General features: G+C 43.6%; 1 protein-coding gene across 1 annotated transcript; it reads left to right on the top strand.

The window, feature by feature from the left end:
- The first annotated feature begins 28,157 nt into the window (after positions 1–28,157).
- Positions 28,158–59,232, top strand: LOC124014018 (leucine-rich repeats and immunoglobulin-like domains protein 3). The gene is made up of 19 exons (XM_046328656.1): positions 28,158–28,636; positions 32,186–32,257; positions 32,366–32,440; positions 39,166–39,300; positions 40,904–41,047; positions 41,398–41,541; positions 41,802–41,945; positions 42,873–43,016; positions 53,364–53,444; positions 53,605–53,676; positions 54,446–54,517; positions 54,772–54,935; positions 55,576–55,914; positions 56,014–56,295; positions 56,491–56,949; positions 57,220–57,381; positions 57,566–57,706; positions 57,842–58,114; positions 58,475–59,232. The coding sequence occupies exons 1-19, from the start codon at positions 28,434–28,436 to the stop codon at positions 58,738–58,740; spliced, it is 3,372 nt and encodes a 1,123-aa protein (XP_046184612.1). The 5' UTR covers positions 28,158–28,433; the 3' UTR covers positions 58,741–59,232.
- Positions 59,233–63,151: the final 3,919 nt, after the last annotated feature.

Raw genomic sequence — 63,151 nt, forward strand, 5'->3', positions numbered from 1 at the left:
CCTTTGTTCAGGGACACATCATTCTATTCTTGTTAGTCACATGTCTGTGGAACTTGTTCAGTTTATGTCTCAGTTGTTGAATCTTGTTATGATCATACAAATATTTACACATGTAAAGTTTGCTGAAAATAAACGCAGTTGACAGTGAGAGGACATTTCTTTTTTTGCTGAGTTTATATAAAAATTACAGTGCATCCGGAAAGTATTCAGACCCCTAGACTCTTTCCACATGTTGTTAAGTTACAGCCTTATTATAAAATTGATTAGATTAAAACAAATTCATCATCAATCTACACACAATACCCTATAATGACAAGCAAAAACAGGTTTTTAGACATTTTTGCAAATGTATAGTAAAAAAAGTTATAAGTTAAACTTATTTACAGAAGTCAGACCCTTTGCTATGAGTCTCGAAATTGAGCTCAGGTGCATCCTGTTTCCATTGATAATCCTCGAGATGTGTCTACAACTTGGTTGGACATGATTTGGAAAGGCACACACCTGTCTACAGTTTATAAGGTCCCACAGTTGACAGTGCATATCAGAGCAAAAAGCAAGCCATGATGTCGTAGGAACTGTTCGTAGAGCTCTGAGACAGGCTCTAGAGAGGCACAGATCTAGGGAAGGGTACCAAAACATTTCTGCAGCATTAAAGGTCCCCAAGAACCCACTGGCCTCCATCATTTTTAAATGGAAAAAGTTTGGAACTCTTCCTAGAGCTGACCGCCTGGCTAAACAGAGCAATCGGGGGAGAAAGGCCTTGGTCAGGGAGGTGACCAAGAACCTGATGGTCACTCTTACAGAGCTCCAGAGTTCCTCTGTGGAGATGGGCGAAGCTTCCAGAAGGACAACCATCTCTGCAGCACTCTACCAATCAGGCCTTTATGGTGGATTGGCCAGACGGAACCACTCCTCAGTAAAAAGCACATGCCAGCCCGCTTGGATTTTTCCAAAAAGCAGCTTAAGGACTCTCAGACCATAACAAACAAAATTCTCTGGTCTGATGAAACTCTTCGGCCTGAATGCCAAGCATCATAACCCCACAGCATGGGGATAATTTTAAGCAGCGAGGAATGTGAGACTAGTCAGGATCGAGGGAAAAATGAACGGAGCAAAGTACAGTGCGATCCTTGATGAAAACCTGCTCCAGAGTGCTCAGTACCTCAGACTGGGGCGAAGGTTCCCCGTCCAACAGGACAACAACCCTAAGCACACAGCCAAGACAACGCAGGAGTGGCTTCGGGACAAATCTCTGAATGTCCTTGAGTGGCCCAGCCAAAGCCCGGTCTTGAACCCGATCTAACACCTTTGGAGAGACCTGAAAATAGCTGTGCAGCGACACTCTCCATCCAACCTGACAGTGCTTGAGAGGATATGCAGAGAATAATGGGAGAAACTCCCCAAAAACAGGTGTGCCAAGCTTGTATCGTCATATCCCTGAAGACTCGAGGCTGTAATCACTGCCAAAGGTACTTCAACAAAGTACTGAGTAAAGGGTATGAATACTTTTGCAAATGTGATATCTCAGTTTTCTATTTTTAATACATTTGCAAGCAGTTTTTTCTTTGTCATTATGGGGTATTGTGTGTAGATTGATGGGGGGGGGGGGAGAAACAATTGAATCCATGTTAGAATAAGGCTGTAACGTAACAAAATGTTTAAAAAGTCAAGAGGGTCTGAATGCTTTCTGAATGCACTGTAGATGTCCTTGCCTACCTCTACCAGGTAATAAATTCAATGCAGTATTTGCCTTATATTTGACTAATTATTTATGGGTTATGCACAATAAGCTTCTAACTTATAGTCTCTTCCTCTGGCCTCTCCTTAACAAATAATCCTTAGCTCTTGGAGTCCAATGCAAGAAAAGCTAGACTGGAATAGCTTGCTGGGTATTATTTTTTTTGTTGCATTTCTTATACCAGTAGACTATTCGAAGACGGACACAAGCTATTTTTAGCTAAATGTTAAATACAGCAGCCAATAGAACATGACAGAAGAGTGAACACTCAATGGCGGTATGGCCATAGCAGTTATTTAGTCAAACCCATAACCATTCAATCTTCGTAAAGAGAAGTCATTAGAATGATTAAGATAAGGACAATAAAACATATTTAATTTAACTGTTGAAAGCGAGGAAGGAATGAAGCAACAATAGAGAAAGAGGGGGTAGGCTAATAACATTAGTGGAAATATTATGAAAAGTAAAGTTGAAGTCAGAAGTTTTTATACACTTAGGTTGGAGTCATTAAAACTAATTTTCAACCACTCCACACATTTTTTGTTAACAAACTATAGTTTTGGCAAGTCAGTTAGGACATCTACTTTGTGCAAGACACAAGTAATTTTTCCAACAATAGTTTACAGACAGATAATTTCACTTATAATTCACTGTATCACAATTCTAGTGGGTCAGAAGTTTACATACACTACGTTGACTGTTCCTTTAACCAGCTTGGAAATTTCCCGAAAATTATGTCATGGCTTTAGAAGCTTCTGATAGGCTAATTGACATCATTTGAGTCAATTGGAGGTGTACCTGTGGATGTATTTCAATGCCTACCTTCAAACTCAGTGCCTCTTTGCTACACATCTTGGGAAAATCAAAAAACATTGTAGACCTCCACAAGTCTGGTTCATCCATGGGAGCAATTTCCAAACGCCTGAAGGTACCACGTTCATCTGTATAAACAATAGTATGCAAGTATAAACACCATGGGACCACGCAGCCGTCATACCGCTCAGGAAGGAGACGCGTTCTGTGTCCTAGAGATGAACGTACTTTGGTGCGAAAAGTGCAAATCAATCCCAGAACAACAGCAAAGGACCTTGTGAAGATGCTGGAGGAAACAGGTACAGAAGTATCTATATCCACAGTAAAATGAGTCCTATATCAACATAACCTGAAAGGCTGCTCAGCAAGGAAGAAGCCACGGCTCCAAAACCACTATAAAAAAGCTAGACTACGGTTTGCAACTGCCCACGGGGACAAAGATCATACTTTTTGGAGAAATGTCCTCTGGTCTGATGAAACAAAAATAGAACTGTTCGGCCATAATGAGCATTGTTATGTTTGGAGGAAAAAGGGGGAGGCTTGCAAGCTGAAGAAAACCATCCGAAACGTGAAGCACAGGGGTGGCAGCATCATGTTGTGGGGGTGCCTTGCTGCAGGAGGGACTGGTGCACTTCACAAAATAAATGGCGTCATGAGGGAGGGAAATTATGTGGATATATTGAAGCAACATCTCAAGACATCAGTCAGAAAGTTAAAGCTTGGTTGCAAATTGGTCTTCCAAATGGACAATGACCCCAAGAATACTTCCAAAGTTGTGGAAAAATGGCTTAAGGACAACAAAGTCAAGGTATTGGAGTGGCCATCACAAAGCCCTGACCTCAATCCTATAGAAAATTTGTGGGCAGAACTGAAAAAGCGTGTGCGAGCAATGAGGCCTACAAACCTGACTCAGATACACCAGCTCTGTCAAGAGGAATGGGCCAAAATTCACCGAATGTAGGCAATGCTACCAAATACTAATTGAGTGTATGTACATTTCTGAACCACTGGGAATATAATAAAAGCTGAAATAAATAATTCTCTACTATTATTCTGACATTACACATTCTTAAAATAAAGTGGTGATCCTAACTGACCTAAGACAGGGAATCTTTATTAGGATTAAATGTCAGAAATGGTGAAAAACTGAGTTTAAATGTATTTGGCTGAGGTGTATGTAAACTTCCGACTTCAACTGTATATATGCGTCAGCCTAATAATTACATAATTAGGCCTTATTATATTTCAAATTAAATTTGCTAGCCTATAGGCCGCATGTGCTGCACCAGAATTGCATGTTCTCTCCCTGCTTTATCATTTTTTTAACAATGTGCGTAATTCCAATCTATATAATACAATACAGTACAGTAATACAGTTCACACTCAAAAATATTAGCCTACTGAAGCTAACTTAATTTATTTACCCAAGAGAGTATATATCTATCTACAACAATGAGCTTTTATGTTTTTCTATTGTGCATAGGGGGGGGGTTGTTATTGGCCCTGTGTTGGCCGGGGTAGGCCGTCATTGTAAATAAGCATTTGTTCTCAACTGATTTACCTAGTTAAATAAAGGTAAACTCTGTCTCTCTGACTCCCCTATTGTTCATTACACCCAAGCCCAAAAAAGCCCAAATGATTGTGCCATTATCCGTATACATTTTCTGTATGATATAGGTTACTGCACATTATATATCTCTGTCTCCCCTAGTGTTCTCCACTCTCTGTCTCCCCTAGTGTTCTCCTCTAGTGTTCATTATATATAATGTGCAGTAACCTATATCATACAGAAAATGTATACGGATAATGGCACAATCATTTGGGGTTTTTTGGGCTTGGGTGTAATGAACACTAGGGGAGACAGAGAGCTGGTTTCAAGCGCAGGGCACTGCAGGTGTTTATTGCAAAGGACCACATGAGGAGGCAGGTAGCTGGGTCCAGGGGCAGGCAGAAGGTCATACATAGGGGGTCCAAAAGGGCAACAGTACAGGCAGGGAAAAGGCTAGTTACGTAGTCTGGGAGATCAGGCAATAGGTAGATAACAGGAAATCCGTTAGGCTAAAGTACAGGCAGGGAATAGGCAAAAGGCGTCTTTCCTGAGGGAGGCAAAAACTATCATACACGGGAGCTCGTAAATCATACAAGGGAGCTCGTAAATCACAGGAAAACCAGAGCTCTGAAAGACGTGTAGCGCAAAACACACAATACCTCACAGTGATGGAGTGCAAAGAACTGAACTAAATAGTGTGGGATAATGGCATACAGGTGTGTGAACAGCTGTGCCCTGGACACCATATGTGAAATGATTGCCCCCCCATCTATCTTCAGAGCTCGTACTGTTAGGTGACCTAAACTGGGACATGCTTAACACCCCGGCCATCCTACAATCTAAGCTTGATGCCCTCAATCTCACACAAGTTATCAATGAACCTACCAGGTACAACCCCAGATCCGTAAACACGGGCACCCTCATTTATATCATCCTAACCAACCTGCCCTCAAAATACACCTCTGCTGTCTTAAACCAGGATCTCAGCGATCACTGCTTCATTGCCTGCGTCCGTAATGGGTCAAACACCCCTCATCACTGTCAAACGCTCCCTCAAACACTTCAGCGAGCAGGCCTTTCTAATCGACCTGGCCTGGGTATCCTGGAAGGATATTGACCTCATTCCGTCAGTAGAGGATGCCTGGTTATTCTTTAAAAGTGCTTTCCTCACCATCTTAAATAAGCATGCCCCATTCAAAAAAATGTAGAACCAGGAACAGATATAGCCCTTGGTTCACTCCAGACCTGACTGCCCTTGACAGGCACAAAAACATCCTGTGGCGTACTGCATTAGCATCGAATATCCCACGCGATATGCAACCTTTCAGGGGAGTTAGGAACCAATATACACATGCAATTAAGAAAGCAAAGGCTAGCTTTTTCAAACAGAAATTTTCATCCTGTAGCACAAACTCCAAAAAGTTCTGGGACACTGTAAAGTACATGGAGAATAAGAGCACCTGCTCCCAGCTGCCCAATGCACTGAGGCTAGGAAACACTGTCACCACCGATAAATCCATGATAATTGAGAATTTCAATAAGCATTTTTCTAAGGCTGGCCATGCTTTCCACCTGGCTACCCCTACCCCGGTCAACAGCCCTGCACCCCCCACAGGAACTTGCCCAAACCTCACCATTTCTCCTTCACCCAAATCCAGATAGCTGATGTTCTGAAAGAGCTGCAAAATCTGGACCCCTACAAATCAGCCGGGCTAGACGATCTGGACCCTCTCTTTCTAAAATTATCCGCCAAAATTGTTGCAACCCCCATTTCTAGACTGTTCAACCTCTCTTTTGTATTGTCTGAGTTCCCCAAAGATTTGAAAGCTGCCGTGGTCATCCCCCTCCTCAAAGGGGGAGACACTCTAGACCCAAACTGCTACAGACCTATATCTATCCTACCCTGCCTTTCTAAGGTCTTTGAGAGCCAACCCGACCATTTCGAATCCCACCGTACCTTCTCCGCTATGCAATCTGGTTTCCGAGCTGGTCTTGGGTGCACCTCAGCCATGCTCAAGGTCCTAAACGATATCATAACCGCCATCGATAAGAGACAATACTGTGCAGCTGTATTTATCGACCTGGCCAAGCCTTTCGACTCTGTCAATCACCACATTCTTATCGGCAGACTCAACAGCCTTGGTTTCTCAAATGACTGCCTCGCCTGGTTCACCAACGACTTCACAGAGTTCCGTGTGTCAAATTGGAGGGCCTGTTGTCTGGACCTCTGGCAGTCTCTAAGGGGGAGCCACAGGGTTCAATTCTCGGGCCGAATCTTTTCTCTTGATTCTCTGATCCACCTCTACGCAGACGACACCATTCTGTTTACTTCTGGTCCTTCTTTGGACACTGTGTTAACTAACCTCCAGACGAGCTTTAATGCCATACAACTCTCCTTCTGTGGCCTCCAACTGCTCTTAAATGCAAGTAAAACTAAATGCATGCTCTTCAACCGATCGATCCAATCCAAAATTAAATCTAGAATCGGCTTCCTATTTCGTAACGAAGCATGCTTCACTCATGCTGCCAAACATACCCTCGTAAAACTGACTATCCTACCGATGCTTGACTTCGGCGATGTAATTTAAAAATAGCCTCCAACACTCTACTCAGCAAATTGGATGCAGCCTATCACAGTGCCATACGTTTTGTCACCAACACCTCATATACTACCCACCACTGCGACCTGTATGCTCTCGTTGGCTGGCCCTCGCTTTATATTCGTCGCCAAACGCACTGGCTCCAGGTCATCTATAAGTCTTTGCTCGGTAAAGCCCCGCCTTATCTCAGCTCACTGGTCACCATAACAGAACCCACCCATAGCACACGCTCCAGCAGGTATATTTCTCTGGTCACCCCCAAAGCCAATTCCTACTTTTGCCACCTTTCCTTCCAGTTCTTTGCTGCCAATGACTGAAACTAACTTAGTCTTTACATTTTATGTATTTAATATAGGGCTCATCAAGCTAAAGTAGCATCAGGTTTGAAATGTTCATGATGACCAAAGCTCTTATCAAATCCAGACATTTATATGCATTATAATGCTTTCGAATGACACTTCCGGTTATGGCGGGAAATACCGGGTTACCAGATAAAAAAATATTTATTCACGGCATGGAACATTTGTCAAATACAGGAGAAATATTCAACCCTTGCAATTGGTGACTTTAAAACAGTTACAGAGTTAAATGCCTGTATTAGGATAAAACTGAGGATGGATCAACAACATTGTAGTTACTTTGCAACAAAGCGCTAAAGTAATACTACAAATAAATTGGCAAAGCAATTCACTTTTTGTCCTGAATACAAATTGTTATGTTTGTGGCAAATACAATACAACACATTACTGAGTACCACTCTCTATATTTAAAAACATAGTGGTGGCTGCATCATATTATGGGTATGCTTGTAATTATTACGGACTGAGGAGCTTTTCTAGGATAAAAAAAGAAACAGAATAGATCTAAGCACAGGCAAAATACTAGAGGAAAACCTGTTTGTCTGCTTTGCACCAAACACTGGGAGATGAATTCACCTTTGAGCAGGACAATAACCTAAAACACAAGGCCAAATCTACACTGGAGTTGATTACCAAGAAGACAGTGAATGTTGCTGAGTGGCCAAGTTAGTTTTGACTTATATCTACTTGAAAATCTATGACAAGACCTGAATATGGTTGTCTAGCAATGATCAACAACCAATTTAAAGAATTGGAGCTTAAAGACTTTTGAAAATAATGAAATGGGCAAATGTCGCACAATCGAGGTGTGGAAAGCTCTTAGAGATTCACAGCTGTAACCACTGCCAATGGTGCTTCTACAAAATGTTGACCCAGGGGTGTGAATACTTATGTAAATGAGCTATTTCTGTATTTAATTTTCAATACACTTACAAACATTTCTAAAAATGTTTTCAAATTGTCATTCCCGGAGGATTGTATGTAGATGGGTGAAAAGACATTTCTGTAACTCTAAGTGTGGGATAAGTCAAAGGGTTATAAAGACTTTCTGATGGCACTGTATACAGTATATACTGTATATAATACAATAGTAGTCTATTGATGCTAGGGAAAATGTCAGGGCTGCAGCGATCCATAACTTCGGTTGGGAATTCCTGCCCTCCCTCTACATTCTGACGCAGTTGCTGAATAAACATGGTTAATTCAGCATTCTCAACAGAGATATGATAGTGATTACATGGAGCCAGCAGTGATTATTTCAGTGCAAAAGTCCTAGACCCTTGCAGACGGGCAGTTGCTGCTCTCATTATTCCATATTTATCCTCCTGGAACCGGGTCTGCAGCTCAGTCAGATGATTTATATATTTTTTAATCATATTTAGATATTTAAAATAATTCCAAAAGTTGCTGCCCTTATTAATTAAGGGCCTCTTCACTCTCCTTAAGTCCACATACTGTTATGCCCTGTTTGCTTTGGCATGCTCACGATTCCTTTCTACAAATGAATAGTCCATGACCTCCAGGTTAAATTGATTTAAAAATTGATTTACTCCTGGTTTGATTGCGATGATTTGCACTGTAGCCTTCAAACTGATCCAGTGCAAAGTAGTGGGGTTGGCTAGCCTGATGATGCCTGGCGAAGGTACTTCCAATCATTATATCTGTCTCTAACAAATTAGCCTTCCATAGTGGCCTCAGGGAAATGTCTACACATGTTACAGAAAACAGCATCCCTTTTCGAACTGCAAATAAAACTGTCCATACCACTTCCATGAGAAACACCACAATTTCCATCGATCACTGTAGTGGGGAACACTCGCATGTCATGGACTCGTGATGTCCATGACATGCTCACCGTGACGAGGTGGGGCCGGGCGATGGTGAGCTAGATTGGCTGTGGAAGTCGAAGTAGTAGCCATGCTAATATCCTCATGGGCTACCATTGACATGAGCAAATAATTGCAGAGGGTCAAAACGATTTGCACACAGTTAGCTAGCTAGTGGGCATGTTAGATCAACCAATTAGATCCCAGGAACTGCCTACTGCCTTTTCAAACAAAAATAACAGTCAGGAGACAATACAACACATCAAATTTGCCAAGTCTTGGTTGATCGTTGCCATTCGCAATTCAGTCATCATGCACTTTTGAAGGTTATTCCAAAAAACCTTCCCAATTAAATGTTGACTACAAAGTCTACCTGGCAGAATGATATCATGATTATTTGTATCAATCATGAGGGCATTTGCTTTGCAAACTCTGCCATCACATGTGCACTGTAGGACTACATTGCACAGTACAGAAACACCACTAGCCAAACATCTACACAACTGAATTAAAGAGCAACTACACCATCCCAAAACATATTTTTATAGATTTTTCCCAGTCCTAAAAAATGGTCTCCTGATGTACAATAGTTTGGACTTTGTTGTGGACTCACATTTTTGCATTGTTTCTATAAATAAGTGTGATTTTGAAAGTTAAATCTGAAAAAACTATAGGAAAACAGAATTTTGCACACGTTCTTCGACGGGTAGGCTGTTTGGATTTTTTTTTTGCATAATTACAGTACTGTATACCCACTTCTCCAGGCACCACTACATCACTGCACATGCCAGATAATGACAAAACACCTGATGCCACTAATCATGCTAATTGCAATAACCTACTACAAGGTACATAACCAAACAGATTATGTTTGCCTCACACAGCGCCTGTCTGAAACTGTAATTAGGCATACATTAATCTAAGCACAAATTTTACACTGTGCACATGGACATAAAAGTACATTTTATTCATCCATCTTGAGAAGTGATAGTTCGGCGTCCCATTGTGACATAGTTAAACGGCTCTGAGAGCACCATCCCCAGGGGACACAGACGGACGCCACCTCCCTACAATTCCCAACCAACATGTCTCTGGTACACATCCTCTATTCATTTGAATGTGTTGACAGTTGGAGAAATTGCTTGAGCTGCGCTGAGAATGAGAAAAATATGAAAGCCAATGATCCAATATTCTAGAACACTGCTGTGTGTACGGGTACACGCTTGGTACTCTGATAGACCCTTTAGGCTTATCCAGAATCTGTCAATGATCTATCTTTCTGTATCTGACCTGGGGAAACCCCTTAGGCCTCATAATCACTCTCAAATGTCCATCCAATCAAAATCTATTGTCATTGTTCCCACTGTTATATTAGACATAGGAACATTCCACACACTATGCTTAGCCTGTAGGCTTATGCATGAGTGAATCCTCACTGAGCAGGATACATTTCTGAAGGCAATGAACTCTAGTTTCATGTTTTTTTACAGAAGTATCACACAAACTGAGTAATGTATTGACTGGAATAGAGAGCTACTGGTGCATGACATGTCAGTGACACAGAGATGCTGTGATGTTTTGCTCTCTGTAGCACCAGTGTCATGGCAGGATGGATTAAATTCATTGAGTGCATTGCTTCCATCATCACTGGAGCTATACGTTAGGCTACGTAGACATTGGTAAAATTGCAAGGAGTATGAACAGGCATGAAACATTGCAGTCAGTGATACAAATCCACATTGTCTTTCGCGACAGCCCATCAAACATCATTTTTGGAGTTGCCCTATTATTGAAGATGTTATACACTACATGACCAAAAGTTTATGGACACCCGCTCAACAAACATCTAATTAAAAAATCATGGGCATTAATATGGAGTTGGTCCCCCTTTGCTGCTATAAAAGCCTCCACTCTTCTGGGAAGGAATTCCACTAGATGTTGGAAAATTGCTTCCATTCAGCCACAAGAGCATTTGTGAGGTCGGGCACTGATGTTGGGCGATTAGGCCTAGCTTGCAGTCGCTGTACCAATTCATCCCAAAGGTGTTTGATGGGGTTGAGGTCAGGGCTCTGTGCAGGCCAGTCAAGTTCTTCCACACTGACCTCAACAAACCATCTCTGTATGGACTTCACTTTGCGCACGGGGGCATTGTCATGCTGAAACAGGAAAGGGCCTTCCCCAAACTGTTGCCACAAAGTTGGAAGCACAGAAACGTCTTCAATGTCATTGTATGCTGTAGCAAAAGCCAAACAAAAACATCCAACTAGTATGTGCTTTCTATGAAGTATAGAAGTTTCAAGTGAAAGCCAAGAAAAATGAATGAGCTTTTCACTGCTGTAGTAAGTATAGTTACAACAAAGGACTGTGTGTATTTTAAATTGGACCAAGAGAGAAAAATACCATAAAAACGTTCAAGATAAGCACCTTCTTTGATGGGAAAACACCATCATAATATACAGTAAACTAGTCACCATGGTGCATGTAATCAGAAAATAAACAGAAAGTGAAATTCACAGAACAAACATATAAACGCAACATGCAACAATTTCAAATATTTTACTGAGTTACGGTTCATATAATAAAATTAAGTAAATTATTTAGGCCCTAATCTATTGATTTCACATGAATGGAAATACAGATATGCATCTGTTGGTGACAGATACCTTTAAAAAAAAAATCTGTTGTGACCACCATTTGCCACATGCAGCGCAACAGTTCTTATTCGCATAGAGTTGATCAGGACGTTGTTGATTGTGACCTGTGAAATGTTGCCCCACTCCTCTTCAATGGCTGTGCGAAGTTGCTGTATATTGTCTGGATCTGGAACACGCTGTCATACACGTCGATCCCAAACAGGCTCAATTGGTGACATGTCTGGTGAGAACTTTGACATTTTCAGCTTCCAGGAATTGTGTACAGATACTTGCGACATGGGGCCGTGCGTTATCATGCTGAAACATGAGGTAATGGCGGCGGATGAATGGCACGACAATGGGCCTCAAGCGCTCATCACGGTATCTCTGTGCATTCAAAATGCCATCGATAAAATGCAATTATGTTTGTTGTCCGCAGCTTATGCCTGCCCATACCATAACCCCACTGTCAGCATGCCAGTTACACGCTCCCTCAAAACTTGAGATAAATAAACTTTTGTGCTTATGGAACATTTCTGGGATCTTTTATTTCAGCTCGAGAAACATGGAACCACCTTTTACATGTTGAGTATATATTTTGTTCAGTGTATATTCAAAGAGTGTGTGAAAATAGACTAAAGGCACACTGAAATGAATTATTTCAATAATCAATATTGGCTAATCTAAAATAACGAATAAATAAAAAATCGATGTAATAGTATGTGTTGCCATGGGCCATGTTGCCATGGGCACTGTTCTTTGTATGACTGATGCCAACTGATCACCACCAGGTGGCAATATTGTCAATGAATATGTGTGTTGCCCAGCACATGAAGGGACTGGGTGATGTGTAGTAAATGCTGGAATACAATGTTGTTACTAGTAATAACCATGTAATAACAAATGTATAAGAGTAAATTATAGTAAGTTAACAACTTGTGTTCTGTGTTAACTGAAGACCTATTATTAAAGGATAAGGATTTGTGAAAATGTCAACATGCAATATGTGAGTTTTATTGCGGTGGTTGTATTTATATTGGTTTTGGCATGTAGAATTCATACTATGTATCCATATTCATACTCCCCTCTTTCAGTTTTTCTATCTTGAGGTTTCCAAACCAAGATGTTTTTGCAAGTTGGTCTGTGCTGCTTTTTTTGCAAATTGATTGCTGTACCACAGTGCTTGCTGTGCTATGCACATACCCCCTAAAGACAATTATTAATGGCTGTGCTTCATATTGACTGTAGATAACTTTTCTTTTTACTTTCCCAATCCATTCTATCTTTCGATCTACTAATCAGTTCAGATGTTAGATGATATCGCTCTTGGTTGATTTTATGGTAGTGTACTACTGTCCCAAGACTTTCAAGTCAATTAATCTCTAACTTCTGCCCCTAGAGGTCACTAGTCACTAGAAACATCCCATGGAGGCTTCAAATAACCAGGAAGAAAATCAAGATCCAAATCAAATCAAATTTCATTGGTCGCATACACATATTTAGCAGATGTTATTGCGGGTGAAGTGAAATGCTTGTAAAAAAATATATTTACTGCAAAGTTCCTAGGGAGCTAGAAGCAGAGCTGCCATGTCTATCGGCGTCATCTTCTGTTCAATTGTTGCTTACAACTTGACTTAGACAGTAGTAAAGCAACTGTGCTACTCATGACAAATGTTCTCATCCTGTCAACTCAAAATATGCAAGCCTGCTAGAGTACTGCTTAAGTGCACTGTACTTCTAATTCAAGCTTTATTTAGACACCATTTGATCCAGTGACGGATAAGACCACCGTAGGAAGCGGTTCTCTCAACACCTTAATGTTTACTGCTGTTGTCACGTTGTTTCCACAAAGGCAGGAGTACCCGTGGAAAAGACCTTGGGTGTTTTGGTGACCCCTTTGAGAAGCTGCAGCTGGGGGTACTATAGTGTTGATAGGTGGAATGGAGATATGGAGGGCTTCCCCTTCCCCCATTCTTACCTCACCACCTCCCCCTGTGACATTGTGGGGGAAGAGAGGAGACAACCAAATCAAATCAAATTGTATTAGTCAGGTGCGCCGAATACAATAGGTGTAGACCTTACAGTGAAATGCTTATTTACTAGCCCCTAACCAATAATGAAGTTAAAGAAAAATAAGAAGGAGTAAGGAGTCTTATGGCTTTGGGGTAGAAGCTGTTTAGAAGCCTTTTGGACCTAGACTTGGCGCTCCGGTACAGCTTGCCGTGCAGTAGCAGAGAGAACGATCTATGACTAGCGTGGCTGGAGTCTTTGACTATTTTTAGGGCCTTCTTCTGACACCGCCTGGTATAGAGGTCTTGGATGGCAGAAAGCTTGTCCCCAGTGATGTACTGGGCCGCACGCTCTACCCTCTGTAGTGTCTTGCGGTCGGAGGCCGAGCCGTTGCCGTACCAGGCAGTTATGCAATCAGTCAGGATGCTTTCGATGGTGCAGCTGTAGAAATCTTTGAGGATCTGAGGACCCATGACAAATCTTTTCAGTCTCCTGAGGGGGAATAGGTTTTGACGTGCCCTCTTCACGGCTGTCTTGGTGTGCTTGGACAATGTTAGTTTGTTGGTGATGTGGACACTAAGGGACTTGAAGCTCTCAACCTGCTCCACTGCAGCCCCGTCGATGAGAATGGGGGCGTGCTCGGCCTTCTTTTTCCTGTAGTGCACAATAATCTCCTTTGTCTTGAGCAGGTGTATTCTTACCAAGCCCTCTAACCAAGGCCTTTCCATGCTTTCACATAACACACACAGAAACGGACAGGTACACATACATTCATGCACACGTACACACTCATGTGCACACACATACACACAGTTTCTGTCTTTCTAAGGAAAAAATTCAATGTATTTCTTTGCTAAAGTTCCTTATACCTACACAAAGAGTAGTGTGATTACTACTGAGGTATCCCATGCTGCCCTGAATAAACAACACTAGCCTTGCACGGTTGATCTACAAACAAAAGCTCAGGATGGAGGGAGGGATAGGGGAGGTAGGAAGGTAGGAGGGGGAGGTAGGGTGCATAATCAGCACTCCACAGGGAACCCTATAGGTGTTGTCTCTGTGGAGTTCACCCCCTCTCCCCCTTGCTTTCCAGAGGTGGTAAGGCCTTTTGTCTTTTTCCCTGCCCCCAATTCACCAAGCACCCTGCATCTTCTTTGTATTTGACCTACACAGGGAACTGGGCTGTGAAATGAGTTATGCATGGTTATTTTGTCCCTTTCCATTTAATGATGTATTGTAATTGATAGCACAGTCCTTATGTGTCACCTTGTGGTCGCCATTCACAGGAAATGCATCAGCTAGGCCTATTGTAGGTCCTCTTGCAAATGAGAAATCAGTTACATATTATTAGCTCTACATTGTTTTCCTTGACATCCCTTAACACTGCTGATTTACCCTTAACACTGCTGATCACCCTTAACAATGCTGACCTGAGTGTTAGGGGGTTGCATGCCTGTCTTCAAGTCTTTGAAATGCAAATTCTACTAAACAGCAAATATCTAACTGATTTTGTCTTGAAAACCTGGAGATAGTTTCAAATTTATCAGGCTGATACATTTTTGGAAAACCCTTAGAGACCAATGATTTTGAAGAATGTTCTCCAATGGTCCACCATATAGGCAGACCTGGAATCAGTCTGGACTGAGACAGGGAGTTACAGTATGTAATATAATAATAATATATGCCATTTAGCAGACGCTTTTATCCAAAGCGACTTACAGTCATGTGTGCATACATTCTACGTATGGGTGGTCCCGGGGATCGAACCCACTACCCTGGCGTTACAAGCGCCATGCTCTACCAACTGAGCTACAGTTGGTAGAGCTACAGAAGGACCTCAGTATCAACCTCTGTCATGGTCCTAATATTGGCCTTCTCAGCTGTGACAGCTAGCTGGAGCTTTGGTGGATCCATCATGCCTGTCAGGTTCCCTGCAGTACTGTGCTTTGCTTCACATTAAATACTTTCTAGACCGGAAGCCCTCTATAGCAGCACATGAAGAATCACATTTTCTATAGAGGCACACATCCCCTTTTGACCATGGGCATGTTTGCCACATGTTTGCGCCATTGGACGTATGTGCTCACAATGGGAAATGGGATATTTCCCATTGATTCCTTCCTCCTAGACCTATGGTATGGAACAGTGCGTGACTATACAGGTTGGGTCGAGGACTAAAGGGATGATTTCCTGTAAATCTCTGTTGTCATGTTAATATAATCTGACTCACATAGATGCAGTTACATTCTTTTCTATACTAGGTTGTGGAACAATATTCCAGAATCCTGGCATGCATGGGTTAAATAGTGACATGGATGGATGGATTATGGCAAATCGCTAGGTTACAAAGGTTTCTCAAATATCCTGATTATTTGAATCGGCCATACCTTGAAGATTGTGGCAGAAAGTCTGCTCCTGTTACGGTCACGTTCACGTGTGTCAAGAAGAACACCCTAATGATACAACTCTGCCTCCCACAATGCATGTGATGGCTGCAGGGTCTTGCTGTGACTATCAAAAACTGCGTGACCTTCCGTCGGTTCTGGTAAAGTTCATGCAGTTGACATGCGGCTTTTAATACCATAATGCGATACACTTTCAAAATTCAGTGATCACTGGGTCATTCCACCAAATGAGTAGCCTTTGGGTAGTGTGACTTCGTAAGAAAGAACAACAAACTTTACATTAAGTTTGCCCTATTACTATGCAACTACACAGTAATTACTGTAATAATGACGTACTAATTGCATAGGTGTTACTATGTAATTGCATGGTAATAAGGTTGTAGCGCTATGGGTTACTGTGTAATTACACATGCACTTGGTGAAGGTTATTCCACGTGTGTAATTACTGATGTTATTACACATGTTTTTGTTCCACTATGTAATTAATGTTGTTCCATAATTACACGTTTGAAAGTCACTTGTAAAATTACCATGTTAATAACTCAAGCCAAAATCTGATCTTCGTTACATGTAAATACAAGGTGCAACTACCTGGCAACAACAATTGTAACAAGGCACGCCTTGTCATTAACTTCCAGTCATTTTCAATTAGTTTACTTCTATGTTATGACCTGACTCAAAGGTTATACCGAGTCAAGAGTAAAGTAAGAACAATGTAGTTACATGGGATATAATTGTAATTATAAACTGGGTGGTTCGAGCCCTGAATGCTGTTTGGCTGACAGCCATGGTATATCAGACCGTATACCAAGGGTATGACGAAACATTTATTTTTACTGCTCTAATAACATTGGTAACCAGTTTATTATAGCAATAAGGCACCTCGGGGGGTTGTGGTGTATGGCCAATATACCATGGCTAAAGCCTATATCCAAGCACTTCGTGTTGCGTAGTGTGTAAGAACAGCCCTTAGCCGTGGTATATTGGCCATATACAAAACCCCTGAGGTCCTTCTTGCTTAATTATCATGTACCTCCCCAGGAGCATGTAACTTCATGTAAAGTGAAACCCATGGGGTATAACCTTTATTATTACTATGTGGTTACAATGTAACAACCTTTGTGGACAATAGGCTAACAAGGAGAAATAAGGAGACAGCAGAACATTTGGGATTTAAGTGGGTTAAAATCTTCCTAGAAGTCACAGAGGGTGTACGGAGGAACATGTCAAAATGCTGAATTTTGGCACTTTGGCAAGTCTTTATTCATATAAAAAACATATATTTGTTGAATTTTCCATTTGGTCTATATTAAAGGGCACTTAATTTAATATAACAGGCTTGAACATTAATTTAACATACCAAAGGGATGCAACAAGTACTAATTTGGTGGAACAACCCCAATGCTGATCACTGCTGATGATGACTGGGAAGTTTGGTAAAGTTTCCACAACCAAGTGAGGACTGACCTATTTTCCAATCAATAACAATAACAATTCCAATTTTTTTCTTATTTTAGTTTCCTCCTTTCACATCCCTATGTAAGAGAGAGAAAAACATAATGGACGGCACAGAGTACCCGAAGACCTCAAAGGGTTATTAAGTGTCTTGCTCAAGGGCAGATCGAAAACTGGCCCACACGCTAACCGCTAGGCTACCTGCCGCTCATTGTGAGATTGAAGGAAGTTTTGGTCCTACTAATGCTTTCTCTTTGCCTCACCAGAGGCCTGGAACCAGTTTGCCTGTCTGCCAGCCTGACCCCTGCTCTTTGATCAGAGAGCTGGCTGTGCTGAAGGAGAAACTGGGAACCACGGACCAGAAACTGGGAGCTGTAGAGGAGCTGAGGAGTAGGAACAAAGTACAAGAGGAAGAACTGAAGACTTTGAAGGAGGGTTTAAAGTGTCTGGTTCTGGGCATTTGGACCGATCTCCAGCGACATCCATTTACAGTACAAGCGAGTATTCTCCAACATTGGCAGTGGCTATATTCTTCCATTACACCAGCCTTTCCCAAACTCTGTCCTGGGGAACCCAAGTGGTGTACGTTTAGTTTTTTTGCCATAGCACTACACAGCTGATTTAAATAATGAACTCATCATCAACTTTTGATTATTTGAATCAGCTGTATAGTACTAGAGCAAAAAACTAAATGTGCACCCCTTCGTGTCCCCAGGACCGAGTTTGGGAAACACAGCGTTACACCATGTACAACCAAGGAAGTTTACCATCTGTCATGTCTACGATGAAGAAAGGCTACCTGCGTCTACCTGGTAAAGCACCAAAGAGCATGACAATGACAGTAACACAGCGTTGTGAAGCTGGAGGTGGGAGACAGTGTTTACATACAGCTATGGGCTGCCAGGGTTGTCTTCGATGATACTGGAATCTACAATGGTAATGCAGGTTTTAATCAAATACCTATTAAACAGTCATACTATCATAATGTATTGGTTTGTTGCTCTACTGCATCTAGTCTTGGATGTCAGGATCTTACTACCCTTCACCAAAATATATTTGGTGGTTAATTTTAGATCGTTTCTTCTTGTCATACTGTTAATGTTAAAAGTATTCACTTAAATAAATGAACAATAAAATGGATAATGAAAGGTGTGTTGCTAAAACCATAAAAGTAACATGAATGGGGGCTGGTGTCCTGAGCTGTTGAGGCTGCATTTTTATTTATTTGTAAACACGAAAAAACTAGCTGTCTGTTTACAATTTGACTCAACCCCCTTTTTTCTTCTGCCACGCCTTGTTCATAGTATTTTGTGTTTTCGTTATTTATGGCATATATTATTATATTATTATTTATTATTATATATTATTTGGTCAGGCCAGGGTGTGACATGGGTTTATTTTGTTGTGTTTCGTATTGGGGTTTTGTAGGCATTGGGATTGCGGCTGAGTAGGGGTGTAGCATAGGTTTGGCTGCCTGAGGCGGTTCTCAATCAGAGTCAGGTGATTCTCGTTGTCTCTGATTGAGAACCATATTTAGGTAGCCAGGGTTTCACTGTGTGTTTCGTGGGTGATTGTTCCTGTCTCTGTGTAGTTGTTCACCAGACAGGCTGTATTAGGTTTTCTCGTTCCGTTTGTTGTTTTGTATTTGTATCGTTATTTCATGTATTTTCGCTATTCGTCATTAAAGAACATGAGTAACCACCACACTGCATTTTGGTCCGACTCTCCTTCAACAAACGAACGCCGTTACAGAATCTGTCACGCCTTGGTCATTGTATTTTGTGTTTTTGTTATATGTTTGGGTAGGCCAGGGTGTGACATGGGTTTATATGTTGTTTTCGTATTGGGGTTTGTATTATTTGGGATTGCGGCTGATTAGGGGTGTTGTTAGGCTTGGCTGCCTGAAGCGATTCTCAATCAGAGTCAGGTGCTTATCGTTGTCTCTGATTGGGAACCGTATTTAGGGAGCCATAGTTTCGCTTTGTATTTTGTGGGTGATTGTTCCTGTCTTTGTGTAGTTTCACCAGATAGGTTGTAATAGGTTCACGTTCCGTTTGTTGTTTTCGTCTTTCAGTTATTTCATGTACCGCATTTTCATTCATTAAAGTCATGAGTAACCAACACGCTGCATTTCGGTCTGACTCTCTTCTTTCAACAGACGAACGCCGTTACAGAATCACCCACCACACACGGACCGAGCGGCGTGGTAACAGGCAGCGACAGCAGGAGCAGCGAAGGGAGGACGTTATGGACAGCAGAAGTATGGAGTATACGACGTGGGAGGAAATAGACAGGTGGGCGGTCGACCCAGAGAGAGTGCCGGAGCCCGCCTGGGATTCGCTGGAGCAGTGCGAAGAGGGCTATAGGAGAATGGAGTTGGAGAGACAATCACGACGGCGCAGAAGAAAGCCCGTGAGTCAGCCCCAAAAAATATTTATTGGGGGACTCAGGGGGGACTCAGGGAAAGAGTGGCAGAGTCAGGAGACCACAACCAACTCTCCTTGTTAATCGTGAGGAGCCAAGGAGGAGACCAGAACCAGAGCCGGTGTTAGAGGTGAGCGAAGCAGAGACTGTGAAGGAGTTAATGGGGAAAGTGGAGTGGAGAGTAATGAGGGAGTTGCTAGCTTGGTGCTTTAGGTACAAGATTCGTCTGACGGAGCGTGTCGGGGATTTGATGGCAACTGGGTCAGCGCTCCATACTCGTCCTGAGGTGCGTGTTAGTCGGCTAGTGAAAAATGTGCCAGCCTCACGCACTAGGCCTCCTGTGTACCTACCTAGCCTTGCACGTCCTGTGCCAGTCCTGCTCTCAGGCTCTCCAGTACACCTTCACGGTCCAGTCCATCCTGTGCCACCTTCACATACCAGTCCTCCGGTGACAGCTCCCCGCACCAGGCTTCCTGTGCGTGTCCTCGATCCAGTACCACCAGTTCCAGCACCACGCACCAGGCCTTCAGTGCGCCTCGCCTGTTCAGCGCAGCCAGCGCTTTCCCCCTCTCCTGCGCTGCCGGAGTCTCCCGCCTGTTCAGCGCAGCCAGCGTTTTCCTCCTTTCCTGCGCTGTCGGAGTCTCCCGCCTGTTCAGCGCTTCCAGAGCCTTCCTCCTCTACAGCGCTGCCGGAGCCTCCTGCCTGTTCGGAACAGCCTGAGCTGCCAGACTGCATGGAGCAGCCAGAGCTGCCAGTCTGCATGGAGCAGCCATAGCTGTCAGTCTGCATGGAGCAGCCTGAGCTGTCAATCTGCATGGAGCAGCCTGAGCTGTCAATCTGCATGGAGCAGCCTGAGCTGTCAATCTGCATGGAGCAGCCAGAGCTGCCAATCTGCATGGAGCAGCCAGAGCTGCCAATCTGCATGGAGCAGCCTGAGCTGTCAATCTGCATGGAGCAGCCTGAGCTGTCAATCTGCATGGAGCAGCCGAAGCTGTCAATCTGCATAGAGCAGCCAGAGCTGCCAGTCTACATGGAGCAGCCAGAGCTGCCAGTCTACATGGAGCAGCCAGAGCTGTCAGTTTGCACAAAGATGCAAATCTGCATGGAGCAGCCAGAGCTGTCAATCTGCATGGAGCAGCCAGAGCTGCCAATCTGCATGGAGCAGCCAGAGCAGCTAGATCCGCCAGTCAACCAGATTCTTCCAGATCTGCCAGTCAACCAGACTCTTCCAGATCTGCCAGTCAACCAGAATATTCCAGATCCGCCCGCCAGCCAGGATCTACCGGGGTTCTGTCACGCCTTGGTCATAGTATTTTGTGTTTTCGTTATATATTTGGTCAGGCCAGGGTGTGACATGGGTTTATTTTGTTGTGTTTCGTATTGGGGTTTGTAGGCATTGGGATTGTGGCTGAGTAGGTGTCATGTTTTGTCTTATATTGTCTTGTCATTATGCTTTCCCTTCTGTTCGTTTCCCCCTGCTGGTCTTATTAGGTTCGTTCCCTTTTTCTATCCCTCTCTCTCCCCCTCCCTCTCTCTCCTCTCTCTATCGTTCCGTTCCTGCTCCCAGCTGTTCCTCATTCTCCTAACTCACTAATTTAGTCTTTTCACACCTGTCCCCTATTTTGTCCTCTGATTAGAGTCCCTATTTCTCCCCTTGTTTTCCGCTTCTGTCCTTGTCGGATCCTTGTATGATGTTCGCTGTGCTGTGTCATTGTCTCGCCCTGTCGTGTCTTGTCTCCTTCAGATGCTGCGTGTGAGCAGGTGTCTTAGTCTGCTACGGTCGGTGCCTTCCCGAGGCAACCTGCAGTCAATGGTCGAGTCTCCAGTCTGTCCTCGTCACTACGAGTGGATTTAAGTTTTTTCATGTTTTGTTTTCTTCTTTAATTGTCCAGGAGTATTACTTTTGCCATTTACTGGAATAAAGACTCTGTTTTCGCCAAGTCGCTTTTGGGTCCTCATTCACCTGCATAACAGTAGGGGTGTAGCATAGGTTTGGCTGCCTGAGGCGGTTCTCAATCAGAGTCAGGTGATTCTCGTTGTCTCTGATTGGGAACCATATTTAGGTAGCCGGGGTTTCACTGTGTATTTCGTGGGTGATTGTTCCTGTCTCTGTGTAGTTGTTCACCAGACAGGCTGTATTAGGTTTTCTCGTTCCGTTTGTTGTTTTGTATTTGTATCGTTATTTCATGTATTTTCGCTATTCGTCATTAAAGAACATGAGTAACCACCACGCTGCATTTTGGTCCGACTCTCCTTCAACAAACGAACGCCGTTACATCTTCCTTGTGTGGCTCGGATCTCCAGTGGGGGTTAATCTGTGCTGTTGGAACAGCTAGTGTTTCTTTATCATTGAGTTTGACTCCACTACTCATTTCTCCTGGTAGGGGAGGTTTCCTCATGTGCGAAGGGCCCAGCAGGAGAGAGATCTTGACTGACTTGACTGACGCCTCCTTGTTTGGCCAAGTGCACCAGAAACAAACAAACCACCACCGTTTTCTGGTTTATGGATAATCCCCTATATATTGTAAAATTGCTGTAGCCGTTGTTCTATCTTAATTTGACCAACAAACAAAAAAAGGGTTGTACCTTTTCACTTCATATCTGTCAGGAGACATAACAAACTACAGTAGGACAGATCTTATGGATCACCATCACTGAATACTATGTTGTCATGGTGATGGATACATGTCTACGCACTCAAAGTATTAGTCTGAAACATGATACATGTATAGTCTCCAGCCACTGAGTGTCCCAGAAGCTATTTGTCAGAAAAACAGGCTCATTTCCTGGGACTGAAATATTGCCTTTATCCATCATTATAAGACGGATGAACTGTCAGGTACCTGAGTCTGTATCAAATACATTGTGATTCTATGACCCACTGCATTGTACTGGTGAGTGGGAGAGTGGAACAATTATTATATTGGAGATAAACAACACCAAGGGAATGTAATTTAAGATAAGCTGCAAACAAAATCAGGGGGTCTTCGTCCATCTAGGCTATCAATGTTCTTGTTTGAGTTGTCAACATGGAAGTTCGCTGCCTCTGGTCTGGATTTATAAGAAATAAAAGTCATGACCGTCAAAAATGTTACATCATTTGGTATGTTTTATTGGAGTAATTATAGGTCATTTGAGACAATCCCTTTTACTGTGTTCAGTGGTTATAAGAAGTAGGGCTGCCAGAGCATGGAGAGTTCTAGAACCTTAGTCTACATGGGACTATGAAAAACAGTCCTCTCATATATGGCAGTAAACAGGACAGATGACCTCTGTGGGACATTTCACACTCACTTGTGGGGACAGTTGTTGTTCGTGGGGACAGGCAAGCCTTATGGGGACAATTAAATGAGATGTGAGACACAGCCACATCCTGCCTGACAACTGTCGCACAGCCCTTTCTGTCATAGTGAGGGACTCACACACAGATGGTTTTGTGATGAATGGTGCAGATGCCGAGCTCCACTTTAAAGCTATCTCTGCTCTTCCCATCTATCTGAGAAGGCATCAGCGATGCATCATCGTTTTCCTTCAGATTATGTCGCGAGTCATCTTTTAATAATGCTGGATTCCATTCAGACGTTCAGTGTTAACACCGTTGGCAGAGGTTCAGTCAGGGTCCTTTGGCTCTTTTTTCAGCTCAGCAGTTTTTCAAGAGGGGAAACTCAGCATCTGGGGAACTCATGTCTCCACTGTTCTTCTCATTGCCTTTTTGAACAATTAATAAGAAACCCAGGCCCTGTAAACTCTCTCTCACACACACACACACACACACACAGACACACACACACACACACACACACACATGACCATCATATTTTGAGCTGTGGAAATGTCATTAGATTTTGTCTCCCACAGTGTGAGGTATTGATTGAGGCAGGAATTAGGGCTGTCCTTCACCAGCAATACTGTAGTCATAATGTGTACTTGCACCCAGTGTCTGTGATTGCCTTATACCCTGCAATCCCAGTGTAGTAGTGACTACATTTGGACAATATCTACTTTTAGTACAGCTGTCCCCCATAACAACATGACTTGTGTTTACTTACTGCTGTAATACCACCTACTTTAGTTGTTATAAATGACTGAAATTAGAGGACAACTAGATAATTACATATCTATAATCAATAGTGACATGAGGCTGTAGACTTTTAGCATTGAACCATAAAACATTCATACAATTTTCCACTAGCATTCTTTCAATGTACAGACATTAGCTACTAGGACCCACAATTTAACAGCAGTACACTTCTTTTTAGAGTCCCAAATTGGACAGGGAAGGTTGTGGGAATTTTATCCACTAAAAACACCTCGCCTGGGATCAAACTCGGATCCCACTATGCACGCAGAGAAAGTGGTACTATGGCTTTATGGGTTATATGGTGAGTGAGGGCTTGTTGACAAATTGCTGGGTGATCGACTGGCGACCACACTCAATGCCCACGGCTGTCATCTCATTAATTATAAGCGGCATGTATCCCCGACCATGAAATATGCATCTGCACACTGCCCTCTTTATGCCACGTCCCAGTCAGCACAACGTTTATTTTGTTTAGGGGTCTCCGACCTGTAATTGGCAAAGGCCACACAACTCAGACCTGAACACAGACCACTTTTGCACCCACTCAGCCACCCATCAACAGAAACCTCACACAGTCATGGGGATAGGAGGCTTGTGTGTGTAACCTTGACAACGGCCACTCTGTTCTGACACTTGCCTGTGGTAGCGAGTCGATGAGCCGAGTAGTCTGGGAAAAATGATGTTGTTTGTGCATTTTGGTAGTCAAGACTTTTGAGGTGAGATGAGCTCTCATAAACCTGGTACGTGTCTAGATGTGTGTCTAGATGCTCCACATTCCAATGGCTGGTTTCACTCTCAGAAGCATGATGCATCAGTTTTCAGTTAGAATCTCATTTGCTATTGATCCATTTTCAATGTGACACAAACATATGTGGTCACATTTTAGTCACTCAGTCACATTATGAGGTGAAACTGTTACTAAAATGTTGTATTTTCCCCATGACTGTTAACTGTTGTTTATTATATTTCCATTGGATGCTGTCTATCAACTATTTTCCATGTCCTCCCCCAACCCAAATTAAAGTTGTATCAAGTGCAACTGTGTCTGACATTTTAGATGGAGTAGACTGCAGGTTTATACAGACACAGTACCCCATTCTGACTCTGGGTAAAGAAACGTGAATAAACAGTGTCTGCCTCCTGTTGCTTGTAAAGAGACCCCTCCCTCCCATGCACACACACACAAACACACACACCCGTCAACCCTCCTCAATGTTTTTACTGGCCAACGTTGATACCTGGACCTAGGCATGCTGGGTAGACATGTTTTAATTCTGTTACTATTCTGAGTATAATGACTGGCACCTAGCCACTTGGAGTCCACTGCCATCCTCTGTACGTGCTTCCGAGGACTTCCAGGTCTTCAATACCTTTATTTTCTTACATTCCAGACACTTGTCTTATTAAACCACACTTGATGGACCTGTAGTTCTCATGTAAGAGAAGAGTACCTCAAAACTATCCTCTGTGTGGGGTGCGGTGGATGTTCGTGGCCAGCAAAGCATCCATCATCTAGGCGCCAAACAACTCGGCAGCCAAGAAGAGAAAATATGATTTCACCAAGTAGGGAATGCTTTAGCTGGCATGTGTTTAGCTGAACGAGGGTCTGCTTCAGTGCTTCTCCAGACAGCAGAAAAATGTGCGTCTTTGTTGAATGTGTCTCGAATGTTTGTTTGGGAATGTGTCACAATAAATGTCACTCGCATTACACACAGCCAGATTACAAGCAAAGCTCTGTTTTTGTAATGTTCTTTCGCTCTCTCACCTTTTCATAAAGGTTTGTGGAGACATGCAAAGACATGTATTGGTTCGCGTTCACCCAGTGGTTTTTATGTTAAAGACTGTGGGTTGGTTGGTTTAACAACTGCTGTTGTTGCTCTCTATCTCCTTGCTCTCAGTCTGAGAGTGAGACCACTGCAGAGTGTTGAAGCATGAGGAAGCGATCAACTGATCAGGGATTGGACTTCCTAGGGCCCTTTAGGCATGTCACCCACCATCCAGGCCTGGCTGGCCTATACGCCCCCCCCCCTCTTTCCACTAATTCAGAAGGGGTCCCCAGGGACCTAATAAATCACGGCAGTCATGCAGATAGGCATGCCTTTCCACCCCCAAACTCCCACACTGTGATTGTTCCAGGGTGCTATTACTAAGTCAGACGTTCTAGAAAATGTGCCGTTGTCTGCGGATTTAGTCCAATTCAATGTATTGGAATGAAGTGTTGAAGACTGTTTTTGCTGCTGGTAAAACAAAAGAGAACACATAGACACAGAACAACAATACTTTTGCTGTCATTGTTTGAGCATTGGCTATAACAGATTGCTGAAAAAACAACTACTGGTTCTAGGCTACGAAAGACAAAGGACCGTTTTTTTCAGGTTGTTACATAGTTGTTCAATACTGATCACAAATCAACTTTTACAGAGGATTGAAACCGAGTTGAGTCTCTAATGATATGTTAAAGGGGACCATAATTCTATCTAGTTCTAGTACAATCCAATAATTATTGTTGATCAATCGTTTTTAATGGAAAACTTGACTATCCATTGGATTGAGTGGTATGATTGGTATTGAATGTGGCATACCAATACTGTCTTATCTATGCTTCTCACATTCTATATTGCCAACACACCATGTTGAATAGCCTACCTTATTTAAGGTGCATACCTTAATACCTTACAAAAAGATACTCACTTAAATTGCAGCATTTATTTTTTGCAATTTGACTGCAAACCATTCAGAATATATGCACCTTACATAATGGAAACCCACACCTCTAATGTGCCTTAGACATTTATGAATTTGGAGTGCAGAGAGCTATACTTGTAAAGATAATTAACAGGACAGTCCAAGAAGATAGCTCCTAATTTGCTGCTGACGTTTTAGCACAGAATAAAATAATGAAGTTGCTCTCTGGCTGTACTGGCGGCAATGAGAATTGATTCTCCTGTGCCCCAGTTTGCTTGTATTCTGATTCTAGAGGCCAATTTCATTTTCAATTGACCAGGTGACCCATTTTGAATACAAATGACTAAGCTAATTGGGGCAACTGGGCCGAAGGACAAGTCTCACACCTTGCCGTTTCAATTATTGATGCAATAAAGCAGTCAAGAGACTGCTTAAAGACAACAATACACATGCCTCAACTTAATGACTTTCATTGTGAGTTGGAGGGGAAAAGCTAATACAATGTATTTTCCAAACAAGAGGTACTTTGGGGAAAAAGGAAAGATTGAGCAGATTTGGGATAACCAGAGGATGTGCAATTTTCAGATGAAATTGGGGTGAGTTTTTTTGTGTGTAATTGGGCAAAAATGGGGGAGGAAATGGAGTCAGTTATGCTGCAAGCAATCAGGACTTATTAGAAGCATGCATTATTCAGGTTGTTTTGCCTGAAGGAGTGGAGTGAAGTGCAATTCATGGAAATGTAACCAACTGGTATCAGACCCTGGCCAAAGTACACCTACAGTATGTCCACAGTCACACCTAATAACATGGGAGATTGAATGATAAGCCGAAAGAGAAACAACTGAAAATAGAATTTACAGGAAACTGCTCTTTCACACTCCGCCTACAGGAACGCTGATACATTACAATGGGCCATGAAGTGTCATGATGTGTCTTTCACATGGTCATAAATAACAACACAGGAGTTTCTTAAATTCTCATAGTAGTTCTTGTGTGGTTTTTATTCTTACTTTTATTTTATGTTCTATTTTCTATTATCTATATTATTATCATTGTTGGAAAGAGCTCTCAAGGTAAGAATTTCACTGTACTGTTTTACACCTGTTGTATTTCACATGCTAATAAGCAAAGAGGGGAAAGTAGCCTTCATCTTGCTAATCATTTATCAGAGATTACATATTGTTAAGCTTTCCCGAATTTACAACCAGTAATAAGTCATAAAAACAAATGACCTTTGGCCATGCGTTCTCAAAAACCTTAGTTTTATCTGTGGTAAGACTGTCTTTGACACACATGATCAGATATTTCTGTGAAATGTCTCCATTCATCAACATTATGGTGTAAACAAAGTTGTGTAAAATTGGAATAAAATTCAACTGGAACAGTTGTAAGGTGGTTGCTGGATCAAATCCCGGAACTGACAAGGTACAAATCTGTCGTTCTTGCCCACAGTTCCCCGGTAGGCCGTCGTTGTAAATAAGAATCTGTTCTTAACTGACTTGCCTAGTAAAATAAAGGTTAAATAAAAAAATAGGCCTACTATCTACACTCCCTTCACGGTGCGCATCACCCCAACAACCAATAGAGGGGCAGGCTGTTGGGAGCCTTGGAAGTAGTGGCTGCTGCGAGGGCAAAGCAAAAAGTATGCTAGTACAGGCAACAACTTTTACAGAGGTATGGAGAAGTTTAGGTCCCGTAAAAATATTTTACATGTTTGTAGTGTCAAAGGAATACGGTCGAGGAATTGGATTTAAGGACTAAACCGGACAACATTGTCCTTGAGTTGTAACTTGTACTATATTGTATTTTCTCGCGCTTTTCTCTAAAACTTGGGGAGGACTTCAGTGTGGCTAAAATGTCCGCATCTATGCAGCCTCTCAACCCTGCGATGTATGCGGTCGTTTTCTTACTGTTTTCCCGAATAGAACTTATACTTGGATATGATGAAAACACAAGGACGTGTCCGTCTCCATGCACATGTTTTGGAGACCTGTTGGACTGCAGTCGGTTGAAAAGGCGTGGAATTCCTGAAAATCTTCCCGAATGGACCGTACAATTGTAAGTCAATTTAGAAAGCTTTTGTTGACTTGCCATTTTATCTTCACTACCCATATATACGAACAGCTATCTTAATTACTTTCACACCTATGTTTGAAATGAGAAATTTGATAGATACAGGTTTTAACATAGTTACAACAAGTGTATGAATGGAATACTCGAATAGATAAATTACATATATGCAGAGAATTACGTGATTTGTTACATTGTTGCCAACTTTGTTACGTTGTTGCTTGCTGACGATTCGAAGAGAATGAAACCGTTTGAAAACAAAGTTTATTTCCCTTCACATCAACAAGAAAGGGAAATCAGTCCTAAATCCTTACTTTTTATTCCCAAAGACTGGTTTGCTGTTTAGAAAGTATTTCGCAATGACGCAGCATAGGCCACTCCATTTCCCAAGGTGCAAGCGTTTCGTTTTTTTGTAATTCAGCAGACGCTGTAATCCAGAGCGATTTGATACATTTTTGTACTGTTTCCCTTACTGCCCCCCTGTGGGACTCGAACCCACAACCCGGGCGTTGCAAGCGCCATGTTCTACCAACTGAGCCATACAGATATTTACTGAATAAAAGTCGTGTTTGTCACATTTAGAATTACATTATTGTTTTCTTTATATTTATTTATGGTAATTTCGAATTCTGAAAGATGTAGTGATATATTGGGTCACTTTACCCCATTGTTTACCCTTCCTTGGCAGCATTTGGTGTTATTTCAGATATAGAAAAATACTGTAAACATCAAGGAAATAGGGATTTTGCACTCGAACTACACTGTAATTTAAATCAAACGTATTTCTTGCAATGTCACACTGCCTACAATTATTCCATGTGAATACCTATAGGATATGTGAGCCATACTCCTCAGGAACAAGAGGGAAGCTCAGTCTTGTAAATAATAAAGCAGGCCGTTTTAGGAAAAGATATAACACTAATGACCTTTGTACATCAATGTCCCATTATCAGTCGTTCTACATTAGTGAATCATTAGTTGGCCTACCTACTGCATGGAGTTTTTTTAATCAGGATTTTTCCAATCACCCATTAGGCCCAACAAGACATGCCAACATCAGTAGGCTAGTGAGTTGGTAGTACTGTTTTCTTTTGATTTTGTTGTTAGTGCAGTGAGGTACAATAATTTGCCAACGTTATATAGTTCATGGAAAACTTTCAACAGGCTTTTGGGATTTTGGAGCTATCACAATTTCCATGAACGAAGAGCATAAAATGGCATCATAAACAATTGATTACAATTCATTTTGACAACTTGTTGAACCTGAAGAGGTTGGTCAACTGTTTTTTCAGCATGTAAATATCAGGTGACATCATGATAAGGAGCTAATGCAGAATACAGATGTCCATTACAATAGGCCCTAGATGAGACCAACTGCTCAATGACAATTGTTTTCCTTTTGTTTATGAGGTGATACCATCATTGGGCCTTTCCATATTATGTGAGCTCAGAAGTTCTTCAGGCCCCAGGGCTATTAAGACAATAAATACATCATGTCAAACGAAGTCACTCCAGGCCAATCTCCCATGGTAATGCCTCAAATAGTTGTTTAACATGTATTAATAAGCAGATGTTCATAGGTCTGCCTGTCTGGCTTCCATTCAGACTGCACCATGTTGATGTATCCTCACTACTAGCTTGTGTTTTTTCTAGTTCATATTTCACAACACATCTAGGCTAGTTAGTCCCCTGTTAGAATGTTTGTTTGGCATTTACAAAATGTGTGCTGCCTGCTCTGGAAATTTTACGTTGCCAGAAAACACAGGCACAGCCTCCTAACCGACCAAAAAGGGAGAAAAAAAGTTCCACATGGGGGGGAAAATTCTTTGCACTCCGGCATGCTAATTTACGAGTGTCTCTCCAGCACATCTTAAACTGCCCGGCCCTTTATTTTCCAGCACCCCATTATTTCTGCTGAATTAGCATCTCCAGAGCCACCGATGGTACTGATTACGGAGCCACTGTTGGATTAGTTCCTACAAACTCTCTGAAAGAGAGCGAAAGAGAGGGAAGGAGGGATGGATGGAGGGAGGGAGTGAATGTGGGAGGGAGAAGCATTTGGTTTGAGCTTCAGATTTCTCAGTGAGTGAGCGAGGGGTACAGGTTTTACAATTCAAATGTAGACAAGTTTGAATTTTCCCAAGTTTTTTCGGGTTTATAGGAATGTAGCATAATATGCATTTGAGGAGGTAAACACTCTCAGGAGACTCACTCAACATTGCTGTATTACCAGACTATTCCATCCACAGCCAGTTCTCACCTCACTAAAAGCAGATGTGATTAACTATTAGAATAACTTGACATTATAAAATAACTTTACGTTTTCACAGATTTACATGAGAGAGACGGGCTTCAGTGTCTCCTGAAAAAAATCCAAGTTAAAGTGTGATATCAAGCCCTTACGTTATGGCACTTCAGAGATAAGGAGGGGAAGCGCTCTGGATTATAATGTGAGAGCTTTAGCTGGTGGGAAAGGGTATGCCTTTTATCAGTTTGGAAGTCAATGACCTATTTTCCCTTGTGAATCTGTATTAGTCCAAGTGCTTTATAACCACATCAAAGAACCAGCAGGTCTATCTTATCTCATTACTAAGAGGATGGATAACTTGGTTTCATTCACTTGTCAGACACGGATAAATGTGTGGCACACATTTTCATGTCTAATAGACACAGGCCAAGGCCTGTATAGCTGTACCGATTTAATCTGGTCCACTTCTGGACCTGGATTTTTGAAGGAAGTGTAAGTGTCAGAAACCCTCAGGGTTTATCTGGACATTTTTGATACGACACATCTCCACTTCTCCCATATGGCCCGATTAGTGTAACAAAAACATGCAGCTGCATGTTGGGAAGGGAAAAAAGTTTCAGAGAGAGAAGTAAAACTCTTGTTGAAGAGTTGAAGGAACTATTTGCTGAAGAATAAAACCAGGGCCAGATCTAGAAAATGGCTTAGAAACTCGCTTTCCCGGCATTGTGAATAGATTACCAGTTGTTCGGTTTTTCTCCCTCCTCTCAGCTCCAGTTGATGGATTCCAGATGGGGCAATCCAAAAAAAGGGTCTGGCACCACAATGTTGATCGTGCACAGCAGCGTCAATAACTCCACAGATTTATAACACTCTGGGACAGGCAGGCTTCTCTAGGCATGTTTTCCACCCCCTCTTAAAAATGGAGAGAAAAAATGGAATCTCTCCCTTCCGTAACTTAGCTGGTTGTCTGTTTTGGCTCGGTGATTCAAGAGCGGATTGGATCCATGAGCTTGTCTGGCTGGATTTTCTCTCAATGTTTCTAAAAAAAGGCTGCTATGCCAAAACTAGGCCTATAGCTAGTTAGCTTTACTTTTTTGCATACAGTGGTTTGTTTTGAAAATGACTCAGTTGCTTTCCGACATTACTTCAGTTGGAGCTGTATAGGCTAGGCTCACTCAGACAAGTTATGTCTCCTGTTTAAAAACAGAAAGGCCAGTATATGATTGGTTGTGAAGTGAACGGCCCTGCATGTTGTGTAACTTTCCTCTAACAAACGTCTTTCTTCACAGGGACCTGAGCCATAATAAATTGCAGTCGCTCGACAGCACTGTGTTTAGGAAACTGCGGTACCTAAGTGTGATGTAAGTATACTCTGTGTTCTGTACTTCCTAGAGTAAACAACGTCAGTCACAAACACTCTCCCTCCACACCACATGTGACAAACAACCTTTGTGCCTGTGTGTTTACAGAAAGCTAAACAACAATGAATTTGAGACGGTACCTGATTTGGGCCCTCATGCGGCAAACATCACCACCCTCATTCTGTAAGTATTACTTTTGAAACAACCCTCCCCCCACCAACCCACCCATCAGAGTTGTCAGTACTAGTTAACAGTGTAGAGCTGCTAAGCCCTGCTCCTCCCTCCTTGGTGGAAGCCCTTTTGGCTGAGTTGGTTCCCAGACTGGGTTGTGCCAGGCATGGCAGCCAGTTTGAGACAAGTCACTCACATGTCTGAAAATGAATGTCATCGTTAAAAATGGAATCGCCAGAGGTGGTTCCAGTGTTTCCATAAGTGCTGATCCAGGATCTGTAAGATTAGAGTTTTCTGTCTGTCCATCTCATTTCCGTTATAGATAGTCTTTATGAATAGTGTGGCATTTCATCCATCTGGAGGTTGAGTGTCTGTATACACTCCTAGTAGGATGGCCCCAGAACATGATGGAGCAATGTGTGGCTTTCATGTGTTTTCAAAGACAAATAGACCCATCAGTGTCAGAGGTTTCAAAGCATTGATTTCAAACTTTTCCCCCGGCACAATGTCTCACAAAATCTATGGATAGGACATTTCTCCCCCACAAGAATGCATCCATCTCAAAAACTAGAAGAGGCATATTGCTCATCAAGCCTGAACTTGACAAGCAGTAACACCAGAGAAAGAAGCCAACAGCCAAAGGGGTTTCAGAAGTCGGCTATTAGTCAATTTGTCTTCAGACTTTTAGGTGTACAGCCTATAGGCCACAGATGTGGCTGGCGGTATTACCTGGAACTAAAATCAAATACAGTACACCAGGGTATGTTTGATTTCCAGTAGGGCTGATTCATTTATGAACTTCTGAACATTATCCATCAGACAACATTCAGAGGTTTTAGGAGTTGTACAATAGTATTCCCCTCTACTCTCACACATTTCCACTCAAGATGCATATTTGGTTGCTGTTGCTTATTGAAACACATCATGTATGAATAGGAGAACAATTCCAATAGATTGCACCGTTGAATGTTCCAAAGTATGTCAGCCAAGCCTAGCTGTCATCCTCAATGTGCTTTTGAGAATGATCAATTCATACTTTCTTACCACAACGTGCGTTCATTTGTGTCTGTGGGTGCGTGCGTAGTATTGCCAGTTGCATTGCTTAGTGTCTACTTGGCAACTAAAATCTCTGAGGGGGGGATTTAAATACAAAATCCCTCTCCCCACTCTTTCTTTTTGTTGCTGGTATTGGCATCATTGATGGAGAATATGTGTGTGGTATTTCCTATTGGAAAAATAACAGAGTTTTGAGAAGCCATCAGATGGCTTATTTTTCAGACTGGCGCCTGTAATGAGAAGCAGGGCTGCTGCGTTAGCATCTGACCCAAATGGCTAATAACACAGTTAACACATCATCACAACTTTGTTCCTGTACATTATCAGGTTGCAGTAGGACCGCATCAACTACAGTGCTATAACTGATACATAATACACAACGTCTACCTGAAGGGAAACATGGTTGAACGATGAGAGAAAGAGTTATAATGTTGGTTTCGTACAGTGTTTTTAAACCCTGATCCTCAAGTACCCCCCAACAGTACACATTTCTGTTGTCGCCCTGTACAAACACACCTGATTCTTGCTAATTGAGGGCTTGATAATTAGTAGACCAGTTGAATCAGGTGTGTTTGTCCAGAGTTACAATACAAATGTGTACTGTTGGGTGTACTTGAGGACCAGGGTTGGGAAACACTGGTTTAGTAGATTTGAGGTTATTGCAGTATTGAGTTACAAAGTTACAATGTTTGTTGCCAAAAGCTTTGTAAGCAAGACATCCAGGTATATCTGTCAGCTTAGTTACCCACAGAACTAACACTTTATAAGAAAGAATGAATTGGTAGATAAGCAGAATATGAAGCTCTTTCCAGTTCCAACCTTTTCCATACAAAGAGATTGCATCAAACCGTCTTCTCCAAATACCTAATCAGCCCTGGAATCACCAGATCATTTGTAGAGCCCACCAAACTCAACGAGAGGTGGTTTCACAGCAATCTGGTTTAAGCCCCCACCCCCTACCATAAATTCCTGGGAAATTGTTCAATTAATTAAGATGATCACGACTCAATTACTACCAGCTGCAGGGTTATTGCCGTTTGTTTTTACTCTGGGCTGTGGGGTCAAGGAAGTTGACGAGAGCTGCCGCTATGTCTGCCTGGCTGTTTGAATAAGTGGCATTCGATACCCCGGGGCTTTTTCCCCCCCTTACTCCCCTCCCAGGCTAGAGTAATGAAGGAAGGGGAAGAAAATCTCCAGTGTGTGCGAATGGAAGGGAAAAATCAGACTGTACTAAATAGAGAAAAAAGGGGGGGGTTCAGGATGAGGAAGCCTCCGCTGTTGATTCAATGTCATTGCGTTATTAAAAAGTAGAGTGTTGCTGCCTTTGGTGTAACTTGTTTGTGCATGTGTGTTTCTGACTGACAGCGGCCTCTGCGGTTTAGCTATAATTTATGTGGATTTTTAAAATTCTTTTAATTCAAAAAGGAACATTTCTGTTGCAGCGTCACTTGTCTATAATCGTCTCACACTGTGGTCTTGTTTATGTAGGTCATATTTCTTCAGATAAACACATTCAGAGTGTGAAGGCAACTCAGTCCAAAAATATGGAGTAGATTTGCTCGAAAACAGCCAAATTAGACACAAGCGTAAATCAAATTGAGATGTGCTGCTGTGTGGTCTTATTTTTTTAATGTTTGCTTTTTTTTTTACTGATATTAATAAAATTCCTTAGAGTACACTTAATGAGTCTGGCAGCACATTTCAGCGGATCTAGGATCAGCTTACCATTAATGAAGAGTACACCGCCTTCTATTCAAATAGTTATTAAGTTGTCTACTATACCCAAAGGCCTGGAGTTTCCTCAAGTTGGGAGACATGCATGTGCTACCTGCTTAAGTTCATGAATAAACAAAGCACAGTTTGATAGATGCTTTAAATTCACCTGGTCGTACATTTTAATGTGTGTTAAAATGAGATGTGTGTGTACAATGTGTGTTAAAATGAGATGTGTGTGTACAATGTGTGTTAAAATGAGATGTGTGTGTACAATGTGTGTTAAAATGAGATGTGTGTGTACAATGTGTGTTAAAATGAGATGTGTGTGTACAATGTGTGTTAAAATGAGATGTGTGTGTACAATGTGTGTTAAAATGAGATGTGTGTGTACAATGTGTGTTAAAATGAGATGTGTGTGTACAATGTGTGTTAAAATGAGATGTGTGTGTACAATGTGTGTTAAAATGAGATGTGTGTGTACAATGTGTGTTAAAATGAGATGTGTGTGTGCAATGGGTGTTAAAATGAGATGTGTGTGTACAATGTGTGTTAAAATGAGAACCTGAGGAGACCCAAACAAGAATGACAGGCAGGTCTTGAAACTATTAACATAGTAACCTTATTTGTGAGAAAATTGGTTAAACAAATGTGAAGTGTGTGCCATCCAAATGGACAATGCACCACTTGTTTGTCCGTGGAGTTGGCCCGACGGGTGGAGATCAACAGATAAGCACATGAAACTCTCCGGTACACAGCGTTTTGGTTGGCCATTCAAAAGCTCTCATTAGATCTCTGGGCAGATGTAGGGAAGTAGAGAGAGATGGAGAGAAACTGTTTTGTTGAATGGACCGTAGCCACGTTCTCCTCCACATCTATCCCTGTAGGCCTCAACTGCACAGTCTCAGTTGATATCACAGTCCTCATCTGCCACAATGTTTAAGGTTAGAGTTGGCTGGGTGTTGAGATTCTGTAGTATGTTGTACTTACAGGTTAATACAACAGGGTTCAATGAATTGCTCAGTGGTCTCTGAGATTCAAGCAAGTGAAGCCATTACAGTTCCTGTAGGTCCTCACCTAGCCTATCTGAAGAGGGCTGGCCTCTGCTGTGTGTAGTCCATGTTTTGCCAGATGGTCTTGACCACATCCTTCAAAATAGGGGTCCTCATGAGGGTTGTAAAAGGCGTTGACTTGTGCGGTCTCTGATTCAGACACATTTCAGTTGAAGGCATTCAGTTGTATAACTGACTAGGTATCCTCCTTTCCCTTTCTTTGTACTTCCCATGACATTACTTTTTTTGTGGATTCTTATGCATATGCTTATTGTTATGGATTCTTATGCTCCATAATGTCAAGTTTTCAAAGCCATACGAGAGGCTCGTTTGGCCGTGCTGCTGCTCCAGTTTCAACTGTTCTGCCTTATTATTATTCGACCATGCTGGTCATTTATGAACATTTGAACATCTTGGCCATGTTCTGTCATAATCTCCACCCGGCACAGCCAGAAGAGGACTGGCCACCTCACATAGCCTGGTTCCTCTCTAGGTTTCTTCCTAGGTTTTGGCCTTTCTTGGGAGTTTTCCCTAGCCACCGTGCTTCTAAACCTGCATTGCTTGCTGTTTGGGGTTTTAGGCTTGGGTTTCTGTACAGCACTTTGAGATATCAGCTGATGTACGAAGGGCTATATAAATACATTTGATTTGATTTGGTTTGTAGCAGCACACTGGGTTCAAGTGGGATGTGTGTCAGAGAGTAAGCATTTGGGGCTTCTCCGATGGAGGGGCTGCTCATTCTCCACAACTTAGCTGAGGGTGAGCATCACATGCAGCTAAACGGAATCCTTGATGTATCTGGCCCATTTGCACTCAAGCTAAAAAGGTTTGTTCATATATGAGTTGTCTGGTGGTGGAGTCTAGGCTTCAGGGTGATGCTCCACAGCTGGCCAGATGTTTACTGTGTGGGGAAGGGAGAGGGGGTTGGGATACAAAGACCAGGGACTCATCATCATCATCATCATCACCACCACATCACACCTCCCTCCAGCTGACAGGCCCCAGGGTCAGTCTGCCTTTTGTAGAGGAACATGGACTGAGCAGCCAGCGTTGACAGTTTCTTTCCAACTGCCCCCTTCCCTCAAAATATATTGAAGTCCGGGGCTCCACAAAACTGGAAATACAGGTTCTTTATTTTTTTTCTCCCAGCCCGTCTTCTCCTCTTCTCTCAGCGAACATGTAAACCCAGGCCCAGGGGGTGTGTGCCCCTTTTGTTTGGGACCACAGAGGCCGTGGTGCGTGGAAAGTCCTTTGCAAATCTGCACACAAAAGGCTGTCTTGTACTCTCTCTACTGAGGGTGGTGTGCTGCACTGCACCTAGCTCAGCCTGTGGCTGTTGCCTAAATTGTGTTATTATAAAAAATAAAAAATAAAATCATTTTTTTAGGCAGTGACTGAGTGTTTAAAATGAAAAAAGGGGGATTGGGTTTCAGCCTCCCAGAACCTACCCTCTACCCCCACCCTCAGCCCCACACTCTTACAGTCGGTTGGCATAGAACCAAGCTTTGAGTCTTGGCCTTGACAGAGGCTAGGCAGAGGGACGTGCTGTGGCAGGTTCTACCCCTACGTGCCCCAGAAACCCCTTCAGCCTCTCCTCCCTGGGCCTCTATCCATATATCCTCCTGGTACTGCCTTTGTTCCAGGTTGGACTGACTGACAGACACACTCGTCTGTTTTCCTCTGTATGTTTTGGTGGTAAGGCTGCCAAGGGGTGTCACTGTCTCAACGTGGGGAGCATAGTCATAAGAGAGGTATGGATGGCAGATTTAGGGAAATTTGTGGAAAATGACTGCTCCATCCAAGTCAAAGATCCCACTTTCTGAGGCTTCATGATGGACTGAGAAGCTATGTTGCCACTGTGCTCAATTTCTCGCTTGATTGTATTTTCAGTGCTTTTTTAGTCTCGCTTTGGCCAGGCGTACAGCGGAGCTGAGCCAGTTTGAGACTTTGTGTCTGGCTCTCGACTAGTGCTGGTTCAGTGTGTCCGTTTCATTGTTGTTTTCTTATTGGCAGCTTCTTGAACCAGTACTTCTCAGCCATGTCAATGTTCATCCATTTCTCCAAAGGGCTGTATGTTGACATGTGCATTGCATGCATGCACAGTATAGGGAAAATGCTAACATTCACTTTGGTCAGTATAAGGAAAATGCACAAAAAACATGTATCATAAAGAAGGTAAATTTAAGAACTGATGCGTTAATACAAGTTATCATTTTTGGGGGGGGTTGTTGTTATGTTAGCCTTGCAATTAATACTGAAATGGGGCCTGCAGTCTGGTGTATTAGAGGGAATTCCTACTCTTTTCCCTCACTCTCCCTTTCCCTCGCTCTCCCTTTCTCTACCCGTCGAGGCCCATACACAAAGACGGCTCTGTACAGACACTGTTTATAACTAAGCAGTCCCTGCACTGCAATTTAGGAGGCGTGCAGCTCAGGAAATTGCCAGCCTCTGCTGAGGCATGCTTTCACTGAGGGAATGGTATTCATCAGCCAAGTAATTGGCAGGTTATTTTTTTAAATACCTTGTTAGTAATTACCTTATAAACAAAATAACACAGCACTAAACCAAACGGCTGTTTTGACCTTTTGAGATGAGTAGTGACATTGGTTAGCCTTAGTATTGCCCCGTCCTCCCCCCTTTCCTAGACAACCAGGGAACTGTGTTATTTTTCATGGTTCAGCGAGAGACTCAATGTTCTACGAAAAATGTATAATATTAACATAATAATAATGGGAAAACAGGGGTAGCGAGGGTCGAAGGGAAATGCTCGGGCGAGGTTGGTAATTTTTAAATACCGCCTGCTAATTGACTGCTCTGAGTGTTTGTATGTCTGGAAACGTTAGATTGGTGACCCGCGTTGTTAAAATACACCGTATTTTCTATCGTTCATTGGAGCCGTTCAATCTGTGTTTTCAGAGCAAACAACAGGATCACAAAGATCTCTCTGGAGCAGCTGAGGCCCCTGCAAGGCCTGGAGACCCTGGACCTCAGCAATAACAGCATAGTGGATATCAAGGCTGACTCCTTCCCTGCACTGCCTCTCAAGAACCTGTGAGTCCGTCCGTTTGGACTTTTTAACTCAAATGCATGCTTAAACCTCCGTCCAAGAATACTATATAAGTGTGTTGTGTCTTTGGCTATGTCGGATTAAGTGATATGACATGCTATTCTATAAATACATTTCTCCGTAATTAATATTACCTGATTGAGCTAATTATGTAAATGTAGTTAACTAGAGAGTCGGGCACCACAAAATAATATTTATAGAGCTGTTATCTTCCGAATAAACTCTTAAAGATCTAGTAATATTTTACATCAATAGCAATCAATATTAACCGTCATCTTAATTCAGTCTCATCTGAAAGTTCTTAGTTATCTGCACGAACCCTGGCTAACAAGTTGAATCAGCAATACAAAATTGGGTTTAATTATTTACTAAATACCTAACTAATCACACAGAATTACACATACACATATTTAAATCATAACTTGATTACAAATTACGTCATAAAGGAAAACGTCCCTAGCGGGCAGAACATATATGACAGCTTGTTACACAAAAGAAAAGGGGCTGGATTTGAGTGAAAGATCGGGAAGACTGAGGAACAAAGGGTGAAGCTGTGCTATCGTAAATACAGTATCTTATGCATTCTAAATTACCGCCCATTTGGAAAAGGAAAATGCAATATATATTTACTCTGAGCTGCGCTTCGGTAGGTTGGTGGTAGATGGAAGGCTGTGTTGCCCAACCGAGTCCTTTGTCCTTTGAAGAATGTCTCTGGTGGTCAATTGGGTACGTTGTAGTAATGTCGTTGTGTGATAGACGGGATACTCTGTTTGTTCCTTCCTAACCCTGATTTTCAGCGGCTGTTGCTAACTCAACGGCTAGGAGGTATCACTTCTGTAGTGAATAAGAGTTCAAAGTTCATACCATTCGCAACCAAAGCTCATGCTAATGTTGGCTTCGTTCTGAAGTTATTATCTGAACCATTCTGACATCGGACCGTCGTCCTCGGAACAGAAGGTTATGTTGTCGTCAAGGGCTTATATAGGAAGGGAGAGGAGGGTGTGTTTGAAAAGTTTTATAGCCCATGTCCCTTCACAGGGGCGGGCCACTGATTGAGCAGAGCCCTATCGTATGAAAACCCAAATCTCACATTTTAGAAGCTAAAATCACATTTCATCCCAACACGAATAATTTCACATTCAAACATTTAAATTGAACAACAATTCCATGTGAATGCGATAACTCTGATGTGTAGACTTTCCACTGTAGAGTTTATGTCATCTTATCATTGATGAGAATGTCTCAGATGACAACCGAACTGACATCATATTCATTAAGTACCACCGCATATGTTCAATTGGTCGGAATATAGCCAGAATATAGTTAATTTCCCCCCACCTTCTGATGTTCCCAGAATCTCTATGTTAACCAAGGGTTTTGCAAATGTAACATCAGTAGGGTAGAGAGAGGGAAAAGGGGGGAAGAGGTATTTATGACTGTCATAAACCTATCCCCAGACCAACGTCATGACAAGTGTTTGGATCAAATGGTACAATTTTGGCAGAAGAACAACAATGTTTGGTCATTTTTCCTCTTTGCAATTAATTATGTGATCAATATCTCATTATGTATTTTCTTCTCCTCTAGTATCATGAACAACAATCGCATTTCCACCCTGGAAACGGGCTGTTTTGTCAACCTGTCCAGCACTCTGCAGGTCCTCAGGCTCAACCGCAACCGCCTCTCAACCATCCCTGCCAAGATCTTCCAGCTCCCCAACCTCCAGCACCTGTAAGTGACAATTGCTCTTTGAGCGCTGTTGGGGTTGACCACAAACTATACTATGACTGCTCTTTGAACGGTTGTGTAACAGTCCACAACTTTTCACTACTCTTTGATGTTTCTCTGACTGCTCTGTGAACTTCCTGAAAACACATTGTGACTGCACTCATTGACAGTGTGTTGACGTGTTCAACCACTCTTTGACCACTCTTCCAACAGTCATTGACATCTTCTTGGCTTCTCTTGGAGGAATTAGATTCCGTTTCAGCCTCACTTCTTGACTTGAGTGAACTCTTCATCCTTCCCTGCATATATGATGCTGCAGTTCTCTTACGGTCTGGTTGTGGTCCAACCTGCAGGGAGCTGAACAGGAACCGGGTGCGCAGGGTGGAAGGCCTGACGTTCCATGGTCTGCACGCGCTGCGCTCGCTGAAGATCCAGAGGAACGGTATCAGCCGCCTGATGGATGGAGCCTTCTGGGGCCTCAGTAACATGGAGGTCCTGTAAGTAACTGTCCTCTGTGACAAGAAAGTGTGTATTTTTTTACTAGTGTACATTGGTGGATTTAACAGCATATGTCTGGGTGCAAGTGTCTGCATACGTTCTTTTGATACGTATTTGTAGCGTATGTCTAGACAATACAACGATACAGTGTGGCATCGGTCCAAGCTAACATACGTCTTCATCTCTGTCTGTCTGTGTGTGTCTATATGTCTATGTTGATGACTGACCTCTGCTTGTATGTCTCTGTGTGTCCCTGCAGGCAGCTGGACTACAACAACCTGACGGAGGTGAGTAAGGGCTGGCTGTACGGCCTGCTGACTCTGCAGCAGCTCCACCTGGGCCACAACGCCATCAGCCGGATCCGGCCTGACGCCTGGGAGTTCTGCCAGAAACTCAGCGAGCTGTGAGTGACCCTTTTTTCATATTTTTCTTTTTCTCCATCCCTCTCTTTTCCCTCTCACTTTCTCTCCTATTCACACTGTGAACTCCCAACACCTCTCTCTTTCTCTCCCTTGCTCTCGCCTTCCTCACAGTCTCCAACTCTCCACTCCCCCCCCTCTCTTCCTCCACCCTTAGTGCTCAGTGCCAACACCAATGCAGGGCTCCTGACAAAGTATTACTCCCCCTCTTCACCCCCGCCACTATAGCCCCCTTCCTTTAATGCCTCGTCACGTCTATAGGGGAGAAAGGGGGGAGAAGGAGGAGGGGATTTCACAACCAGTGTGTCTGCAGCGACATATTGTTTCCTTTGTTGTTAACATTGTTTATGGCACTGGCCAATTCCTAAGTCCACCATGTTTTGTTGGTTTCTGAAAGGGGAGTTGTTTTTTTCTTCCCATTTCTCTTATCAAGTGAACCTGAGAGTTAACCAAATTGGCAGTTGACTGATCTTTTTCGCCCACTCTTTGGTAAATAGCCTTCTTCCTGGTTTGTTCGTTTTTTTCGTCTGATGCTTGCGTTTGAGGATTTCTAGGACAAATTTAATACTTTTTATACTGTCTGCATACGGTTAAACAAAGTAGACCAGCGGTGCAAGGTACAATCTACCTTTCAAAACGTTTAAAATAGTTTATAACCCAAAGTTTTTTTTTACTGGATATGCCTTGATAATAATTAGATCATATGTTTTAGTAGTGGTTATTAATGCTTATTACAAAGTACTTATTGGTAATTCACAGACTTATCTGGCTAGATTTGGTGCACATTCCTAGTGATCTGAGGCCAATTTATCCTCTACCTCAACTGTTTATTTCTAACCCCCCCTCCTTTCCATTTGCCCTTTGGGTTTGAACTGTGTGATGCTGATGCTCCTTCTCTCTCCACCCGACAGGGACATCTCGTCCAACCACTTGACAAGACTGGAGGAGTCCAGCTTTGTGGGCCTCAGCCTGCTTGACGAACTCCACATCGGGAACAACCGTGTGAGCTTCATCGCAGACGGAGCCTTCCGAGGACTCTCCCACCTACAGATGCTGTAAGTTTGAATCATTACATTTCATTGAATTCCTTGTCAGAGACGGCAGCTCTATTGTATAATAGAGCTGAAGCATTAAATACTTATTTTCAACGCCCCACTGGCAGTGAGTGTATTAGCCATGGTTAATATCACTAATCCTGGTTCTTAGTTTCCCCTAAAGTTGTTTGAGAAGCCTCAAGGCTCATGAGAGTTTAGGGATGAACTTGATTTAAACTCGTCAGTGACATGGTTATAACAGTCATCAGTCTACACTTTTTAAAATATATATTTGACCCCTTTTGGTCGTTACAGTCTTGTCCCATTGCTGCAACTCCCGTACGGACTCGGGAGAGGTGAAGGTCGAGAGCCATTGACACACTGCTCGCTTAAGCCAGCCGCACCAATGTGTTGGAGGAAACACCGTACAGCTGGCGACCGAAATCAGCATACATGTGCCTGGCCCGCCAAAAAGAGTCGCTAGAACGCAATGGGGACAAGGACATCCTGGCCCACCAAACTTTCACGTCGCTGGGCCAATTGTGCGCTGCCTCATGGGTCTCCCGGCCGTGGCCGGTTGCGACACGGCCTGGGATCGAACCCGGGTCTGTAGTGACATCTCGCCTTAGACTGCTACTCCACTCGGGAGGCCTCATCAGCCTACACTTTGTCATTGTTTTGTGTTCCATAAGAGAAGCTCTATATCACATCTATGGGAGTATATTAGCAGCTAGCTAACTTCTGCCTGCTTGTTGGATTTCGCTCCCTGTCCCTCTCCACACTCATCGAGGCATGAGTGGAAATATTCTGCCCTGTTTGTTTTCAGTATGTGAAATAGCTGAACGTACTGCCTGTGGTCCCCCCCCTCCCCCCACACACATAAAAACCTCAACAAGCCAGCAGAGTGAGACTGAGTCCACCGCTCCATCCCCCCATCTCCAGACCGGCTCCATAACATTTCCCCTTGTCCCTCTCTTAAATGGAACCAAATGTTAACTGTGCGTGAAAGGTCAACAGAGGGCAGGTGTGTAGGTAGGTGGATGGGGAGTTGGGGTGGCTTAGAGGGATTTACCCCCCCAGCCCCTCTCCACAACCCACTCCTCTACCCCCTCCACCCCTCCTCAACCCCAATCATTTGTAACCAGGCATGCAGAGGAGGAAACTAGCTGTTTGAAAGTATTTAAAGAGACTTGAGAGAGAAGGAGCGGGGGAAGGGCGAAGACGTCCAGCAAATCTCTAACAGACATGATGTACTGCTGTGTGCACATGACATTCAGTTATTTTGAAAGATATTTCAGATTTTTCAAAACCCTTTGATATTTAGTTCAAAACACAATTCCCCGGGGGCGGAGCTAGCATGTTGGAGTGAACGGCTGTGTGTGAGAGGCTCCTGCAACTTTTTTGCGAAATAATCTAATTTAACCTACTTTATGGCACTTTTTACAACAAACCTTTCTTTCTAATACAAGATTGTAACTTTCTGTGTGAAAATGCCGAGTAATTTTTTTATATGATTTATTTCACCTTTATTTAACCAGGTAGGCTAGTTGAGAACAAGTTCTCATTTGCAACTGCGACCTGGCCAAGATAAAGCATAGCAGTGTGAACAGACAACACAGAGTTACACATGGAGTAAACAATTAACAAGTCAATAACACAGTAGAAAAAAGGGGAGTCTATATACAATGTGTGCAAAAGGCATGAGGAGGTAGGCGAATAATTACAATTTTGCAGATTAACACTGGAGTGATAAATGATCAGATGGTCATGTACAGGTAGAGATATTGGTGTGCAAAAGAGCAGAAAAGTAAATAAATAAAAACAGTATGGGGATGAGGTAGGTGAAAATGGGTGGGCTATTTACCAATAGACTATGTACAGCTGCAGCGATCGGTTAGCTGCTCAGATAGCTGATGTTTGAAGTTGGTGAGGGAGATAAAAGTCTCCAACTTCAGCGATTTTTGCAATTCGTTCCAGTCACAGGCAGCAGAGTACTGGCACGAAAGGCGGCCAAATGAGGTGTTGGCTTTAGGGATGATCAGTGAGATACACCTGCTGGAGCGCATGCTACGGATGGGTGTTGCCATCGTGACCAGTGAACTGAGATAAGGCAGAGCTTTACCAAGCATGGACTTGTAAATGACCTGGAGCCAGTGGGTCTGGCGACGAATATGTAGCGAGGGCCAGCCGACTAGAGCATTCAAGTCGCAGTGGTGGGTGGTATAAGGTGATTTAGTGACAAAACGGATGGCACTGTGATATACTGCATCCAGTTTGCTGAGTAGAGTGTTGGAAGCCATTTTGTAGATGACATCGCCGAAGTTGAGGATCCGTAGGATAGTCAGTTTTGCTAGGGTAAGCTTGGCGGCGTGAGTGAAGGAGGCTTTGTTGCGGAATAGAAAGCCGACTCTTGATTTGATTTTCGATTGGAGATGTTTGATATGAGTCTGGAAGGAGAGTTTGCAGTCTAGCCAGACACCTAGGTACTTATAGATGTCCACATATTCAAGGTCGGAACCATCCAGGGTGGTGATGCTAGTCGGGCATGCAGGTGCAGGCAGCGATCGGTTGAAAAGCATGCATTTGGTTTTACTAGCGTTTAAGAGCAGTTGGAGGCCACGGAAGGAGTGTTGTATGGCATTGAAGCTCGTTTGGAGGTTAGATAGCACAGTCTCCAATGACGGGCCGAAAGTATATAGAATGGTGTCGTCTGCGTAGAGGTGGATCAGGGAATCGCCCATAGAGACTTCCAGAGGACCGGACAGCATGCCCTCCGATTTGACACACTGAACTCTGTCTGCAAAGTAATTGGTGAACCAGGCAAGGCAGTCATCCGAAAAACCGAGGCTACTGAGTCTGCCGATAAGAATATGGTGATTGACAGAGTCGAAAGCCTTGGCAAGGTCGATGAAGACGGCTGCACAGTACTGTCTTTTATCGATGGCGGTTATGATATCGTTTAGTACCTTGAGTGTGGCTGAGGTGCACCCGTGACCGGCTCGGAAACCAGATTGCACAGCGGAGAAGGTACCGTGGGATTCGAGATGGTCAGTGACCTGTTTGTTGACTTGGCTTTCGAAGACCTTAGATAGGCAGGGCAGGATGGATATAGGTCTGTAACAGTTTGGTTCCAGGGTGTCTCCCCCCTTGGAAGAGGGGGATGACTGCGGCAGCTTTCCAATCCTTGGGGATCTCAGACGATATGAAAGAGAGGTTGAACAGGCTGGTAATAGGGGTTGCGACAATGGCGGCGGATAGTTTCAGAAATAGAGGGTCCAGATTGTCAAGCCCAGCTGATTTGTATGGGTCCAGGTTTTGCAGCTCTTTCAGAACATCTGCTATCTGGATTTGGGTAAAGGAGAACCTGGAGAGGCTTGGGCGAGGAGCTGCGGGGGGGGGGGGGGGGGGGGGGGGGTGGAGCCGAGGTTGGAGTAGCCAGGCGGAAGGCATGGCCAGCCGTTGAAAAATGCTTGTTGAAGTTTTCGATAATCATGGATTTATCGGTGGTGACCGTATTACCTAGCCTCAGTGCAGTGGGCAGCTGGGAGGAGGTGCTCTTGTTCTCCATGGACTTCCCAGAACTTTTTGGAGTTGGAGCTACAGGATGCAAACTTCTGCCTGAAGAAGCTGGCCTGAGCTTTCCTGACTGACTGCGTGTATTGGTTCCTGACTTCCCTGAACAGTTGCATATCGCGGGGACTATTCGATGCTATTGCAGTCCGCCACAGGATGTTTTTGTGCTGGTCGAGGGCAGTCAGGTCTGGAGTGAACCAAGGGCTGTATCTGTTCTTAGTTCTGCATTTTCTGAACTTATCTAAAATGGTGAGGAAGTTACTTTTAAAGAATGACCAGGCATCCTCAACTGACGGGATGAGGTCAATGTCCTTCCAGGATACCCGGGCCAGGTCGATTAGAAAGGCCTGCTCACAGAAGTGTTTTAGGGAGCATTTGACAGTGATGAGGGGTGGTCGTTTGACTGCGGCTCCGTAGCGGATACAGGCAATGAGGCAGTGATCACTGAGATCCTGGTTGAAGACAGCGGAGGTGTATTTGGAGGGCCAGTTGGTCAGGATGACGTCTATGAGGGTGCCCTTGTTTACAGAGTTAAGGTTGTACCTGGTGGGTTCCTTGATGATTTGTGTGAGATTGAGGGCATCTAGCTTAGATTGTAGGACTGCCGGGGTGTTAAGCATATCCCAGTTTAGGTCACCTAACAGAACAAACTCTGAAGCTAGATGGGGGGTGATCAATTCACAAATGGTGTCCAGGGCACAGCTGGGAGCTGAGGGGGGTCGGTAGTAGGCGGCAACAGTGAGAGACTTATTTCTGGAGAGAGTAATTTTCAAGATTAGTAGTTTGAACTGTTTGGGTATGGACCTGGAAAGTATGACATTACTTTGCAGGCTATCTCTGCAGTAGACTGCAACTCCTCCCCCTTTGGCAGTTCTATCTTGACGGAAGATGTTATAGTTGGGTATGGAAATCTCTGAATTTTTGGTGGCCTTCCTGAGCCAGGATTCAGACACGGCAAGGACATCAGGGTTAGCAGAGTGTGCTAAAGCAGTGAGTAAAATGTTCTGATGTTGACATGCATGAAACCAATAATTTTTCGATCACAGAAGTCAACAAATGTATCTCTGGACATGCTGGTTGTAATGGGTGAGGTCACCGCATGTGTGGGAGGTGGGACAAAGGAGGTATCAGTGGTATGAAGAGTGGAACTAGGGGCTTCATTGTGAACTAAAACAATGATAACTAACCTGAACAACAGTATACAAGGCATATTGACATTTGAGAGAGACATACAGCGAGGCATACAGTAATCACAGGTGTTGAATTGGGAAAACTAGCTAAAACAGTAGGTGAGACAACAACAGCTAATCAGCTAGCACAACAACAGCAGGTAAAATGGCGTTGACTAGGCAACGGGGCCGACAGATTAAACAAACAAGCAGAATGGAGTACCGTGATTAATGGACAGTCCAACGTGCATCAGCTATGTAGCCAAGAGATCAGTGTCCAGGGGGCAGCGGTGGATGGGGCAGGGAAACTGGACTGGCGAGTGTTATCCAGGTTAAAAAACTAACAATGACTAAATAGCTTGTAGCTAGTTAGCTGGTTAGCTTCTGGAGTTTCTTGAGTGTGTTCTAAAAATTAAAAATAATAGCGATTCCGTATCACATTGGGTGAGGCAGGTTTCCGGAAGGTATAAACAAATTAAAAATCGAAAAGAGATAGAAAGTAAATATGGGTCCAGTAAGTGTTTGGGACGCGGCGATTCAGACGGTTAGCAGGCATGTGCTAACAAGCTAACAGTTCGTGGGCCGGGGCTGAACAAGGTAGCAGTTAGCGGACCGGGGCTAAACAAGCTAGCAGTTAGCAGGCCGAATTAGCAAGCAAGGAGATAGCAAGGGCTAGAGAGTTAGCCTTTGGGGGACGTCGCGATGGGGTGAGTCTGTTTATTCCTCTTCATGCGGTGACATCGATAGACCGGTCGTGGGCCCGGGTATTGTAGCCCAGGAGTATGCTACGGTGGTAGCACAGGTGCTCTGGCCGGGCTAGCTTCAAGCTAAGTGGGTGGAAACGCTAGCCAGGCGTAATCATCCGGGGTTGCGGTTTAGCTAGATAGCTAGTTGTGAAGATCCAGCTGAAAAATGTTCCGTTTGCGGTGGGAATCCGGGGATGAAAAATAAATAGGTCCGTTATGCTCTGGTTAGAGTCGCGTTGTTCGAACTGGCGAGAGCTTTCCGAGCTAAAGGTTAGCTGATGACCGGTTAGCTGAATACCACTAGCATAGCTGGTGGTTAGCTGGCTAGCTTCAGTTGAGGGGTTCCGGTTCCGAAGTAAATATAAATACTTTAGGAAAAATAGCTACATTGGGTGAGGCGGGTTGCAGGAGAGTATTTGGAAGCTTAGGTTTAGCTAAATGTTTTAAAGAGATATGCGAAGAAAAATATGTAAAAACGAAAAAGAAACGATATATACAAGGGACACGACATGACAGGACGACTTACTGCTACGCCATCTTGGAACCTAATAAGCCACCAAAGGACAATAAATCCACAGCGGAGGCCTACTCCCCACTAAACAACGAGACAGACATGGTGGAAGGCACTGGCAACAACGTGACACTTACAGAACTTACCCGGGCTTTGGGGGAGCTACGTGGTGCTGTAGCTGAGGATCTTAATACTACTATTGCTGAACTGGACACCAAAATCGAGAGCAGCATTCGAACGGTCGCTTCGCATGGCCAGAGTATTGTGGACCTTGAGAAAGCTTCTGAATTCAACGCTGGTACGATCGACGAGTTAGAGAAGCTATGCACGTCATTGCAGGATAGTGTGCAGAGGCTTTCTGTGAAAGTGGTCGACCTGGAGGGCCGATCCAAACGTAATAACCTTTGCGTTGTTGGTCTGGCAGAGGGGGTAGAGGCGGGCTCTCGCCCCACTGACTTCTTCGCCAAGCAATTGAAGGATGCAATGGGATCGGATGTTTTGGCTTCGGATCCCCAGCTGGACCATGCACATCGCTCCCTAGTCCCAGTGCCTGGATCGGGCCAACGTCCTCGACCCAGTAATCATCTTTTGTCACGGTTTCAAAACCAAGGATCTTATCCTGTGTGAAGCTCGAATGAGGGGCAACCTGTCACGTAAAGGGCACCCATTCCGTGTCCATGAGGATTATGCGCCCGATGTGGCAAAGCACCACGCCGGCTACAGAGATGTCATGACCAAGACTAAGAATTACCCCCCCCTCCTCGGTTTATCTGGGAATATACGCCAATCCCCCGTACAGGTTAGAGTGCCTCGTCATTGTGTGTTAGGGTCTGCTCATGGACTCAAATCCATACTATACCATAATGGGTGAAACCGTATTAAACAGGCTCAGCAAGGGCTACCGAACATGTAAGACGCAGAGCCGACCAATGGATAGCGGTCAGAGCTCTCATTTAACGTTAAGTTCACTTTCATCCCGGCTGTGCTCAGAGCGATGCATATTTGGGAGGCCTTCCAGGTTTGATCACTGACACCTTCGGATGGATATACTTATATTCCCCCATTTTTGTCTTGTTATTTATTTTTCAATCCTTACATTATTCTTATTACCATTTATTTATTGCTTGCAGGGGATTGGGGTGATGGTTGGGAAGGGGCAGACGCAGACACCTGGTTAGCAAGTTGATGTTTTGTGCCGTTCTGCCTTTGTCTAGCCGTGGGCCGCTCTCCCGACTAGATTCCCACCAGCCCTCTGTAGTGCTTGTGTCTGTGTAGGTGTGCGTACATATAATTACTATTTGTACTTTATATAGTGGTCCTTCTGTAGCTCAGTTGGTAGAGCATGGCGCTTGTAACGCCAGGGTAGTGGGTTCGATCCCCGGGACCACCCATACGTAGAATGTATGCACACATGACTGTAAGTCGCTTTGGATAAAAGCGTCTGCTAAATGGCATATATTATTATTATTATTATTATTATTTTCTCTTAGCATTTTAGTATTATGTATGTGTATATTTTAAATCAGTGTAGATTGTTATTCTGGGGTATGAATGTTTGTATGTGTGTATGTGTATATGTGCATATGGATGTATATACGTGTGTATATACATATATATATTTTAAATATATATACGCATTTTTTTGTGTGGGTGTGTATGGATGTGTATATGTATGTGTGTATATGTGAATATGTGTATATATGTGTATGTATATATATATATAAAATATTTTATTTTATTTATTTACATTTTCTAATCTTAAAAAGGAAAGAAATATTTCTATACTTTTTTCTTATTTTTTATTTTTTGATGGGGGGTACGTTTAATTTAGCAAAATCCTTGTTCCGATCTTCTGACCCACAGTATGTAAAGGTACTGCTGTCTATGTCGGTTGCGGATGGTTTATGTTTAGACTGGCATTGCTTAGCAATATAATCTTGTGAGGTTATATCTTGCTTATCTCAGGGATTGACCCAAGATGACGCTTAAGTGCGCAATATGTTTAAGTTGCAACTTATTATGTTTAGGTTAATTATACGCTAATGGGAGCCTCCTGAGTTCATATGTTAGTAGAAGTTCTAGGATAGTGAGAGGTGAACGCATAGTTGGGATTTTATTTTTGTTTTACCTCTTGTTCGAGGGCACGCCATGCTTTTTTGGCATCGCCCAGACAATGTGTTTATTATTTTTATTTTGTATTTTTTTCTCTCCTATTTGTGTATGTCTGTTAAATGTGGGTTGATGGGGGGGTGTAAGTGTTGGGGAAATTAGGGGAACAGGGTGGGAAGTAAAAGTGCTTGCATGGGGGAGGGGTGGGTTGGATACTGCTCGGGTGTAGGTGCTACATATGCTGATCGTGATGGTTTGGTGCGATTTCTAACCTTTTTATTGAGTTACATGTTATGCATAGGAACGACAAACAAGAGGAGAGCGGGGCTTACATTCACTTCCTGGAATGTCAAGGGTTTAAACGAATCAATTAAGAGAGGCAAGGTCCTAGCCCATTTGAAAGCACCCTCGTCTGATATTATATTTTTGCAAGAAACCCATCTGAAAAATAACTCTCATAGCAGAATTAAATGTAGGTTGGTAGGGCAAGTGTATCACTCTAACTTCTCTGCCAAAACGAGAGGCACAGCGATTCTGGTACGGAAAGGAATTCCCTTGCTACATAAAACCACTATTGCGGATAAAGAGGGTCGTTATGTGATCGTAATACGAGAAATCCATTCTACTTCAGTAACTCGACTAAATATCTATGGGCCAAACATTGATAACCCCTCTTTTTTCAAAGGAGTCCTTGCCCTGATTCCAGATATATCCCATACTAACCTGGTCATTGGAGGGGACCTTAACTGTGTGCTAGACCAATATTTGGATAGATCCTCTACCCGGCGAACCCCTACCTCCTATTCAAGTGAATTCTTGAATACCTACATAAAAAATTGGAACTTATTTGATATATGGAGGATCGCTAACCCTACGGGTAGGGAATACTCCTTTTACTCTCATGTTCACAATGTTTACACTCGAATTGACTATTTTTTGGTTGATGCTAAACTACTTCCCTATACCTGTAATGTGAGGTATCATGATATTATAATCTCGGACCACAGTCCACTCACCTTCTCCCTGAGATTGGGTGACATTGTACCAAACGAGAGGGTCTGGAGGTTGAATCCTCAGCTCCTCACAGAACCAACATTCTGTGAACATCTTAAAGAACAAATTAAATTTTTCTTTGATACCAACGACAACACAGACACTTCCCCAGCATTATTATGGGAAACACTGAAGGCTTATTTGAGAGGCTGTATCATCTCCTTTCAGACTGCCAGAAGTAGGCAAAACAGAGGAAAACTGGAAGAACTGGGACAAATTCACTTACTGGATAGGGAGAATGCTATCCATCCATCTATGGAGAAACATAAAAAAAATTATTATTTAAAATTGGAATATAATTAGATTCTCCCAAGCAAAAATATTTTGAGTTTGGTGACAAACCACACAAATTACTCGCCAGACAACTTCGAAAAAATGTGAGTGACCGAATGATTCACAAAGTTAAATCTGCATCTGGGAAATGACTCTCTTCCCCCAAAGACATCAATGATGTCAGTTTTATGAGACTCTATATACATCTAGCAGATCCTAACCCCTGCCTTGAAGCAGGAAGATTCTAACTTCCTGAATAAGGAAATATCTCTTGAAGAAAACCGAGAAACAATGAAATCTCTAAAGAGTGGCAAGACCCCGGGCCCAGATGGATACCCTGGTGAATTCTATAAAACATTCAGCAACATGCTCTCTCCCTACCTGCACAAAATGTTGGTTCAGGCCAATGAGGATGGAGCTCTCCCTTCTACTTTGGATGAAGCGTTCATTACAGTTATACATAAGAAGGGTAAAGATCCGGAAGAGGTAGGATCATACAGACCAATATCTCTCCTTAATAGAGACTAAAATATTTTTCGCAAAAACTCTGGCTAACAGGCTTAGCACTTTAATTGGCAAATTGGTCCATTCGGACCAGACCGGCTTTACCCCTAACAGAAACTCATTCTTCAATCTCAGGCGCCTCTTCAACATTATGAGGTTACCCAACGTGGACCTTGCCGTTATATCTCTTGACACCGAAAAGGCCTTTGACCAAGTTGAGTGGCCCTATCTATTCAAACCTCAAAGTTAACGAGAAACATCCTCCAGTGATGGGACCACTTTGAATACAAATGTAAAGCCTTTGACTTCTTTCTCGTCCTCCAGACGAAACGCAGAGCCGCACCAAGGTTTGTGAAGACTATAATAAGTGCAGTTGTTTTCTGGGTGTGGATTTTTACACTGTGGTTTGTCTTTGTTTCTCTGGAAATAGAGATCTGCAGAACAACGAAATCTCCTGGACCATTGAAGATATGAACGGACCATTTTCTGCACTGGACAAGCTGAGAAAACTGTGAGTAGGCTTGACTTTACCATGGCGTTGTCTTCTAACTTGTTGGTTTTTATAGATTAGAAACTATAAAATGGACCATGGGAACGGATTTTAACTGGAAGTATTTGCTTCTTATCATAAAATAAATGACTGTATTTGAACTCAAATATACTTTTCTCAGGTTCCTTCAAGGAAATCAAATCCGCTCGGTGACCAAGAAATCGTTCTCTGGTCTGGACACACTGGAGCACCTGTGAGTTGACCTTCAAATCAATATCATCATCTGTCTGTCTCAACTGTCCTAAAGCTGTTAACTAAATATGGGAGAATTCATAACCATGAGAAACAACGCCTGTTAGTGAGAACCACACGACCTTATTGTCTCTGCTTCTCGTCCCTGCTTCTTGTCCATACTTTGATGAAAAACAGAGCTGTCTGGTATTCACCAACTCCAAATGTGGGGAGACTATTGATCACTAACTGCTTAGGCATGGCGAGAGGAGTGTGTGTGTGTGTGTGTGTGTGTGTGTGTGTGTGTGTGTGTGTGTGTGTGTGTGTGTGTGTGTGTGTGTGTGTGTGTGTGTGTGTGTGTGTGTGTGTGTGTGTGTGTGTGTGTGTGTGCGCCTGTGTGTGCGCCTGTGTGTGTGTGTGTGCGCCTGTGTGTGTGAGCGCCTGTGTGTTCGTGCTCATGTGTGCAGCTTTCTGTGTACAAGTGTGTGTGTATGTGCACATCTGTGTGTGTTTTTCTATCTGTGAAACAGCTGCATTTGATTGTAATTAACTTTTTTTCCCAGTCGTGTCTGAGCTCAAAGGAGCTGAAGTCGGGCCCCTCTTGATTAACAAAGCACGGTGCTGCCCAGATTTCTATTGTTCTCAAGACCTTTTCCCTCTCTCTCTCTCTCTGATTATTGAAGTTTTTAGCAGTCTTCCTCCAGATAGGCCTAGACGGAGGGGAAAGTCTGCCATCTTTCTGTGTGCATTCCCATGGTTCTGATTCATCCGTTCTTCCCTCCCCTCCTCAGAGATTTGAGTAACAACGCAATCATGTCAGTCCAAGGGAATGCCTTTGTGCAGATGAAGAAGCTTGAGGAACTGTAAGTATCTCTGGGTTCAGTCACACTGTATTCATATTCTGCAATGCCAATAGACCAGAGTCACTGTTCTGGACTAACTGAGGAAAGGAAAGAATCTTTCATAGACAATTACTTCAAAAGCACCTATACTGATAAAAGTGATTATCTTCAAATGGAACGACTATAAAACTGTTCAAGTATTATGGATCATCTTTGTGCTGGGTCTCTCTTGTGATTCCTGGCTCTAATGCAGTACCCCCCCCCCCATCCCCCAGGCACCTGAACACATCCAGCCTGCTGTGTGACTGCCAGCTCAAGTGGTTTCCTCTGTGGGTGGCGGAGCAGACCTTCCTGCCCTACGTGAATGCCAGCTGTGCCCATCCCCAGATGCTGAAGGGCAAGAGCGTGTTCACCGTCAGACAGGAGGACTTTGTGTGTGGTGAGTGTGACTGACACACACACACACACACACACACACACACACACACACACACACACACACACACACACACACACACACACACACACACACACACACACACACACACACACACACACACACACACACACACACACACACACACACACACACACACACACACACACACAAGCCTCTTAATGTAGCCCTTGTTAAAAACAACCATTTAGCCGTGACAGGTTTTCCATTTTATGAACTGACCCAGATTGTTCCATATTTTCCTTCAACTCATGGACACTCTGATGGAGCCAGCATTGTAATGGGACTATGTGGAAACTCAGTGAGTTAACAGCTTGGCCGGGTGGAGTCAGAGAGAGCAGGGAGAAAATAAATAATTGTTAAGGAATTTCTGGGATCAGTTTCTTTAAGTAATGACTACTATTAGAGCTGAGGTGCTTTGCCTTCTGAGCTTTCAACATTTCTCCAGTCAGGTAGTTTGAATCTTGGCGGATAAAATAGTATAATTTCCATATTTAAGCTGTTTGTCGACCATCACGGTTTAAACAAAAACTGATTAGTCTCAAAATGAATGTCAATTTGAGTTTAGCCCCATTCACATCAAATGGAAACTAATGTTTTTCCCCTCTTGTCTTCCAACCAGACGACTTCCCCAAACCTCAGATCACGGTGCAACCTGAGACCCAGTCGGCCATCAAAAGCGCTAACGTCACCTTCGTGTGCTCGGCGGCCAGCTCCAGCGACTCACCCATGACCTTTGCCTGGAAGAAGGACAATGAGGTCCTGAATGACGCTGAAATCCACAACCAGGCACACCTCAGAGCCCAGGGGGGAGGCCAAGGCCGTGAAACAGAGGTTACAGAGTACACCACCACACTGCAGCTACGCAGTGTAGAGTTCACCAGCGAGGGGAAGTACCAGTGTGTCATCTCAAACCACTTTGGTTCCTCCTACTCCACCAAGGCCAAGCTCACTGTCAACAGTAAGTTACATAACCTACTGGTATTGATTTTGATGTTCGTCTTGAAGTGGTGCTGCCGTTAGATGTCAAATAAAATGTCCATCCCTTTTGTCCCTCCAGTGCTTCCGTCCTTCACCAAGATGCCCATGGACCTGAGCATCCGGGCCGGTGCCACGGCCAGACTGGAGTGTGCCTCCGTGGGTCACCCGTCTCCGCAGATCGCCTGGCAGAAAGACGGCGGCACGGACTTCCCCGCTGCCCGGGAGCGCCGTATGCACGTGATGCCTGAGGACGATGTGTTCTTCATCGTGGATGTGAAGACAGAGGACATCGGGTTGTACAGCTGCACCGCCCAGAACACCGCCGGAGCCATATCAGCTAACGCTACGCTAACTGTGCTAGGTGAGAATTATTCTTTCTATTTTCACCTGCTGTCGAAGAACTTTGCATTTATATGTGGGCGCCACTTCATTTTGACAAAGATCAATTTTATTTTATGGTATTCCATGAGTGTTTTCCTCCACAAATCGACATATAAATCAGGCGTTTTGAGACTGTAAGGCAGCTAACACTCCCCCTTACCCCATTCTCCTCCAGAAACTCCCTCCTTCCTGCGCCCTCTCATGGACCGCACCGTGGCCAAAGGGGAGACTGCGGTCCTCCAGTGTATCGCCGGCGGCAGCCCTTCCCCCAGGCTCAACTGGACCAAAGACGACAACCCCCTTGTGGTCACAGAGCGCCACTTCTTTGCCGCCGGCAACCAGCTGCTCATAATCGTGGATGCAGCGGAGGACGACGCCGGGATGTACACGTGCGAGATGTCCAACACACTGGGCACCCAGCGGGGCAACGTGCGCCTAGCCGTACTGCCCAACCCTAACTGTGACGTGGGGGTGGGCGCCTCGGGAGGCGTAGGCTCGGACGAGGACGGCTGGACCACAGTGGGTATCGTGATCATCGCGGTGGTGTGCTGCGTGGTGGGCACCTCGCTGGTCTGGGTGGTCATCATCTACCATACGCGTCGGCGCAACGAGGACTGCAGCGTCACCAACACAGGTGAAGAGAGGGTGTCATTTTATTTTGTCAGCACGGGATTGGTTTTGAGGAGTTCAGTACTTCAAACAGAAAATAACATTTTTGAGGGAGCTTGAGTTTTGGGCTCCAGCTCCACATACTTTGGCTGGCATGTTGTTAAAACCACACCTTTTACGAATGCTTTGAAAGGAATCAGTGACAGACCATTGCCGTGAACAGATTATTATAATTATTGTATTTCTCTATGAAAACATTTCTGAGACTTTTCCCTCCCTGGTGTTTTCCCTGCAGACGAGACCAACCTGCCTGCAGACATCCCCAGCTACCTGTCCTCTCAGGGCACGCTGGCCGACAGACAAGACGGCTATATCCCCTCAGAGAGTGGCAGTGGCAACCACCAGTTCATGGCTTCCTCCATGAGTGGATTCTACATGCAGCCTAAAGACATGAATGGTAAAAGAGGAGCTCTTTCATTGGAAATGCGTAGGGACTTTTTATGTTATGAATATATGCATCAGTCAACTGTATTCTGAGCATTTTTCTATGTGTATTGTTTCACCTGAATACATATTGGAATAGTTTAAGTAATTTGAGGCAAGTACCAATGCGTTACTAATGTGTCATGTGACTCGTACAGGTCTGTGTCAGCTAGACACAGGAAGTGAAGCGGACATGGAGGCGGCCATAGATCCCCTGCTCTGCCATTACCAAGGACCCATCAGCTCTCTCCTCAGGAGAGGCAACATGTACACCGGAGAACCCTCAGAGGCTTTCACAGGTTGATGCAACAGATATATATTTTTTAAATATTGTACCATAAGAAGTATTTTCCCCATAAATTAAACAATATCATCATGTGCTGCTGTCATACTGATCTGATTTCCCATGGCTCACTGTAACCCCCCCCCCACAGGCTGTGCTATGGACCAGCGGCCCATCTGCATAGATTCCTACAGTGGCAGCCTGACCAGCTCCAAGAGGAGAGACTACTATCCATGTGGCGGGGCCCTCCAGGACCCCTTTGACCACGGGAGCCCCAGTGTGCTGATGCAGATGCCCAACAGCAGCAGCTTCCACGGGCCACCCCATCTACAGGGCGAGGGCCCCCCCTCCATGGACGAGGGAGATGGAAGCGAGTACGGCCGACCTCGGGAGACAAGGCTCTCCTCCTCCAATACTTTCATGGGTATGTCTGAGGATGGGTATGTCTGAGGATGGGTATGTCTGAGGATGGGTATGTCTGAGGATGGGTATGTCTGAGGATGGGTATGTCTGAGGATGGGTATGTCTGAGGATGGGTATGTCTGAGGATGGGTATGTCTGAGGATGGGTATGTCTGAGGATGGGTATGTCTGAGGATGGGTATGTCTGAGGACATTTCTATATATGGATTTGGGTCAAGTCAAGCACATTTTTAATCCACTCAGAAATGTAATTCACTCAATCAGTAAGTGATTTATTGAATATTCATTTTCTTGACAACTAGCACAACATGTGAATGTCTCAGGCTTTACCCTGTATCTCCCTCCATCTTTCCCTCTCGCAGGAACGTTTGGGAAAGCCCCCTGGAGACCTCAACAGGAATTCTATCCCGGATTTGGACCACCGCCACCGGCCCTGCACAACAGCATGATGCTACACGAGAATCCCTACGCAGCCCTGGACACAGACTCGGAACGCGAGGAAGACAAGAACAGCGTGCAGTCAAAGAATTCTAAATCGGAATCGGAAAAGAGCGGCGATAATATCTATGAACAACCATATGATCTCAACAGGACTGCTACTCGTCAGCAAGGTCGAGCGAGCACATAGCTGAATATGTGCGTTCAAACAAACTGACATTCCTTTGAGTTTTTCTTCGTTATGATGGTGGCCCCCAAAAAATACTACCTCAGTGAATGGACACTTTCTCAATGATGGACACTGCAAATGTGCAACGCTTGAATGTAAAGGGATAATGCATTGTGCCTACAAAAGGCTGAAAAATTATATGAGGAGATATTAACAGCGAGGACTGTTCTTTTTTTAAGAAAGAAAAATGGGAAACATCTTCAATTGAAGATAGATATTGAATATATATATACGTTTTTATACAAAGTTTATTATATTTTGTAAATTAAGTGTAAAAGTAGAATCCATTATTTTTGCTGTACTTTTTCCTGTAAATTAGTATTTTGTGTTGTGCGACCGACCACGCCTGTTCAGTTATTCTAGCTTTTGTTTTGCTTTGAGTGAAGCACCCCTTTGCACATACCTATACATAATAAAACACCATAACATGTGCTGCTACGTACATTAAAAGTACTGTGACTCCTTCCTATCTTTAAATGGCTGTACCATGCACAGACACCACTGTTCTGTAATGGAGGACGAAGAGAATAGAGGTATACGAGAGTATTGCTGAAGCCGGGAATGAGAAGGGGGGGGTTGATGTGGCTTTTCCAAGCCGAACCACAGACCTCCAATGACGGCTTGCGCCTGCCATGAGGCCCCCCACCATGCTGTCCAAATAGAATCCAACAAGTGTACGCTGGGAAAGTGTGTGTGTGTGTGTGTGTGCGTGTACGTTTGGCATTTGTCTGTGTGTGTGGGAAGTTCAGGGCTAGCTTCTTCAGTCTTTGGCTCAGTGTAGACTCAGTACCCTGGAGACAATCGATGGAAGGCCAAATTAGGGCAGACATGTCAAGGAAAGGAACAGTCACATGAGGTCTCTGGAACTGTTGGAGCTGGCCGTCTGGTCTGGTCCTGCTCTCTCCCAACCAGCCAGTCACAGGGCTCCCCTCTCCCCCTCTTTGGGCCTTCGTCTCTGGGAAGGAGGGTGGGGGTTGCTGCGCTTGCTGTATCCAGCACATGGAAGCTTTTCACCAGATGATTCACTCCCCAAGCCTGTCCCCTTCTGGCTTTTTCACATCTTGGGTTTGTTTTTTCAGGCCTCTCCTTTTCAACGTGGAGGAAAAAGGTGTTATTGTCCGCTAGCTGTCGAAACTTGCACTTGGAAAGTGTCTTGCGGCCTCTCTCACTGCCACACTGGAGATGTGTGTATAAAATGGCTGATTCACTGAGTTTGGATGGTGGTGCCAGTATTTTGAGGTGGGCTTATAGAAAGACACCTTACTAAGGGCATTCAATTCAGCCGTCCACTTCATCTGCCAATCTTCCAATGTGGAATATATTACAAAAGCTTATAAAGACCTCATTGAGTTACAACACATTTTCAAAATGTATTCAAATGTTTTGTTTAAACCTTTTGTTTTATGGAATCATATTCAGAGCGGTTTGTTTGAAAACCCATCCATGTCCTTGAGCCTCAGCGACACACCTTGTTATTCACTGAGTGCTTATTGGGGAGTATACGTTCACCCCAGTGTGAAGGAATGAAACAATCTGTTGGAAGTCTTGCCAGCTCTTTGAGGAACTTGGGATAAGCACAAGATGGTGGAACCAGAACCACACACATTTAAACACCTGGAAGGCAGCTGCTGAAGCTAGTCCTCAAACCCAAGGCCTCCCATTGGTTTAGAGAACCTTGTGGGGTCTAACAAACATCACCCGATACAGATGAGGTGGTGCAGAAAGATTTGATGTTTGATCAACTTGGAGAATTACCAAAGCCTGCAAGCATTCACTTCAAACCTTCCGGAATTTAACCAGTGTAGTGAATTCATGGCTAGATAATTGATGTTTGATGAACACAAAGAATGCTGAGGTTGATGTTATTAGTCAGTAAAACCAAACTTCAACTCATGTCTTTTTCATTGATCTAGGAAATGTTTATGTTGTTCCCATTACTGAGTTAGTTAGCTGCCCGTGTAAATAAAAAATCCTAGTTCATGAACTCTCGCCAAGGGTTTCTTTAGGTTAAGATTATACCTTGCTGATTTCCCCACAATGTTGTTCAGATGAGACTTCTCACTAGAAAACATAGTTTTGCACTTAACTGTTACTATGTATTACTATAACTACACACCAAACTACTATGCATGTAGCAATTACCTGTGTGGATGTAATTTACCTCCACATTTTTGGGTGAGGCCAAAATTGTTTATTCATTCCTCTGGGAATGTTTCGAAAACAACTGCAATCGAGAAACAATTTGTGCCATAACAAGGGGCTGAGGGGGGTTTAAAAGGTTTACTTGAGAAAAAAAATGAATGATTTAGAGCCAGTAAACCCCTGCAGAGACATCAGGCAGCGAGAACCTTCACGTTTCCAGCCGGGGGAAAAAAGAAAACACTGGTCAGATTGCAGAATAATTTCCCCTCTTTGATTTCGGCTCCAGAGAAACGAGACAGGAAGTCGACTATTCCTCAGACCACCAATGACTTACAGTAGGGGTTATTGAGTCCCCCCCAACCCCTGGTCCTGGATCAGCTTCTGAGCCCCACACATTGACCCACACCAGTTTACTGAGAACAATCGAACACTGATCTTGGGATCAGTTCCTTAGGCCAGCATTGGACTCCCCACCCCTGTGAATGAGCCCAGAAAATGAATTTTGCGTGCCAGAGCCTTATCTCATTGCCAGACACTCTGAAATTCGTAGCTAATTTGTCTTCATTGTTGCCAGATGTGGCGACATGGATACAGATGTTTATGATATTAAATGGCCACGGGCGGCTCGCTGAAATTGTATTCTTTTGTTGTGAAGCTCAGAAAATCTGCTGGGGGAATGGAGCCTAACTCTTACTATCTACCTCAACATCCCTATGTTCAGTTTTCAAACTCTGCCGGTGAGAAGTGTTCAGACCGTGCATAGAGAAAATCATGTTTATTCAATGACATGAGTAATTATCATTTTTAATAAATATTCTCTTAAAAAATGTTTTTTCCTTTATCTGCTTCTGAACATGGTGAGGTCATACATTCACTGGTCAGTGGATATTCTTCCAAGCCCTTCCAGACAACTTGAAAACAAACAGATGAGCGCTTGCTTCTACCACGCATCATGTAATTTCTCAGCAACAGTACTACCCCTAAACCAACGCAAATTTGACTTTGTTTGCAAGTTTGGTCATGCAGTCACAGTTTACCCTTCTCAAGTAACTCAAACCCACTGCTGATTTTGCCTGAAGGACGTTCTGGGTTTTTGGCTGATTGTCATTAACCGCATGATAAAATGTAGATCTTCCACAAGCGGGGAGCTAGCTGTAGCATCTTGAGAGTTGGCTGATAACACTGGAGTAGTGGCCAGTGAGAGATACCTCCTGACCAAAGACTTTGACTGTTCTCTCCGCTACCGCATGGCAAGCGGTACCGGAGCGCCAAGTCTAGGTCCAAAAGCCCCCCCCCCCCCCTCCCTTTGTTTTTACACTGCTGCTACTCGCTGTTTATTATATTATTATATTATATGCATAGTCACTTTACTCCTACCTACATGTACAAATGACCTCGACTAACCTGTATGCCGCACATATACTCGGTACCAGTACCACCTGTATATAGCCTCATAATTGTTATTTTATTGTGTAACTTTTTTTAATAACTTTTTTTAACTTTAGTTTATTTAGTAAATATTTACTTAGTTATATTTTCCTAAAACTGCATTGTTGGTTAAGGGCTTGTAAGTAAGTATTTCACTGTTGTATTAGGCGCATTTGACAAATACAATTTGATTTGGTCAATTATGCAGCAGCATACACTACATTTTTAGATTCACCTTGTTGTGCTGTGCTCACTTGAACAGGAAGGTGGCGCAGCTGTCCTTCTTGTGGGCTCTAGAAAGAGGCCTGAAATCCCGACTTGGAATTCAGAGTTGGATGACCGTTCAACATTATTTTCCCTATTTTGAACTCACTGTAGTCTGAGATTTCCTAGATCTGAGTTTCCAGTTGTTTTGAACACAGAAGAAGTCATGCTGGATAGACAGCCAATCTATTCAAACTTTTCTGTCCCATGGCGTTACCCCCTTTTTCGTGATATCCAATTGGTAGTTACGATTTTGTCTCATCACTGCAATTCCCCAGCAGAAGGTCGAGAGCCAAGCCGCACTGCTTCTTGACACACTGCTCAATTAACCCGGAAGCCAGCCGCACCAATGTGTCGGTGAAAACACTGTCGAACTACGACCGAAGTCAACCAACTGGCCCGCCATAAGGAGTCGCTAGCGCACGATGTGACAAGGACATCCCGATCAGCCAAACTCTGCCCTAACCCGGGGGACGCTGGGCCAATTGTGCGCTGTCCCATGGGTCTCCCGGTCAAGGCCAGCTGTGACACAAGCTGG

The sequence above is a fragment of the Oncorhynchus gorbuscha genome, linkage group LG25, assembly GCF_021184085.1.
Source record: "Oncorhynchus gorbuscha isolate QuinsamMale2020 ecotype Even-year linkage group LG25, OgorEven_v1.0, whole genome shotgun sequence".
Classification (NCBI taxonomy): Eukaryota; Metazoa; Chordata; class Actinopteri; order Salmoniformes; family Salmonidae; genus Oncorhynchus; species Oncorhynchus gorbuscha.

Coding starts and splice junctions, on each gene's coding strand:
- LOC124014018 (XM_046328656.1), top strand. CDS start 28,434: ATGTCCGCATCTATGCAGCCTCTCAACCCTGCGATGTATGCGGTCGTT. Junction 53,677..54,445: donor CTGGACACACTGGAGCACCT/GTGAGTTGACCT, acceptor TCCCCTCCTCAG/AGATTTGAGTAACAACGCAA. Junction 56,950..57,219: donor CTGCAGCGTCACCAACACAG/GTGAAGAGAGGG, acceptor TTTTCCCTGCAG/ACGAGACCAACCTGCCTGCA.